This window comes from Colossoma macropomum, unplaced genomic scaffold (genome assembly GCF_904425465.1).
Source record: "Colossoma macropomum unplaced genomic scaffold, Colossoma_macropomum, whole genome shotgun sequence".
NCBI lineage: Eukaryota > Metazoa > Chordata > Actinopteri > Characiformes > Serrasalmidae > Colossoma > Colossoma macropomum.
This window is the reverse complement of record NW_023494795.1, coordinates 37,226,852-37,298,940: the sequence shown is the minus strand read 5'-3', so window position 1 is coordinate 37,298,940 and position 72,089 is coordinate 37,226,852. Positions and strand designations below refer to the sequence as shown.

Sequence of the window (72,089 nt, the reverse complement as noted above, 5' to 3'; positions counted from 1 at the left end):
ACAGTTTAAGGCTGTTCTTTTAAAACACTGGCAGTAAGCATGGAGAGCGTAAAAGTGCAAGTGGGTCCACACTTTAATTAATCTAATCAAGCTTCTCCCACAAACAGTTTTTTGTCACAAAGGTTTTGTCAAGGGTCAAATGATATGTGTTTTTCATGTGTGTGAAAAGTCTTAGTGTGCATTTGAGCCAATGTTAGCATGGCTGCAAATTCATTATTGATGTTTCCAACTCAACTAGCTATGATAACACAGTGTAAAAACACACTGAAAGCACTGATATTATTTGTACTTAAATAATTAAACTATACCCTGTTGAAAAAGGACCATTAGAAACCGTTAGGATTAAAACTTAATGGTTTTGCTGTCTAATGGGAATTGGAATAATGGTTTTCACTACAGACCTAGTTTCCTGTAGAAGACTTTAGCTCCCATTAGGAAGCCATCAAATGCACTCAGAGTCAGCCTCTGATCACATGTTAAACCATTAGGATCCTTTACCTTATAATATCAACCCATCAGAAAAAAGCCAAAACACATTAAAAAAAACATGCAGTAAGTGTGGGCGGAGTCACACAGAATTCCTAGTGAGATATCTGATTTCTGTTTATTTTTTTTTCTATCAAATGTTGTTTTCAAACAAACAACACATTCAGATGTTATATAGGTTAAATACAGGTTTGACATAATTTGGGTATCCTAAATATGAATGCGTTCAGTGTCTCTGCCGAGTAATCAGTCTGATTGTAATAAAACAACTTAAAAAGCTGCCAGTTCATTAGTTTTTCTCAAAGCTGTTGTTGGAATATGTAGCTTTGAAGACATTTTTGATGGAGTTTACATTTTAGCATGTGATCATTACAATAATGTCAATGTCATGAAATAAAAAAAAATAATAACGTAGTTACTTCAAAGCTCAAGTTTCTGAAACAGTACAGTTTGTGTGATGTACACTCTTAAAACAGATTGTTCTTTGAGGGTTCTTTAGTAAAGACAATGGTTCCCTATAGAACCATAAACATGCAAAGAACCACTTGCATTAAATAGTTCTTTGCATTGTGAAATGGTTCTTTAGATTGATAGAGAATGTGTTGTATATGGTTCTGTGTAAAACCTTTTTGAAAATGGTTCTATATAGCACCAAAAAGGGTTCTACTATTGTTACAATGTCAAGGCTTTTTGTGGTTCTTTTATTGTTCAAAAAGGTTTATACACATATATATATATATATATATATATATATATATATATATATATATATATATATATATATATATATAGAACAATGTGCAACATGTTCTCCATCAATCTGAAGAAAAACTTCACCATGCAAAGAATTATTTAATGCAAGTAGTTCTTTGGATGTTTATGGTTCTATATGGAACCATTGTCTTTACTAAAGAACCCTGGAAGAACTGTCTTTTTGCAGAGTATACACTTTGTTTCTTTAAATGAAAGGTTTGAGTGTATTAACTCTGTATATAATTTCAGACAATTTAAAAACTGAATTTCAAAACTTAATTCATTTGAGCAATGAGTTACCTCTAACAGGAGAATAATTTGAGAATAATAATTGTTATTAAATTATTGTTAAATTGTGTATTCTGCATTTGTTAACATATTATTTGAAGTTAAATTAACTCAATATTTAAGTTAACATCTTAAATGGCCATGGCCCACTGGCAGGTTCAGTTGTTTTACACTTCTATAACCTAAGAATAACTCCCAGTCCAAGTATTTACTGAGTGTTAAGCCTTAGTATGTAATAAGCCTGGGATTTTAAGGGGTGAAGCAGGTTACTAACTTTTTTAGGTTTAAAACTGAACTCTTACTATGCTTCTTACAGAAGAACAATATGTGTTTTATTTTTATTAACTTGTTTGAAATTCAATTAACTCAAAATTTTATGTTAGCCAGGTTACTTTCTTTTTAAGCTACAAAGTTGTAACTTTTTTGATTGGATGTATAACTTAAAAAAGTAAGTTACCTGGTTGCCTTCTAAGTTTAAGTTCACAGTACTTCTAATAGTAAGTTAACAGAACAATAATCTGTGATTTACATTATGTTAACTTATTATTTTAAATTCAATGAACTTAAAATTAGGAGGCAACAAAGTTACTTACTTTTTAAAGTTAAAACACTGAGTCACTCTTTATAGTGTATAGTATATGAAGGAATGCATTTATGGACAGACGATAGATCAATTCCTCATTCTGACAGTTACATAATAATAAAATAATAAATAATATAATAAAATTAATAACTAAGTAATGAACCTGCAATTTAAGTGGTTCATACATATTCATTATGTGTATATCTTTGTTGATGCACATATGAAAACCCTTCCAGAAATCTGTCAGGAAGTGTGGAGTTTTTGTCTAATCTGTTCTGTCCACACTGCCGACCTACTGCAGAATACTGCAGCAAAACAGCAGGGCTGGGGTGGAGAAGGCAGGGGTGGAGGGGGAGAAAACAATAAAAATGGAGTGATTTACATTGACCGCACTGTTTGAGGACACTGCATTCTGGGAGGGTCAGAGAGAGAGGGGGGAGAGGGGTGTTGTGGGTAATAAAAGAGGTTGATTTATGACACCTTGGCCCTTGGCTGTCATGTGGGGTCCCGCTGGACCTGGCAGGAGCCTTCAGGTCATATTTCACTGTTGCCAAGAGACATTTACCACACCTCCCCTTGAGGTAGAGAGAGGGGCAGAGACCATAAGGCCTGGTGGGTGCTATAGCTTTCTGGATGACCCCCAGACAATGTCCACCTTTGATATATCACCAACCCAGTCAGAGCTGAATCAGGAGTAGAGATTAATTTTAGAGCTAAATGTGACATACAATAACTAGGGCACCATTGCACATACATGCACCTGTTTGTATGCCCACCCTTAGGAAATCTGTATGCAGTCAGATTTAGCAATGAGTACATCAATGGGAAGAAGCAATTACATTAAAAGAACTCCTGCACTCAAATGTGTTTTTAAAATGGTTCATTTCTCCTGGATGGCTTATTATAATTATATAGACTGGTATTTTGTTTCCAAATGTGTTAGCACAGAGTTTAGCACAACCTGATGAAAGCGATTTGTGGTGCGCTCTGTAGCAGCTTAGTTTTGTATGTCACAGAAGAGATTAAGCCTAAATATGCTAAAGAGACAGAGAGCAGGCACTAACATAGCTACCTTAATGTTTTAGATGCAGTTCACAGTAAAATAAAGAAATGAAGGTGGTAATATTTATTCCACATCTATCTTATAAACTGTCAATTATAGTGAGTAGAGCTGTTCTAGTAGTAGTGTAGCATGCTACAGCTTTATAAACCACTGTCCCTGTTAGCACCAGAGATAATGTTAGCTTAGCAAGAAGGCCAAAAAATAGCTTAAAAAAATAGTTCAAATCTGGCTCAGTGAGGCTTCACTGACACAACGTTTGACAATAAAGTCTCAAATCTGAGGCAGTGAATTTTATTTTTTTGTGTTAGCTATGCTAATCTTGTTCCATTATGCTATCATTGGTAGCATCAGAGGCTAGCTTTTCCTTAGTGAGCAGACTCAGACAGTCTCAGTTTATGACAGTGTAAAACTGATATTCCACTTCCGTCTTATAAACTGTCAAATATATAGTGCATAGAGCTGTTCTAGTATTAGGTAGCATTAGATTAGCAAGCTACAGTTTATAAACCACTGTCCTTGGTAGCATCAGAGGCTTACTTTTGTTAAGTGGACTCAGACTGTTTCATACACCATAACACAGATTTGATTTCTGCAAGCTTAGAGGATAAAGACACAAATTGGACCAAGCGAAGTTGACTGGCTGGTGCTGAAGTGACAAAAAGAAAAATCTAACCTGTTCTGTGGTTATTTGAACTAAGTTATTAGCCTGCTAATTAAGCATGGCTTTACTTTGCTTTTCTTAGCACTGTTCGACATTTATCAATAGTTTTTCAACTTAAGGTTTAACAACTATGACGATTTAAAATTTCTTAGTTATTTTCTGTTTATTAATTTTACAAAGGAAGCTTATTTGTTTCTGTTGTGCTCCATCTCATCTGCTCAGTCTATTCAAACATAGACAGCTGTACTCCCCATCCACCAAAGATAGAAAGCATTGTGTCCCTGGTGGTTAAGGAAAGGCGAGAGGTTTTGGGACCAGGAGGCAAGGGGGCATTTTTAATTTGCATGATTAATTTGAATAATCGTGCATATTCATAAACTGATCCATTCTTAATTAGTGGTAAGGTTTAGGGATGCCTTTTTGTCATTTTTAGTTTCCTGGGCATGACAATAAGACATACAAATATTTAACAACGTATTATTCAACACAGATTTTTTATGGTTTAAATTATGACTTATGTACTTTAAGCAATTAGCAGCCTACCATGCTCTGTAGCATGTATAAAAACGCTAAGCAGGCTCAGTTGACCTCAATTCATCTGGATCAAGATGGCAAAAGGAAAAGAGACCTTGAAAGAAGGTTCATTGTTGGGACATGGGTAGCAGGAGCTTCAGTCACAAAGACTGCTCAACTGACTAGGGTTTCAATAGGAACAGTGACTAAAGTGACATATGCATTTAGGGAAAAAGAGTAGGCAATAAAGTAAAAAATCATGGTTCAAATCACACCTCGAACGACTGTGATGCTTGTGCATTAGTGCAGTATGTAAACAAAAAACAAGAAAACAAGTGACTGAGCATGTCAAAAAAACAGTCCATCCACAACTACATAGAGAGGGATATTACAGCAGGGTCACAGAGCATAAACCCCTCGTTTCAAACACAAATGCACGTCTGAGAGTTCAGAGGTGTGAAAATCATCAGCACTGGTCTATAGAGATGTGGAGAAAAGTGATATCATCAGCAGAGTCATCCTTCACTATCATCTCCACAAGTGGGCAAGTGCATGTGTGGTACAGCAAGAGAATATTACAATGCACATGAATGGTAAAATGTTTCACCCCTACAGTGAGGAAGTATTGTGGTTCTGTTATGCTGTTTAAAAAATGAGGAAATTTTGCTGGCTTTGTTTGGGACCCCTTGCCCCCATAGGGGAAGGGTCACCGAAAATCAACATCAAGTTATTCTGAAGGATCTCCTTTATGCTAAGATGAAACATTTCATCTGGATGGGATTGATCTCCTCCAGGATTACAATCCTGCCATCCTCGGGGTACAAAGCGTCACTGAATAGTTTGATGAGTATGAAAATTATGTAAATGATATGCTATGATTTTTTCCAGCCACCAAATTGGACCCCAATGGGAGATTTTGTGCTGATGTGTTAGACAGCACTCTCCACCACCATCCTCAAAACACCTACACTTGACCAATCAACCCATTTAGGGTAAGGACAAAATGGAAATTGTGTAATTTTGTGTTTCATCAAACTATTATTTTATGAAGGACCTTTTCTAGCTACAAACAGTGCTAGCAGTCAATTAGGGCTCCCGCAGTATGACCAAGAAATTATATGATGGTATAATTAAAATTTCTGATGTTTTTTGCATATATCATGGCACTTTTTTAAAATTTAAATAAAACCATTTTAGATGCTTAAGTAAACTTATTTTGTGGGTTTACAGTGGCTTATAATTCTGAGATGTCTCTTTGCCATTGTTAATGAGCAAATAAATCTGAAATATATTTATTGTGCAAAACAGTAAAAACAAAGCTGAACAATGTATAGATAAAACTACGTAAATATTGACAGTTTTTTTTAGCTTTTTTTTTTAGCTTTGTGTTAGAATGTCCCGTTCCACCTTAAAGACAGCAGCACTTACCTTCTGGAACCTGTACATTTGCCTGAATGTAACTGCTCCACCATTTAAAGTGGAAAGGGAAATTTGAATAAGAGGTCAACTTCAGCTTCATCACTTCATTTCTCAAGTCATTCATGTCAGACGTGTGTCCCATATACCTGTACATCCGACCCTCAGACACTGCTGGAATTTGGTAAATATTACAGTCAGTCTAGCTGGTCCATGACATAATGCACACACAAGGCAGTGAGATCACACGTTAACGTCTTCAGCCAGACCTTGTTGCTCTGGTGTCCATGTTAGGCTAAGGCTAACGACAACATTTACACAGTTTCTTTATCAAAATGAATTAAGTATTAATTCTTAGAACATTTTTAGAACATGATTAATGAGGGCGGGTGTGGGGCCCCAAAATGTTCAAGAAAAGGGCCTGGCTCTGGCAAAAAGTTATTTTCTCTCACTTATGAGTGCACACAAGACTTATTAGTTATTGAGACGACAGCTGTGTTATTGGCTGTGAAGAAAGAGAGAGAGGGAGAGAGAGAGAGAGAGGAAAGATGACAAATGCACTGTTCTCTAAACATGAGCAAACCCTGACAGGCGGAATAATGGATTCAGTGATCCCTTACAGCTCATACACCTCCTCACTGCGTGGTCATGACAACTGCTACAACCATATAAACCAAATTATAGATTTGAGCTTTAAAACTGGACCGTGTACAGAGAGGAGCTGGTACAGGCAGGAGGCAGCTGAACCTGCTTTTACAGGCTGCACTCAACATGATATATAGGCAATTCGTTCAAACCAGGAAAGGCAGATCAAAACAGCATTTAGCAAATAGGGGTATGAAGGAATGAACATGGAAGACACAGCCATAACGTCTCTCGCTTAGGAGAAAGCCTCATCAAATTGTGCTGTATACTGCGTGCAACACCCTGCTAGCTCCTACCGTAACTTTTAATACTCAGAAAGATTCTGCCTTTTTGTCACTGCAGTACCAGTCACTCGTTTTTACTCGCTCAGATCTGAGGCCTTATATTCTAACTTTCCTCAGTGCAGCGTCAGTTAGCCAGAATTGCTAGTGGTTTAGGATTCTCACTAAGCTAACGTTAGCTTCTGGTGCTGCAAGGACATAAATTAAAAGTAGCTTAAGCTTATTTGCTCAGGTTTGAGTGTTTATTCTTTAAACTTGAGTCACTAAAGCTACACAAAAGAACCTGCGTGGTTTAGGCCTCCTAGAGTTAGCGTCTAGTGGCGTGGCCACAGGATCATGCTTTGTTCCCCTAATGAGAGCCAGCTAAGTTGACACTAGTTTGGCAAAAAAGATATTTTACCGTCAGAATAATGTACACACCTTTGACGACCACAGCATGTAACAGCGCTGTGCAAAAGTCAAGGGTCTGGGGTGTGGGCCCAAGGACGGTAAGTTAATTATTCAGAGAACACCACAGGCTTCTATTTTGCTTGCTACTTTGACGTGTGCTTTCCTTATGCAAGAGGACTGTCTTATATCTCATCTCCTCAGAAATACGGTTTGAAAAAGAAAACCTTGTACCTAATGGCCATTTTGGAAATTGAATAAAGTATTGTGAGTTTTGTGCAGAGGAATAAAGGCTGAGAAGAACCGATACTCAAAGGGAGAACCCATCATAGGCCGTCGAGATAGTGGAGTTATGATACAAATAATACAAGTTAAAAAGAAGAAAGATACATTCAGAAATTATCACAGAGGAATCTGTTGGAATGCTGGTGGTGTTAGATTATACCACAAGTTTGTCTCCATTGACTTTAGGCAATTATACTGGACAAAGTTTCCCTTCATCGTCCAACAGGCTGCTGCCTCAAGTCTGACCCAGACAGTGGATTATTAGTGCCTTGTTTCCGCGAGCTGATGAATGGGGTGATTTTGCGGAGTGATCGTGGTGGAACGGGCAGTAGGAGAAAGATAATAGCTTTTCTCCTGCATATGATCCATCCTACTGTCCACTCCCTGTGGGTCCAAGGACTTGAGTCACACCCACATCCTGTACCCTGCCTCAACTGTCTAAACCACACCCAGCTTAGTCAGGATTCCCCAGGAATGAGTAGGCCTTGTGTTTGAAGTAGTCTACCACATTCTGTTTACATTCTGATTGTGCACAAAAGTAGTAAGTAGTATGCAGTATGTGACCAACATGAATTTCTCTGGTAAAGCAAAGATCAGTGAATGACCAAATGTTCTAGTGCGCAGAGCTATGTTTGTGATATACTGCATCGAAAACTGCAACACAGTCATTTCAGGAGGAGTAACCACTGACTTTACTGCCAGCTTTGCTGATTTAATAGCCCTGAATTCAGGCTTATACGGATACATAAATTAAATAAAAATACATTATTTGTCCTGCTACTGCACTCAGTGCAGCACTGAAGCCACATTGTTTTTCTCAGCTGGTCTTGAGGTGGCTTTGCTTACTTCGTCTATTTAAAAGTTAACTTACCGCATAGATAATGTGGTTAGTACAGTAACCTGGTCTCAGGAAGACAATCCACACAGCATCAGCTTTTTAAGCTGCTTATTATTCAGTCGAACCAGATCATATTACCAACTACAAAAGTAATATTTAAATGACCACCTTTTAGCAAACATAGTTGCGTTTGGAAACCAAACAGGTTTACCACACCAAAATATCTCCACACATGTTGCCAAAGAGCGGAAAAGAAGCTATCAATGATTGCTAAGCAGTGATTGGAGGGCTAAGGAAAATGGAGTGGGACTTGAGATGGATCTAGTCACGCCCCTTCCTGGTAGTACTATACATGACTTTTGTCATACACTGGGTATTGTAGTATGATGAGTAGGATGCAGAATACTGTATATACTGCAGTATGCAGTATACAGTACACATTATGCTATTTTGAACACAGCCCATGTTTCACTTAGTGAAAGATCGCAGACTTCAACTCTAAACTTAATCCCTCAACACCTTTGAGCTCTTATGCATTTTCATAGGAAAGCTGCATTTTGAAAGAAGCATTATTTTTTTCTCATGGAGATCAGCCAAACAAAACCAAATGTTCATATTTTCCATCATTTTGGAACCATTTTGCCCTCCACAATAAGACAAGTACAAAGCCACACATTCTGTTGCTAAAAGAAAGAATTAAAAGCAAGAACATCAGCTAAGGGAATGTAAAACGCCAGGAAAGGAAAATAAAAGTCTCCCATCCCTGGACTCCATTACAGTGTGATTGATTCTGCCCTGAACAGGTAGCAGTGAAACTAATGGAAAAAACGTTGAAAGCACTGAGAGGGAAATGAAGGGAGAAATGAAATCAGGGGCAGATTGATATAGAAAGTGCTGTTCCTGTGTGTTAATTTTGACAAAGGAGAAATAGACAGACGGGGAGACACAGTGAGAAAAACCAGTCTAGGAGAGCTAAGTGTGTAAACACAAAGCAAGCGCCTCTAAATGAACCAAGAGAAAGGCAAAACATAAATATACTGGCATTGTAACATCTTAAAGGGCCCATATCAAGGGGTCAATTTGTGACATTTGTGTGGGTTTATATATCAAAAACAAATGATTAATTTGTACATGACTGTTTTCCATAATTCTTTATCCCTTACAGTTAAACAGGGTGTTTTTGCTGTTGTTTGTGCCAGTTGTAGTGTTGTGTAATTGTAGTTCTAATAGTCGTAGTAGGCCTCAAACCCCAAAACTGAAGTTTCTTGAAGAACCTAATAGTTTAAAAATGGTTCCTTGAAGCACTCCAAGAGATTCCAGACCATGCTGGATAAAGTGGCTCCTCAATGAATCTTGTAAATTAAATTGTAAATTATAAGTTCCTCATAGAACTACCCTTTTCAGAAGGGTTCCTGGAAGGTCCCTAAAGCGTTCCACCAGTGAAGCAAGGTGAGAAACCCCAAAGGGTGCATTGAGTATCCTTTCATTTTTACAGTGTAAATAGGTGGAGCTGCTACTGGCTGAACAAGAAAATATATTATTATACAATAAAATCCATTGGTCTTCATGACATCTCAAAAGGAAAGAAATCAAAACATGTTTTTACATCTTGTTTCCATTTACAGACTGTAAGGTCAGGGAAGTGAGCAGTATGTTTTGAAACTTTAACAATATTGACAAACTGCATCCAACTCTTATTTCAGAAAAAGCTACAATTTTTTTTTCCATGATAAGCACCCTTTAAGAAACAAGAATGAACACCTAACTTCTGAAGTGCAAGCTGAAGTGTTGTGTTAGAACACTCGGCTTGAGCAAGAACCCACCAACCAACCCACCCACACACAAAGCATATCATTCTACCAAATTAGGGTTTGGTAGTAATTTAGTGGTTTCTACAAGTTAGTGAAATTGCGGTTTTAAAACAGATCTAAGGTAACATAAAGAGTTCAAAATCCAAAACACAACATTAAACAGCCTGAGCTGAGAAAGCCTCATTATCCACTGTGGAGGAGCAAGAGGTAAAAGTTGTGCGTTTGATACAGAGACGGCTCCAGGAAAACATACATGGTCACACACAGGCTTTGCTGCTTTGCGGCTGTCTGAGAATGTGAGTGTGTCAGTGCGAGCTGCTTACAGGATAGCAAGACTAGATGCAGGTCGAATCATGTACGGAAAAAATCCCTCCCAATTTGGATGCTGGAAATAAACCCTGGCTTGATGGCTCAACCTGAGCTCCATGTTGGGTCATCTAGGCCTGCCACAAGACACACATACAGAGTTATACAGGGCTTCCTCTCTTTTTTAGAAGATCATTTTCCATGAGTTCCATACAGGACGACTTCTCACGGAAGTATATATTAGACTTGCATCATCGGACATCCTTAACATTAAATGCAATTATTTTGGAGGTCCTAGTTTCTGCACTAGGCAATATTTTCTTTAATGCGGATGGAATATATTTTGATTGACAAGATTTACAAAAATGGAGGCACACCGGATTTTTCAAAAGAGAAATCAAAAAGGCAAGAAAGCTGCCCTTATGCTGTCTTAGTTCAGCCTGGACATATTTGTGGAGAGGTGTGAACTGTTTTCACAGCAGGAGGTTCTTACTTCTCATTGCTCACTAGCAACTCAACACAGTCACATTTCACACACAGAGCCACCTAGTTAATCTCAGGGGTAGGAAGTAACAAAGTATAAGCATTTCATTACTGTAATTAAGTAAAATTGTTTCAGTATTAGTTCATTGGCTGCTTAATTCTGCCACTTAATACTTTTTTACTTTTACTCACATTTCAAAAGAAAAATCTGTATATGTCTGCACATTTCTACAGGTCACCTGTGATTGGCTGCTTCCACAGCTAGATTTTTTTTAATATAACAAAGTACTTGTACTTATACTTGAGCAAGGAACTTGTGTACTTGTGCCACCTCTGGTTAATCTGATAACAGTGTTAGTGGAATCTTTTTTTTTTTTACCATAATAACGTAAGACTAGAAGGCCTGTAGAAAGACGTTAACAACACAGGCTGCATCCAGAAACCCTTACAGTTGCTGCTTTTTCCTATGATCTTCCTTCTCTCCTCTGGGACCCGGAAGCCAATTTCGTGACGGCATTTTAACAGCTGGATGAATACCAGAGTAGACAAGAGAAGCCGCTCCAAACACCTGCTGAAATGGCTCCCAACGGAGGATACACAAGTGTACACTACCCAGGAAGGCTTTTTACAGATTTTAAAGTGACATCACTGCAAAAATATGTACCAGCCTAACTTTCTTGGATTGCTCCATGGATACTTTACAATCTGTGTTTTCTTGTGCTTATATATTTTACATGCTATGTATTTTATACTTGGTGTAAAATAAAATGGGGAAAAAAGTACAAAACCACACAAATGTGAACCGGCTGGCACTGTGTAGCAGCTGTGATTGGATGCAGGAGTATTAGGGGCAAACAATGAGATAGGCCCAGATCATTAGTAGCCGAGATCAAATTTAATGATCTTGAAAGAAAACAAGTCCTATTTCCCTAATTTCTACTCATTTTCTCCATTCCTCATGCTCCTTTCCTCTCCTTGATTCCTCCATGTTCTTCTACGGTAGGAGAGGGGCAGTTCAGGAACGGTGGCACACAGCCTTACTTAAAGTCTTACTTAAAGTCACACTCACTCCACAAAGCGGTCTTGCTTCCTAGCTTCCGAGTGACAACACAGTTTAAGCTCAAATAAACAAAGATTACTCATCTCTGCCCTCTAAATCTGTTATTAATAAACATCAAGTAAACGTTACCCACCAATGACCTTTGAAGCATGATTGAGAAGTTAGAACTTGTTATTGTAAGAACCATAAAGTGTCAAAATAATTGTGTTTTCTGTTTTTCTTTCATGTACATGCATTTGTCTCAACCCAACAGATGAAAATGCACCCAATTCACATTACGTTAGTTGTGATGTAAACATATTGTGAAAGCTAACAAATGTGGAAAAAATTTGTGGCAAGCTTAAATAATTGTGACAGGTAGATCACAAATTTGACACGAAAGTTCAAAACCAAAGTGCCAATATTTCAGATTTTCACTCATGTTTTGGCTCTAGGCCAAGCCTTTTTTTTAAGACCTCAATATGCTTTGCCTGATAATTAACACATGTATACAGACTGCCTTTGCTGAGTGACAGGACCTATATAGTGACCGTCGCTTTTCCAGGACGCCAACATTTGTGAGATATTTTAGCAGTTTTTTTCATTTTCCTGGTGTTTTGCATGACTAGAAAAGTTGTGTCCAATGTTTTCCAGGACATGTGGGAACGCTGTTTATAACAAACACTAAATACAGATGTAGTAAGCATTTATTTATGAATACAAAGATAAACATTGTGTCTATATCAGACAGCAACAGAACTTAAATATCTTCTCTCCACTCCTCTTACTCCTTTACACAATATTCTGTACATCATTTGCACAATGTACCACATCAAAGTAGTGCTATTATGATATCATTCCATTACATCACAATAGAAGTGCAATAGCATAAGGCGTGTATAATGCATGCACAGGATATTCATGAACGTTCAATTAACACTTAAGGAACACCGTCAAAGCATCTATGTGGCTGCTCTCTGTATGCAGTGTGAATAAGTTTAAGCAACTCCATCCTGTCTTGGAGTGACCAAACTGAGGAGTCTCTGAAATGTAGGAAAGTGCAGAAAAGAACAGTGCCTGCATGCACTCTGTGAAAAGGTTTTTCTTCCTGTAAAAAGTAGAAAAAGAGGTGGTACAGCGTGACACTGGGTTGTTATGAAGCTGAGGTCTGCCTCGTGTCATAAGTAAGCACCTGTTGCTGGATGGATAACTGACCCCCTGCCATTTGACGTAGGCCACCCAGTTCCACCATGGCTTCAGCTGTTAGGAAATACTGTGTAGTGAGAATTTCTCAGACACAACCTGTCAACAGTTAGAAACAGACATAAGCATACATCACGCACCTCTTTCTCTCACAGTTAGGCTTTGGTTAAATATTACTTTCATTCATATACATATATTTTACACAGTAGTGCTTTAGATGCTGGTCATAGAAGTAAGACAGTCATCCGTGAACTCTAAACTGGCCATGCGTAAAGTGGGCCCCGGTCCATCCACTCCCTGCACACACTCTCTCTGCTTCATGCACAGCATTTTGGGAAGACTTCATTCTGCCAGCAGATTGTCCGAGGCGGCGTACGGCACGGTGGTGTACCTCATTCATCATTATCTGCAGAGACAGAAAGATGGATAGAAGAATGAAGAAACAGAGAGAGAGAATAAAGAGAGAAGATCTGCATGTTAAGAGCAGAAGGTTCTCGTCATAGTAAAGTTTATACTGTGGTTCTGTTGAAAGCCAGGTAATTCTGTAATTCTGAATACAAGTTATTCCTGTATAATAAACCACATTCATTGTTTATAAACAGTGCAATCTAAGCATCTACTTACATCAGAATAATGTAAAATGACTACATCTAAAAAATCTTTAATCCTCAAAAATTGCAGAGTAGATCATAAATTAGATGTAAACCAAATTGATTTTACAAGCCCCTGATTGCAGCCCTAAAGTTTGTATTACACACCTTCCTGCACCTGTATCTTACACTGTACTGCGTCTGCAGAGTGACTTTTTTCTCTAGCACACTCTTGCTCTCTGTGATGTAAGCATGGTTGCATCTAGAAACTTTTGCTACTGCTCCTGTCCTCCCTCTCCTACCCTGAAACGACACAGCAGTTGAGGAGAGGAGCAAGAGGAATTAAGCGAGCAAGCAGTAATCGAGGAAACGAGACAGCTGATCTGTTTCTGTGGCTTGAAAGCACGCCTCGGAATTCCTGGTAGTCAATCGATTGCTACACAGGCCCAGCCCAATTTACATTTGTGCGTGGTCTTCTCTTTCATGTTTTTAATTTTATTTTGTTTCCTCTCATATTTGGAGTGGCAGCATGATAGCATTACAAAATTCACAACATGTAGTTTCAGCATCACAGAGAAGACGAGCTGTATTGGTCGGAAGACGCAGTAACTTTTAGGGTTTCTGGATGCAGTGTGGACATACCAGAGATGGGGACTTGAGTCAGCAACTTGGACTTGAGTCACACTTGTGTCTGAAATGAATTTTGAGTGAGGTTGGTGTGACTCACGCTCAGCTGACTTGTGACTCGACTGGGACTGAAGACTTGCACTGATTTTTCAAAAATGTATTTTAATTCCATCATGAAGATGTAAAAAGTCATGCAGAGTAGTTTAATGTGAAATGCTCTGTTTTAGAGAAACCTATCGAGATTTGAAAGGTAGAATTAAGTTGAATTGAGAGGAGAGGATAGGAACATGGGCTGTATTAATTTCTTATCTTATTATTATTAATTATCTTATCTTACAGCATCTTATCTCAAGTTAGGAAATCCTAACTTACTCGATCAAAATAGACAAATCAACTGTCATATCTGTTATCTAGCAACCACACATACGTGCACAGCTGAAATGTAAACACGCAATAAAAATAATCAAGTTAGTAGGCCAGACAGCTAGCTACTGTTACTAATGTAAATAGGTCAAACAGAACTAAAGCGCAATAAACTTGAAATTAATAATAGTGACAGCACTTCGTACTGTTTACCAGAGCTTTGTTGCTCCCAGTTTCAGTTTCACTTTCCAAAACGATTTAGCCGATGGCGCTAACGTTTTTCCACCTAATAAACAGCAACACATTCAGCTCTGTCTTCTCATTATTCACCACCATCACAGTGATAATTTATCTAACAAGCTTTCATCAACATTAACACACTAAGGTAATAAAATGGGACAGTGGAGATTGTCTGTAATAATGCACCAGATGTCTAAATTATTCAATTATTCAAAAAAGTTCCCTCTCAGAAACTACATTAATTAAATGAAATCTTTATGAATACTTTCCTTGATGGCTGACATTGCTTTATGTTCTTTTTGAGATAAAATTTTGGCTTAAAAGTAATTTTTAAAAATCCATTCACAGAAGAGAGGCGCATCCAGAGAGAAATTATGCCCAAAGAAAACATTACATCAGCATCACATACAAAATCTCAGAGGTCGTGCAGGTTCACTGGTGGTTTTGAATAGTAAATAAAATAGCCATATTGCGGTTGTAGACACTGACCCCTGGTTCCTATGACCACCACTGTAAAGAAAACCGGAGTCGGTAAGTTTCTCTAGAACAGAGCATTTATCATCAGAACACTATGAACAACTTTTTTTCTCTTTTTTTTTTAATCACAAAGGAGTAATTACGCAGAAATTTTGAAAAATCACCTTTAAGATTCGCAAAACAGCACAAACAAATGACTGAATTAGGACTGCTAATTAATGCAGGTAACAGATACAACCTTTTTTTATCTGATCTGTGATTCTGCCTTTCAGTTTTATTATGGTATTATGGTCATGTGCAGTGTTGGGGTTTGACAGCACTGCAATAGTGAATTTACATTCCTGCCTTGGCAACTGTAGTTACTGCTGCAATGTAAAATGGTTCCTTTTTCTGCTTTTTCTTGTCAGCACTCTTTTTATTCTCTTTGGATAAGTGAACTATCTGGAATAAATGACAGGTGCTTCACTGATGTCCCAGTCCAAATCCTTCTTTTGGAAAAGGCAAAGCATTAAGTTTAACTTGCTCCGGCACTGGAGCTTGTTATGGGAAAAGCTCTCCTGAGCTGTTGCGACCATGGCCTGGAGGCAGAAATCAGGAAATCAGCTCGCTGAGGGGCTCGGTTCGATACGGCCTCAAATAATAAACCTTTCATTATAGAAAAACCTTTACTCTACAGGACAGATGAAGCGCTACATGCAGTTAATGTGGTGTTTAAAGAAAAGAGGCAAAACTAGTATTAGCTAATTAGCTAGTCTTTTCAGTAAGTTACAGATCTCATCTTTTTTAGATTTACTAAAACTTCAGCAGGATCAGCTATTACGCTAACAAACATTATCTTTACAAACCAGCCATTTGAAGTTGTTTTGCCCCTGTTTTTAAGCATTTTATTTAAATGTTACCACTGTAGCACTTAAGTTCAGTCCTTCAGATGGAAGGTTTTTCTTTGATGAAATGATACTTAAAGCCATGTCAAACCGGACAGGTGCAGCTAATAAAACTGATATTCTATAATGAAGACTTCAGATTTGCATCAAGTGACTTTTGAATATATTTGGTGTGTACCTTCTTGGTATGCTCCATCTGCCATCACTAAGTGGAGGATCTTGGGATACAGGTGCTGGTGTTCAGTTCCCAGAATGCTTTGCACGATGCTGGAGCCCATAGCAATGTTCTCATCTTCGTCTTCATGGATGGCCTACCGAAACAGACAAGACACTGACTATGAACTGGTCTTTGGTACTTTTAAGATTCATGCTTTACTAACACAAACCAGTTGATACAATGAAACTACAGTGATCCAACCATTTAAAGAGGGAAATTTCCACATTTTCTGAACATACCACAGTGCAGGCAATGCTAGGGAAACAAGAAACTATAGAAGGTAGAAGAAATAAATAAATGGACAGAGACGTTTTTAAAAAGCTAGTTCAGTCTACTTACAGATGGATATTGATAAAAGAAATTAGCAATGTTGTGCTATTTGCAACCTGCTGTACAAGCCTCATTTATTTTCAGTAATACTCCCATATTTCATTTAAAATATATTTAAAGCTGCACTATGTAAGTTTTGGAGACCTCTCTGGTGGGAATGTGTAATTGCACACAATGCAGAGAAGTACATTTTGTAATATGCTTTGGACTTCTTCTCTAAGTGGATAAATCTAATGATTGTGAGCCCACTGAAAGAGAATTCAAAGAGAACTGGGTGGAGATGAGCAACATTGAGCAGGACCTTCTTTTTGAGACTGTCTGAGTGATGCTAATACAAAAAAAGTATTCGCATGTTTCACCCCTCCGTCTGACTAATGTTACTTCTTTCAATTTCAACAAAAAAATCTTACATTGTGCAAACTTTTAAACTGCTGTCACCCAACTCATGTAACAACTTCCTCTGAGCGATCCTCTGGGCTCTTACAGGAAATATTTACAGAAAGCAAATACACAAAATAGGGATCAATAGGGAAAATACCAAGAATAAGAAATGCTCATTTATTTTCTTTAGTGAAGTTGATCTTAAATCAGCATCATTATTGTCTTATTTTCCATATTGTTTATTAGTTCTCTTCCTAAAAAAAGGTATTTTGTCATTTTCAGGTTAAATGATTTTGGATACACTTTGGTTTTGCAATACTGACCATGATGTTTTGTGTTCAGATTTGCGAGATCAGCCTGTTTTGCTGTTCTATAGTTAAACAAAGGGTGACTCATGCTAGGTTTCCCAATGGAACAGTCATCTAAGGTGTGCCCTACCACTGGGAGATTGCAAGTTCGAATCACGGCAACGCTTTGAACCAAGAATGGAAATAAGTGCTGTCACTTTCATCAGATTCATTGGTTTGACTGATTTCTTGTCAGTATTAGTATGTTTAAGACCTTGACATCAATCATGGATGTTTGATTTGCACATTCAGACCTTGATCTTGTTGTAGGCTTGGATGAAGTGGTCGAAGCCCATTGCCTGCTCCAAATGAAAACGGAGCTCTTCTAAACGACTGAAGATACTGTCTTGCTGCTCCGAATCACTTTCCTCCTCTTCCTCGCTATCATCTGCACCCATTTGCAAGGAAGAAAAGCACAAGCACTTAAACAGGGCCTTTTAATGTATGAGTTGAAGTTAGGACAAATACTGCCATTTGTCACTCTAGAGTCAATAACTAACATCAACTCAGCAACATGTGTAGGAGGTAGAAGCACTTGAAAAGTAAACAATATAGCAGTTATATAACAAAACCTCATATTTACAAAATGAAAAACATTTCAACAAGTTAATGTAACAATATTTTGTTACAGGTCATTTGGCACCACTTATATACTGCAACAATCAGATTTCAAGATGACATTCACACAAGGTGCTACTGGCATATGGCGTAAACAACAAACAAACCAAAGAGAGTTATGAGGTTTGGATGTGACAACGACCATATGTTCTTTAGTGCATCATAATAGTTTTTTTTCCTACATTTTCACAGAGATAATGAGAAACATGACCCATGCGTCAACCTACCTGAGTGCCATTCCTCATTGAGTTGCCTCTCACTGCTCTGCTCTTCATCCTCTGCTACATTAAGTCCATTACTCATCAGCCCTCCTTCCTCTTCCTCATGACTGGCATCAGCACTATCATCACCACCATCCTCCTCTTCAGCTGTGACACCATTCAAGCCTTCCACTGTTGGACTAGCCTTGCATTGCACAGAACGTTCATCTTCATCAGGAGGGCTGCCATTAGAGCCACCATCATCGTCGTCTTCATCATCGTCACTGCGCTGCTGCTGCAGCAGTCTCTCCATAGAGGCTCTAAGCTCTCTCAGATCCTCATCTTCATATACACTGAGAGAAAGAAGAAAATGAAAGACAAATTAAACCCAATTTAAATTATTACCTGTTCAGCTGTCTTTGCACAAAAGTGTATGCTTCTTACTCCTCTGTTTCAGACTGTTCATCCTCTTTGTCCTCCAGATCCTCTATCTCCAGATTGTTGTCGTGGGTGGCAGCACCATCGGGTTCTGTACAGGCGCTGAAGAGTTTACCGAGATCCGGCAGAGAGCATGTTCTCAGCATCTAACATCAGAACACAGACATACACATACAGTTAGAGAGAACCCCATTAGAGAGGCAAACACATCCTATAGTAAAGTGTGATTTTCCTACATTGTAAAAACACAGTACTGTGCAAAACTCAGAGAACAAAAACATAAATTCACAGAACACTTTATTGTAATTTTCTATTACTGGGTAAGGCCTCCCTTTGCTCTCAAGACTTCGGGCCTCAGTTCTTTGCGGCATGGATTCCACAAGATGTTGGAAACATTCCTTTGAAACTCTGGTTCATGTTGACGTGACTGCATCTGGCAGATTTTTTAGGTACACTTTCATGCTGTGAATCTCATGTTCTACCACATCCCAAAGGTAAACTGTAAAGGCCTCTGAAGAACACTAAACTCAATGTCATGTTCACAAAACCAATTTGAGACCACTTTTGTTTTGTGACATGGTGCATTATCATGCCGGAAGTAGCGATTAGAAGATCTAATGGCTAAACTCCACGGACTGTTGTGCATGAAAATCCCAGGAAATCAGCAGTTATAGAAATACTCAAAGCAGCCCATCTGGCGCAACAATCATGCCACGGTCAAAATCACTGAGATCACATTTTTGATGAGAACATTACCTGAAGCTGCTGGCCCATATCTGCATGATTTTATGCACTTCACTGCTGCGACATGATTGGCTGATTAGATAACTGCATGAATGAGGAGGTGTACAGGTGCTCCTAATAAAGTGCTTGGTGAGTGTCTAAGATAGTCCACTTGCATTAAGAAAGGGGAAATAACTGAAAAAAAAACAGTATGTTCAAAAATTATTAAAAAAAGATACTTTTGTTTCAGATTTGAAAAAATCATGTTTCTGTCCATCCTTCCACTGTGAGAAGACACTCAACACTACGTTGAAAGGATGTGTAGTGGCCAAGAAGCTGTTACTGAGAAAAGGCAAAAAGACAAAAAAGCAGAACATCATCAGCAAATCGAACAAAGAAGCTACTGGCGTTCTCAGAACAATCTGACCACCTTAACATCAGTCAATGTGTTTAGGATCACTTGGATCTCTAGAAGCATCTAAATGCAACAAATGTCTGAGGTGTAGAGAATTAATGGGTGGATGCACTAAATACTGAAAAAGATAGTATGTCATCTTGTTTTCTGTTACTGTGCTTTAGATTTTTTGTCCCAACATTAAAAATAAATGACTTCCATGTAAAAGTGATTTTTGGCACGAATTAAAAAAAATGGTGGTCTATGACTCATGCACAGTACTGTAACTTAAGTGCATATAACAGAGTTTTCTGTAGAGCAACTTCAGATTATTCACCACCAAAATGTAGTAGGTCTTTGCATTTACCCAAACTATCTGGAAACAGCCATAGCTTAATTTGGATTAAATCCAGATTGTTCACTGTGGAGTACATTTGTGAACAATCTTGAGTGTAGCAGATGTTAGCATGTCTGAGGCTTGTTGAGGGTGTGGGAGTGAGTGACTGACTGAGGGTGTGTGCGCGCATATGTCCATGAACACGAGGTTCACCACAGTTGTGTGCGAGATTAGCGAACAGGGACTCAGGCTGGCGGACAGGCCTCTGGTATGTTGACACATCAGGGATGTGGAAGAATCAAATTAATAACGCTTCACTCAAGAGTCCAATGCACAACACAGCTTCTAACATAACTCTGCCCCAGAGCACGCACACAACACACACACACACACACACCTCTACACACTCCACACCACCCTAGAGTGTGCAACAAAGCCCCGCAGCACGTACATATAGCAGACCTTTTCACATAGTGCTGCTCTAGAACACACAGAACGGTCACGCAGTGAGCTTGAAACATTCTCACATGGAACACGTACTGTCTAACAAAATCCGTCACTTCATCTTCCAATGTTACTCATACAATCTCTTCATCGCTCCCTTTGTACTCTTTATTGAAAGAGGCATTCCAGCCTAAACTAGAGTTTAATATTTTGTCATATTACATAGTGTTCTGTATCTCAGCATTGTATCCCTTAAATTCATGATTTTATACTGTTTTCAATTATCATTTTACTCTCACTACAATACTCAGCATGCATTACGCAAATACAGCATTCAACACCTTCAAGATGCATTATCAGAATGGCTTCTTCCTAGTCTTTAAACCAGAAAATATCACCCTATAAACTACTGCAAAAACACTGAGTAAAGATGTTGACAAAAGATGTAGTGATTGTTACATTTTTCATTTTAGCTGGATTGTCCCATTAAGTATGACTAAACTTACAATAAATACCATGAATATAGTAAGTAAAGTATGTATCTGATCCCAAGTGCATGTGTGACTATGTTATTTTCTAGTTTCCATTATGAAGTAAAAAAACTCAAACATACACAATTTTGCCCTATTAAACTGTACAAATCAAACTTAAAATGGCTGTTCTAGCCATTTGTAGTAATTTTAAAGATAACAGTATGCGATAGTTAGAAACTACATAAGCAAGTCTACTTGAGATTACTTAATTAACTTAATTGGAATGTGACCTGATAGCTACATTTGCCTCATATCTCCAGTTCAAAATGAAGAACCAAACTTCCAACACTGATTATTTCATAGCAAGGAAAAAATGATATAAATCAGATTTTTGCCAAATTATTCCTTTAAAAGCAAAAATCAACCACTCCTTGATGTGGCAGGCTGCAGATTCGATGGCAGCGCTCACCTTGGGATTGTTGGCATCAAAAAGCCCGGTGGAGAGGCCAATCAGGAGAACGTCATCACGGCGGGTACGCAGAGGGGACACAGAGCGGGAGCGGGACGCCAGAGAGGAAGAGGAGTCTTCCATTGAGGACTGGGCAGAGAGAAGGGATAGTGCCACCGTGCGCCGATGCGCAGGACTGCAGCTCAGCTTCACAAATGCAGCTTCCTCACTCACTGACAGAATAGATAAGCTTTTAGGACTGTGTTGCTCATCTCCCTTTCCTACTAAATCACTCAAAAAACAGTCAATGTATGAAGGCTAAAACTGTATACATTCTAATTTAACAGCTTTCTTTTAAAAGGTGTGTTTGTGTGAGACAAGGAGAGAGGGACAGAAAGAGAAAGAGGATATCAAACTAAGGGACTCATCTGAAGAACTCTACATTCACTGTTAAAGTAAAACTTTAAAAAGAAAAAAAAAAAAGTAAAATAAAAAATAACATTAAACAAATACACAAACTGATTTAGATACTTAAATAGAATATTAACTTAGTTCATTAAATAGTTACATGTCAATCAGTCAGCAGATGAGTTTACCTGCTTGATCAGTCTGCTTCTCTTCCTCTCCATCTACCATCTCCTCACCCTTTGGTTTCTCTGTCAGTGTTACAGCACTCCTCTCTGGCCTGGAACAGTAACGACAAGATTTCCATTGGGTTAGTAACTGTGTACAATTTAATCTTGAAATAGTCATTATTAGACAACACAAATTTCATTACAAATGTTTAGACATTACAAAATCACCCTCACCCAGGCTGTTGAACTTCCTGTTCCCATGCATGAATCACTTTAGCTGGGGATTCTGAAGTTTGCTGTGGGCCATCCTTCAAAACCAAACACTCTACCTCATCTACACCTAAAAGCAAGCACAAAGAAATGAGTGAAACAAACTTATAATACTGGCTAAACTTAAAGTATGGCATTTTTCTGGAATTTTAGCACACTGTCTATTTATATTCTGAGTGTAACATAAAATATAAAATGTGCCATTACTTTTGCACAGGCCATATTTTAGGTTTTTTATGTGATAAATTCAGCATATAAACAGTAATTGTGCATAAAAATGTACAGAACTGTGTTGTACATAAAGGATGTCTTTTAGAATAAAGTTCTAGATTTTTAAATCAACATGCCATGCCATCACATAGATTTGTTCGATTTAATCACCAGCATATAACCAGATATTGGATGATAACTACAAATAATACTGAGCTTCCTCAAGCAGAGGTTTGGAAATAGTTAAACCAGGGGTGTCCAATCTTATCCGCAAAGGGCCGGTGTGGCTGCAGGTTTTCACTCCAACATAGCTGATCAAATGTTTGAAGACTGAGAGGGACTGATTAAACTAGTGGAGTCAAGTGTGCTCCAGCTTATTTGGAGTGAAAACCTGCAGTCACTCCGGCCCTTTGTGGATAAGATTGGATACCCCTGAGTTAAACAAACATACTGACAAAATTACAGCTTACTGTATTAATAATGTTTGCATTTATTCTTATGTTAGTGTTAGTGTTTCCGAGCTAACAAAATCTTACTGCCCAAATAAATAGCCTTTTTTAAATAAATTTCTCAGATGTCTAAAACTTTTGCACAGTAGTGTATATTCTAATTTCATGGTTTTATATCAAGGGTGTGCTTGTGAGAGAGAAAGCGAGAGAGAGAGGATCACCATCACTCTCTTTTTCACCAGGGAGACTCTTTAGTGTCTTCTCTGCTGAGCCTGGCTGTTGCTCGTGACTTCTGAGCTCTGCTGCATCTGAAACAGTCTCCGGAAATTCAGATTGCTGGTCAGGGTGCTGGCCAATGGTAATTTGCTGTTTTTGGTCCTGGCCAATGGCAGCTTCCTGGTCTTGGTCCTTGCCAATGGCAGCTTTGCTTTCTTGGTCTTGGCTAGTGGCAGGATGGCTTGGCTGAGGGGAAGGCCCCAGTGTGGCTCCATCAGTAACATCTGAAGGTCCAGCAGTAGTCTTAAGGCTTTCTGCAGAGACAGCTGCAATACATAAATGAGTAGAATGCAACCAATTTGAGGTCTGAAGCAATGTTAAATGAATCAATGACTCACTGGTGAGCATGTTGTCAGAGATGCTGACGTTATCTAGGTGCTGGGTGATGGGTTGAAGCTCTGCCTCCTCCAAAATTTTCAAAACTTCTGAAACTGGAGTTCTCCCCCATGCTTTCCTGGGCCCCTCCCCTTGCCAGCCTTCCATAGGAATTACCTCACCTGTTGTTTGTTCTGAAGCACAAAATAAAGGCAAGTAGCAGAATCTCAAATACCTGTGTAGTATATTTAAAACAGAGAACTCTAATTCAGTGCACTCAGTGATTTGTTTGGCTTCATCAACCTTGTTGCTATGTTGTGGCTTAAGGGACTATCGTTGTACTAGCAGCAGTCACGCAATACTACACACTCCATGGATACAAGTCAACACACTGGCAAATAAGCCAACCACATACAAGGTGCTCTTGGGGCACATACAAGCTGCAAGTCACAAATTAGGAATGCTGATCTAAAATCTTGAATGGCAAACCATGTAGCAAATCACAGCTCTGCACTGTTTAGAGTCCAAAATGTAACACTTAGGTTTGTAAAAATGGAAACACACTGAAAGTGCTGTAGTGTGCCACCTTCAAGTATGAACGCACCTGCTGTAGCAAGACTGGTGTCTTGCAAGGTTTGGTGAGCTACAGAGAGTGGAGCAGCTCCAGCCTGCCACTTCCTCCTGTCTGCACCAGAGGGAGCACTTGCCTCTGGAGACACGGCCTGAGACACTGGCCAGGAAAGGCAAAAAAGGAAGAAAGGAATGAAGGATTGATAGCAATCTGGCACCAAAATTGCTTCTGCCAAAAATGGCCAAAAATGACACTGATTTTTGTCTGAAGGAATTAAAATGCCAAATAAGTTGACAGAAGAAGTTAAGCCATTTCCAAAATTAAACAGGCCTATGACAAAGCGTTAAACCCTACGAATCATTTCAATGGTTATAAGACAATTAACAATTCCACCAGACAATCAATCAAAGACACAATCAATGCTGTGAATCCAAAAGATCAGGCAGCAGTCAAGAAGCTGTCATTGAGAAAAGGAAATACAAAAAATTTGCACTAGAACACCAAAACTAGACATCTGAGATGTGGAGTAAGATTTTATGCATTGTTGATTCAAAATTTGTATTTGGGATTACTTGGATTAGAATCTTAAAAATATTATTTATATTTTATTATAATTAACAGTTGAGGTTTCCCTGTAATTTTCTGTTAAATACATATGTCCTACTTTTCCTGACAAGAAAAGGGAGGTCTTGTACTTTAATTGTAGAAGCAAAAGGTAAATTAAAAAACCTCACTACAAATAGACTTGTTATTCAAGTTCAACCTTTGGAATGCTTTCTGTTGGTACCTGCCATAGTGCTACAGGTGTCCTCCAGAGTCTGCTGGGCTACTGAGAGTATGGGTGGATCTCCAGCTTCCCACCTTCGCCTATCACCCCTAGTGGGTGGTCTCTCCTCTGTAACTGGCTGGCTAGTCTGAGGGATAGGGCCTGGCACAACAGTGGGTGTCACCTCTCCCTCATGTTCCTCCTTAGAAGTTTGAGCCTTCAGGTTCTGATTTAATCTGCGCAAAATTTCCTTCCTCTCGTTCTGAAATCATCAACATCAAGCTTTGAGCACTCCTCAGAAATAGGTATACCTATTAGAGCTTAACATGTTTGCATTTTAGGCCAGGTCATCTGAACAGGAATCAACAAACAGGACAAAATGGGATGATGTTCTTTCATAGTGAAATTAACAATAATGGAGATTCTTAAAGGAATAAAATAAACAGGTTTTAACACTGTCATTTAGGTTACCCACCTGAACAGCTGTTGTCTCTGTTTCTGGGGGCTCCTCTTTCATTGGAGAATTCTGCAGGGAAGCAATCTACAAGACAGGACAAGGTCATTTAGATCTAAACAGACTTAACAGATCATTAAATTTATTCATTTATTTTTATTATTATAAATTTATTATACAAAATCTATTTTTTTTTTACTTTTATGGTAGATACTTTTTAATGTTCATTCAGAAACAAACTACAATTTAACTAATAACCAATTTTAATACTGGTTAATGATGTGATAAATTTGAAGACTAACCGCGCCCACGTCCTTTAATGCTGCCGTCATGGAGATGGCTGGAGTGATGGGTCTGCAGGACGGTGTGGCTTTAGTGACCACATCCTGAGAAGTGGTCTCAGGAAGAGGAGACGGCACAGGTGAAGGTGCGGCTGCATTTGGAGGTCCTATGGCAACCTTTACACCTCGAGCAGCTAGCTGTCTCAAAACAGTTCAAACAGATTTATTAACAGATACATTTATGGTCAAATGAATATTTTGTAAGAAAGGTTGAGATAGACAGGGGTGTCTTAACACACATGATCTTCCCATGCTCTCTTTTCTCTCTCATAAGCTTCTCTCCTTTTCTTTTCCAGTTGCTCCTTTAGCACTGCTGCACGGGCCTTCGATTGGGCCTGCCACACATTCAAACATGGACACAGTCACTAATACTGAAAGACCCATAAAGCAATAAGCACTTACGAGTAGTTGGAAGAAAAAATTTAATCTATAACACACTACTATAAAAACACGTAAATCACAGCAAACAATTTAGCAGCATCTGACCTTCAGAACCTCTATCTTTTTCTTCCTGAGCTCCACTTCCTCGCTGGACTCTTGACTGTCTGAACACTCACTGTCATACTGAAAAACAAACATCCACACAGCTTTAGAGTTGCTGGAGAAATGCTGCATCAAAAAGAAAAAAAACCCAAAAAACAAAACAAAAAAAACAAAAAACAAAACAAAACAAAAAAAACCTGCATGGGGTTTCTTATAAGATTTTTAAATGATATCACAAAATAACTATTAAATGAAGTAAGAAGAAACAAAGCTTCTTTAATCAATCACTCAACAAACGTGTCTGTGAATGCTATAATCACAGAGGTTGCTCGTATGTGGTCACATGCACCTTCTCTCCTCTGAGACGAGCTTTGATCTGCTGACGCTCATTAAAGTTCTGCAGTCTGATCTGCCTCAGTCGAGCCAAGTACTCCTGCAAATCACACACACACATTGTATAAGTACAAAAATAATATCTATGTAGGTCATGCACGCAAATAAACAAGACACACTTACAAAACATCCTCACAAATTTAAATAAAAATATTTAAATAAAATGACAGAGAACATACACACATTCAAATAAAATTAAAAATGTGTGATATCTTGACAAAAACAACCAAAAGGATTGATTTAGCCAAAAAAAAAACAAATTACAACTTATACATGCACTTCTTTAAAAAACAAACCAACCAAACAAGCAAGCAAAAAAAACAAACAAAAAAACAAAACAAAACACAAAACAAACAAAAAAAAAACAAAACAAAAAAAACACCACAACTGCTGCTAGACAATAAGAGAGGCCCATCTCACAAAGCATGTTTAACTTGGACATCTGAACCCAACCTGACCCAGAGCAGGTTAGGAGAGCAGCATAACCATGGTGCACTCCTAACCAGTAAAAACTGATCTACTGTCACAACACAAAAAAAATCCAGGGTTGACCAAACGAAGCTCAAAGTTAAGCAAGAAATCCTGCTTCATGAGACAGGCCCCTGACCACATGGAAAACATGTACATTTCAGCAGTGAACGTTGTGAAGGGAGGAATTAAGATGGCAGTGCAACACACTGCAGGAGGGCTAGGAGACATGTTCAAGCTCATAAGCTGTCCTATCCAAAACAGCACAAAAGATGTTCCAGATGCATGGAAAAGCAGGATTACACCAACAAAATAGCATGTGCCAACCAATAAATAACTTTCTGAGGACTGTGTTAATGACATAGCTTTTTTTCTGTGTGTGAATGAAACATTAACACCATCATGCAGGGGCATGAAGCGACCATCCAGTGGCACTGTGAGTTACAGCACGAGACGGACAAGGAGGAAATGGAAACAAAAATAAAAAAAAAACGAATGGAGGTTCAGCAGCAACAAGTAGATTTTAAAAAATGGGTTGAGGAGGAGTGCTTTGTCTTATCCATCCTCCTACCTCCTCTTCTTTGTTGACCCGTGGCCTCCTGCATCGGGAAGAACTTGTCCGATTCGCAAAGATGGTGGCCAGGTTTTGCCGGGCCCCCTGTTTACCATTCAATTCAACAATCGCAACATTACAGAACTCAGACAATCCAAAATAGTGCCAATATCTAGGCTTCTGTTTTATAGAGAAAGAGCTCTTACCAGCTGGCCTTCAGCACGAACTTTATTAAGCAAGGCTTCTCGCTTCCGCTGCAGGAACTCCTCCACCTGTTTGGCCCTCTCTGCCGCTAGCTGAGCTCGAAACCTGAATAAATGATTATGGAGGTACAAAAGAAATCCCCATTATGATAAGCCCAACACAGGCTTACACAGCAGTGATGAAATCCAATTAGTGCCTAATGAGCAGAGATATGAAGGGGTCTTAACCAAACCTGTTAGCGTAGTCATTTTTAGACATTGTCTCGGTTTGGAGACTTGTCCTTCGTGGCTCTTTTTTGACAGATTCCTTACTCGGGCGGCAAGCATGACCATTTGCCAAGCCAGGGTCTCCTGCAGCCCTATGTGAAACAAAAAGCATTATAAATATATAATTGTTCATTTAAATGTAAAAAATTAACCATATCGATTTAACAATAAACAACATCAAAACCACACAAACCTGCCCAGAAAGACCCCACAGGGGCTTGAGCTCAGCCCTTTTGCCCTTAGACTGTACAAGTACCTCTCTTATCAACATGTACAAAAATTGTGTTTACTATGGCCTTTGCCATTGTTGAAGATCCACTTTGGTTTGGGTTCCACTAGCTTCTTCAATCTCAGGCACCCCTTCTGGTGCAACACCAGAGCAGTGCAGTAATTCAGACCTGACATTGGTGCATGCATCACAACAGCTTTGGAAATCCCAAAACTGCCAATAATGTCTCTTTAAAAAGCATCACATTCCATTATGTGGTTATTGTAAACAACAAAACATGTAACGAGCCAGTAAGGGGCACTAATAATGTGCTAAACTATCTGTGCAGGAGCTGTTAGAGAAACCTGCTTCAAGAGAGTTATTACTCAATTTCTCACTTTTTATAGCAGTCAGATAGAGTACAGCCTCGAAAATGGGAGAGTGCCAGTTCCATACCCGAGACCACTCTCACATCAGCACGTAAATGCATTATTTTACGCTGCCTGTAAGAGCCTTTGGGCAAGGATCTTACAGCACTACATTTGCCTTGGTCTGACACATAATTATATTGTCTCTCTGGATAGAAGTGCATGCCATATGCTGCAAATCAGGGAGGACCCTCAGGGTCTTCTAGATCACAAGGATTTCTGGGAATTAAAAAAAAAATCCATATCTGCTCATTTCATCTTCAATAGAATCATGAATCATTCAATCATGCTTTTACTTAAACTCTACAAGTATTACAGTTCTAAGGAGGACCCTTGTTTTATTGTTAAGTTTTGAATGAAAACAAAAGGGTTAAATTCTTGAAAAAAAGGGCCAATAAGGAATTGTTTTTTTTTCTGTGGTATCTAGGTAAATATAGCCAAACAAGCTCTCCTACTGGTAAGGACATCAACAGTTGAAGAGAAGCCCTAACACCTTAGTGGTTTTCCACCTGTAGACTGCAACCCCTGTGGGCCGTGGTGATACTTCAGTGTTTTGGATGCAAAAATGTGTCACAATACAAAACATTTAACCAGACATAATTTTAAATACGACAAATGTGATTATTAGCAAAAACAAAATTATAAAATAATATTTTTAGTGCAGAAGGAAATGAAGTTAATTTAGTGTCAGGCTTGAGAACTGCTCTGTGCTGTTTGCTCTGGGGTCTTCTCAAATAAAGCTTTGAAACCTGATAACTTACACCATCACCTGGACACTAAACATAGCGAATAGGTATCAAAACTTTTAGAACCGAGCCAGGAATCTGTTAGCAGCTTTCCTTTCTTTAGTGGGACATCCAGCGCTCATCAGCTGCCAAATCGGCCTTCTCATTTAAAACCATCTGATCGCTTAAATTTGTGGTCATTTGCGTGGGCCACAAATTGCAAAAATTTTGTTAACCCTTGATGCAGAGCAAGGACTGTTTTTCTGTTCATTAAGGTTTTGTGGATATTCAATAACTTTCCAGTTACAATAAAACAGAGGCATCGCAATTGACTGGTCTTGACAACAAATTCTGAGTCCACCTTACCCTGAGACTGTGACAAGAATGGGTCCGAATTAGGTCGCAACCAAGATCGCTAATTTATGGTCTCAAAATCAGTCTCAAAAACATGACTGCACTCAAGTACTATAACACTACAGCCCAGTTTTGATTTTCAATATATGGGACCATTTCAGAGAGAAAAAACACATCTTGATACATCACTGACTACACACAAGCATCAGCCTAATTCCAATATATAGGTTAAGAACAGGTGCTGCTTCTGTACCTAATTCGGCAATGGTGCCTGAGCCAGCCTATATATGCTGAGCGGGTCAGCTTGCCATTTGTGAACTGTATGAACAATGAAGAAATACAGATCAATGCTACAGAGGCAAGGCTGGCCTCCTGGTCCTGGTTTTAAAGAAAGACAGGTCCAAAAATTCTAAATGTCTTTTAGAGGCTTCAGATTTCTGTGTTTCATCTAGAACTGCCAAGAAAAGTTCATGCGAATCGTTGTTAGCTTAGCGCTAGCAAACTACCAGAATCCCAAAAGGAATGCTGGCAGAAGTAAGCATTATTGTTTTGGTTTTTGCTTCATGGTTTAACATTTAAGCCGCGAACCGAAGGCCTAGCTCATTTGGCCAGTGCTGTAAATTAAATTTACAAAATTTATTCATGTTACCCCAGGAGCAGCTTAATGACATGAACAAATAGGTTAAGCCTTTTACACCTCTATAAATCCACACAACTATCTTACGGGTTCTATTCTACGCACAGACATAAGTATACAATGTTCATGAGTTAAACATTTTGCTTTCAACGGAGCCGTCAGCTTGCATTATATATAAACAGTCCTGATACCATTAGCCTTTGTGATGTCGTCACATGTGAATCCTGGGTTTTAAATCTTTGAATTGAATTGGAACAACTGATTCATTTTGCTTGAATGTATCAAATGATTCATCACTCTAGCCACCGATCCCTCTTTTACTCATCTTACCGTACTGGGCTGACATCTCCTGATGCTTTGGGTCCCTCTTTAGGAGCAGGGGCTGGACATGGCAGTGGAGGTGGGACATGGGCAGGGCCAGGTAGAGGAGAGGGGCCTGGTGCAGGTGCAGGTGGGGCTCCCATGCCTCCACCCCCATAAAACTACCAGATTAGGAAATAAGTTAATAGGCAAATAGACACAGATATAAACAGAGGTCTTGCACAGTTTAAACATCTTAAGACTGGCTTCCATTATTCATGCCTCTTCATTTACAAAGCAAATGATTATAACCTAAAACTGGTGTAGCAGATGACAATGAGTACCTTCCTCTCTGGGCTGCTGCCCCCACTGGAACTTAAAACGTGCCTCCAGCCTTGCTCCCGTGCACGGTTGATCTGGTTTAGCTGAGGCGAGTTCAATTTTAATGTCGGTTAACATAAATCAGGGGTATATACTAAGAAGTATAATACATATAGTATATAGCATATAATATAATAACTATAATATGAAATGTTAGATGTATATGAATATAATCACCTTTTCCCTCTCAAATCTTTTTACTTGAGCAGCTTTCAGAATCAACATCTGCAAAAAACAAAGATTCATGGAGATGCTTTCAATGGTAGCCAAAGATGAATTCCAAGCTACACCACAGCAAAATCACAGGCAAGCAGAATACTAGAGGCTTCAAGGATAAAAGCCCACCTGCTCTCTCTGTTTCCTCTGTTTCTCCAACACCTCCATTTGTTTCTTCCTCACTCCTTCCTGGCAGCAGAACACAAAAGAGAGATTACAATATCTTTCAAGCTCAACTGAATGATTTCTTACTGCATTTTACCACTTACCAAAAAGCTTGCACTGCTTTATTGTACTAATAAAAATGAATCACAACTAATTCTTTACCCAAATCCAGACTAGGCTTATTCAATAATGCTGTATGAAATACACTACATGGCCAAAAGTATGTGGGCACCCTTCCTAATTATTGAGTTTAGGTGTTTCAGCCCCACTGCTAACAACGGTATAAAATCAAGAACATAGCCATCTCCACAGAGATACACTGGCAGTCTAATGGGTCATACTGAAGAGCTCAGAGAGTTTAAATGTGGCACTGTCATAGGATGCCACCTCTGCCATAAGGCAGCTCACGAATTTCTCCTCTGCTAGATCTGCCCTGGTCAACTGCAAGTTCTAGCACTGTAAAACAGAGGCAAGTCTCAGCCATAAGCAGTAGATCACAGAGCAGGGGTCACTGAGTGCTGAAGCATGTAGCATGTAAAAATCTTCTGTTTTATCACTCAGTACTAGTTCCAGAGAGCCTCTGAAAACAACATCAGCACAAGAACTGAGCGTTGAGAGCTTCATGAAATGGGTTTCCATGGCTGAGCAGCTGCAAACAAGCCTAGGATTACTCTACATAATACAAAGTATTAGCTGTGCTGATATAAAGTGATGTAAAGCTTGCCACCACTGGACTCTGGAGCTGTGGAAACATATTCTCTGGAATGATGAATCACACTTCACTATCTGACAGTCGGATGGATAAATTTGAGTTTGGGATGACAGCAGAATGCTATTCACCACAATGTACAGTGCCAACACTAAAGTTTGGTGGAGGAGGGATAATGTTTTTCAGGGTTTGGGCTCAGCCCTTTAATTCCAGGGAACAGGCTGTACAAGCTGCAAAGGGGGGCATTTTAATTTCTTAATAATTTTGGAATGGGATATCCTACAAGCTCATATAGGTGTTATGGTCAGGTGTCCACAAAGTTTTGGCTATATAGTGTAAATCAGTTCATAAATATACAGAACATAAATTAACATTTTAAACCTAATAAAGAAATGTATAACAGAAATGGAACACTTCATGTAGTATCATTCAAAGTACATATAAAAACAAAAACAATCAAAAATCTTCAACAGTTCAAAATCCAGGTGAAACAGGTATAGGTGCAGGACCTAAAAGGACCTCTAAAAGAAAGAGGAGGGGGGGGATTTGGAAGGCCCACTGCTTCAGCAGTGAAGCAGGAGGAAACCACAAAGTGAATAGTAAGAGGACATTTTGCTGTCCTATTAGGGTAAAATGAGTATAATGAAAAATGATTCTAAGGGTAAAGGGTAGGGTAATAGGAAATGAATGTGCACAGAAGCTTAAGAGAGCATGAAATCCACGTTTGCAGGAAGCAGCCACCTTAGAACTTCAGATTCACTGACCTTCAAGCTGTATCCACAAGTATACACAAAGTTAATTTGCCGATACGCCATTTCAGCTTTTGGCAAATACTGCTTGAATATCATACTGCACAATGTCTTAAGTAATAACTTGCACTTAATGGTTGTTTTGACTTAAATAAATGCAGGGCTGGTCTTTGACTTATGCATAGTCCTCCACAGGAAACTTAGCTCAGAAACATCCTGAGTTCAGCTTCAGGCAAAAATCCTCATGTAAGGGGGTGGATCATTACTATATTGCACACATTAGTGAAAAGAGGGTTCAGAGGACATAGGTTCAGAAGAGGGTTGTCAAAAAGTGAGTTAAAAGGAGTAAGGAGAGGAGGTTGGGTGTGTTAGTACAGGGGGACTGCCAGTAGGGGGCACTCTCAGGAGTACCTCATGCTTCCTCCTCTCCTCCTCCACTCGACTCACTCTCCTTTGAACTGCAGCTGGAGGGGGAGCCTGGATGACACATGACATTGTGGGGATCAGACAGTTCTCACACGCTCACGCACATCCTCCCCAAAATGTGAACAGATTCACGTTTATGAACACACACATCGCTCAGTAACACAGATGTTTATGCTCAAATAATTTACCATCAACAATCAATAATGAAGTTAAGAGGTGGTAGTGCTTGTTGCAGAATTCCCACTGTACCAAGGAATACATAAAAGTGGAACAAACGCACATATCTGCATACAGCTAAAATCCTCCTGTGTGTACAAACTGTCTCCAGTCACTAGTGTGCATTACCTGTTTCGGTTTGACCCCAGGTTTTCGATCCACCTGTTTTTTGGCTGCATCAGCCACCTTCCTGCCAGCACAGACAGGTCTCTTTACAGTTAAAGGCACTCCATATTTGGCAGCTGGTTTAGTGATTTTCTGAGAAGGGGTGATGGGGGCTGGACCAGGGGCTGGGCGCTTGGCTAGTGAAACGGAAGATAGGTTATGATTGGTTTAAGAAGATAGAAGTTGAAACACATATCACATTCTCTCTCTCCAGCTAAAGAAATATCTGGTTCAGGATTGGCTTATTCCCTTTCAAGGAACCGACCCCAAAAGTGTTCGTGTGTTTCTTAGGGCTGACCCAAATGATTTAAACACTTCAGTATTCATTCATGTTGGAATTTGGTTCTCTGTTTGGTATTCGGAAGCTGTGGGCCTCATTCACCCACCATTCCTAACAGGAAATTTCTTCTTAAAACCCACATGAGCAGTTTTTGGAAAGATTCTGAAATGTTTTATTTTTTTCTTCTTTGTTCTTAGGAACAGAATCTACACACAAGCAAGAACACAAAGGTGCCAACAATTCTGCACTTTAAGAATGTGTTATGAATCTGATGTTAACTTTTTCTTAGGACCTTTCTCAGAAACAATGTTAAGAAAAAACTCAGGAAGATATTAGTGAATAATGCCCATTGTTTTTATTTCCAGCCAATAATACGTAGTCTAAGCTACATGTTTTATCAGCTAAGGCCTTTGAAAAACAGCTACAGTTAAAAATGGAAAATGTTAAAAATAAAATTCTACCTGGCACAACAGACTGCAGCACTTTCCACATGGCTATTGAAACTAAAAGAGCAGATATGCATCATATATGGAGCACTTTAAATGATCAGACTATAATAAAATGCTCAGTGCACAGTATACCATGCTGACATTACAGCTTTGATGAATCATCTCAAATATGTACACATGGTGATCCTTATCTGAGTTTCGCTCAGCAGACTACTTTCCCCGACATCATGTCTGATTTCAATACAACCGAATCTCTGATAATTCGATGGTGTTCTGATAAGGGCGACGTCAAAGCTGGAGAGCTCCTCAAAGCTCTTGCACCGGCACTAGCTCGCTCTAACTGGCGACACTTTAGGTCACAAACTGAGAGCTACATTTCATTGGTTAGTAGTGATCAGAGTTTCAGTAGTATTGTTGACTTGCAGCCTGTGTACTCTTAACTTGGTCACTGCATTTGAACAATGGGGCTACAATTGCAGATTATATCACAGCAATATACAGCATGCAAGCAGCAAACGAACTGCAGTAACGAACATACATAAAATTATGACGAATTATAAAATGTAAATGGTTTGTTTTAAGGATACTTACCAAAGAGTATTTGTAAAATGCTGTTTGGGCCAGCCCTAGTGTGTGTGAGTGAGAGAGAAAAGTAGTGTGCATACCTGGTACTCCCTGTGCAGCATTCATTTGGGGCTGTTTGAGGAGAAGAGACCGGCTGAATTCCTGAGCAATGAGCTGAAATGGACAAAGAGGACAAGTGACACGTCAAGAGGCCATCATTTACAGTAAACAATTTGGTTTTGCACCAATACCCGGGGCTTAAGCTACGGCTGAACAGTAGCTAGTAACAGCGTAAATGACTAAGACTCACCAAACTCCAGCAGGGTCTAATGGTCATAAAGCGTGAGTGTATGGATGTACATATGAGACAAATGACTTGAGAAATTCAGATGTGAAACAACATTTAGCACTGTTTTTTTAATATATATATATATATATACACATACACACACACACACACACACACGTTGGTATGTAAAAGTTTGAACACCCTGATTAAATTATATGCTGTAATATAAGTTGCTTTTTTTTTTTAACCCATCCTCTACAGTGAACAAACATAAATATGGCATTATTTGCACATTTTAGTGTATGGTCAGTTGTTTATGAGTAGAGTTTTTCTAGTAATGTTTTCAATTGCAAAAACACCAGTTCATGTATTTCAGTTGTATGTATTTCCTAATGCTTAGTTTTAGGCCTGAATTATATGTTGAATCTCGAAGAAAAACAAAAGGCTAATTCTGAACACAACAGAACATAAGTGAAGAGAAGTATCAATAAGAATAAATATTTTCATTCTCCATATGAACACTGAAATTATGTAGCTAGCTAACTCTGCTAACTGGCACACTGATTTGAAATCATAACGGAATGGCCTTACTTCTCAGTTCCTGTCAAGTGAATAAAAGGTAGCAATAAAAGTAGCAGATGTCCAACATTCAAGTCAATGCTGCTCATACTGGCTTCAGGAACAGAACAGCACAACCATTTTATCAAAACTGACTGAAATTGAAAAAATTTAATTTCCACAACAATCATTATTATTTTAGCGCAATACGAACTGGACACCCAGTTAAAGCTATTGTTTCATTTCTGTTTGCATGCATGTGTCTAACCTGTGGAGAAAGAAACTTGTGGATTCTTCGGGCGAGGAAAGGCTTGTCCAGTATGGCGCAGACCGAGGGTCTCTCACGGGGGTTGCGTTTGAACAGCAGGCCCAGGAGTGAGCGCAGGTCCTGAGAGTAGTGCACCGACACTGGGGGATATGAACCACGGATGATCTTCAACACCAGGTTCTTCATGTTCCCAGCCTCAAACTGAGAGCCAAAGATTGCACATACCCACGAAAAAGGGAAAGACAAACAACGCAGAGACCAAAACACTTCAATATGTGATCATAGTCATTTCATTTTTTAAAACAAATGCAATTAATTTAGGTCAAGCATCAAGAAAGCTTGTCAACTATTATCTCTGTGCACTCTTATCTCTCTTGCCGTTTCAGTCTGACACACTCCATGACTACATCAGTAATTACTAAAGCCTTGAGAGCTGAGCAGTGAGAACTCCTGATCCTCCCACTGTCAGAAAGGGTGTTAGAAGCAAGTCTGTTACACTCCAATATGCCAGTTTCACAATATGGGAAAACAGCACTGAACGACAGAACTGTTCTCTGTGGATAATCAATATTAATGCAGCATGTAAAGAATGAAACTGAGAAAGTGTGGGGTACAGAAGCAGGAAAAAGGTTTGCAGCCTGAAAAGCGGGCAAAGCATAGAAGTAGCTTCACTTACCAGACACAACAAATTCACAATAGCAAACAAAGACAAGGACTGGAATACAAGGGCTACGTGGTACTTACGGCATGCTTAAGCGTGCACATTTCATACAGGACACATCCCAAGGCCCAAATATCACTAACGGACAGAAAGAGACAAGGGGGGAGGGGGGATGGGCAGAAAGACAGGATTAAAACTGCTGGGAAATCTGCATTGGGCACATTAAACACTCATAGATGCCACAAGGTAAATTGTGTCAGTAGGTGACTCTTAAACGTCACTGGTAACAATGCTACCTAAATAAATTGTCAGGCAGAGACAAAAGTCTGCACTATTTGCTTACAGTGACCATGTGATTATGTATAATCATACACAAAAATACTGCATTGTTCTGCAAATTTTAGTGTTAATGTTTTTAATTTGTTGTTGAAGCTAATATAGTGGGGCGGGGGTCTTGACTTTTCAAAAACACCGCAGCACTAAGACTACTTGTGCTCTCAAAAGTGAATTCAACCTGATTTGTCAAAACATCTGCATAATTCAGCTGTTGAGATGCAAACAATGTAATTAAGAATAGTCTGATGCAAAATAGTGCATTGTAGAGAAATATACAGACTCAGTGGTGGTGATATGAGCCACGGTTAATGATGTCTGTGACACTAATATAGCTATTTTAGTTATGATACAAAATGAACCTACATGGACTTCTTACAGCTTTTATATGTGATGTTGATAACAGTAAAATACCGGTAAATCTAAATAAATGTTTTCTTTAGGTACTATTCACCTTTCAATGTCCTATATGTACCTCTCTGCCCTGTATGTACTTTACAAAAAAAAACAATTTACGCCTGTGAGGAGGCGTTAAACACAGCAGATGTCTGGTTCCATCACCACTGCTGTGAACAATTCTGACTCTATAGAATTCTGATTGTACCAAAAACCACTCTGAATGGTTTTGTTCAAATGATTGAATTAGGCAGAAATTTTGAAAAATTGAATTCCCCTTTATGAATCTGTTGGTTATTAGCCTTAATAACCCCAACACAACATTATAATCAGAAGTTGATGACGATTATACAGAAACTTGGGAACAAATCCTTACTGACAGCAGGACCTCATAGGAAATGCTAAACATTCATTATACTGTGAATACATGTGACGCAGGGCACCACTTGAGGATCCATCAACAGGCGATCAATAGCAGTGAAGGGACTTGTGGGTCAGGATGACTGGGTTACACTGAGCAGAGGAATAAAGAGTTCAGAGAGGGTCGATATGGAACTGATGCTCCAGATACACAGTGAGCGCCAATATGATATCATTACCCAACTCAACGGTCAGCATAATGACTCAGCATACAGTAAATGCGTGTATATTCAGGATGTGCCGTTTACAGGCCTATTAAATGCCCAAAAATGTGACATCACATAAAGACACACTCCCCGAAGTTTTCCGACAGCCTACCTTTTGTTGTTGTATGGTTTATTTTCACAAATCTCAGGGGAAAGATAGTAAGGCGTGCCTATGCAGGTCCTGGCCAACTCCACAGTACTGCACATAGACAACATCAGGCACTTCAACTTCAAGAACTGTCCATAAAAAAAACTTTTTCGATAAAGCGTTCTCATACAAGTTATTGGATTCAAACTGAAACAAACATACAATGATTTATTACCTGTTTAACACTCTGGCGATCCCAAAGTCCCCCAGCTGTATTGTTCCATCCTTAGTCAAAAAGATATTCTAGAAAGAGAAGACAATATTAAGGATAACTAATACACAAACTGACATGAAAAGCAACAAAAATTTGTCAACAACCGTGTGCACGTGTCTGAACAGTACCTGAGACTTAATATCCCTGTGCAAGATCTTGCGATCATGTACATGTTTGAGAGCTAGGCATATCTGCACAAACCAGTCAAGTATCTGCAAGAGAGAAAGAATGCTGAAAACAAACACCCAAAACTGACATGTTATTGTGTTCATTGAATGAGTTGCTGTTCTGTTTCTGCCAATGATTTGGACCTAATTCAAACATAAATAAAAGGTTCATTCTGTTAAGGGGGAATTTCACTAATGTTTCAAAATTTCTGTACTGTTCAATTGTTGATGTGTATAAAGTCATCCAAAGCGGTTTGATGTTAAACTGTACATTGCAGAGAAACATATTAATTTGGATTTCTTCACAACAAACATAACAGGAATTTTATTCACCACTTAAACAACCAGTTAACCTACGCATGAGTTTTAACATGCAATGTTAATAATGGTAAAATGATGGAAAATCTGAAAAAATACATTTTCTTTGGGTACTTTTTTGCCTTGCAACACTCCTCCACAAATGGATTTAAAAAAAAAAAAACAACTTTTAAATAATGACTGAATTATCGCAGAATTTTTGAAAACTCTGGAATTCCCTTTTATGCTTCTATTGGTCTTTGGCCTTAAGCTAAACTTAATAACTTATTCAGTGATAAATCTGAGGAGAGTGCCCTGGCACTGTATTTAGACTACAGTATGTTTAGTACTCCAAGCTGGGTTCTATGGTGGTGAACGGAAGTGCAATCAGACTGGACTGCTGCGTGTTGAGTTTGGTACTGGATCAGAGGTGGTACACTGGACTCATTTTGAGTGCTCTACTCACTTGCTCCTCAGGGAATATAACTCCTTTCTGATTGTTGATCTTCTTAAACAGGTCACCTCCTTCACAGTAGTCCATTACTATATACAAGCAGCCGCCCTCTGCGTAGAAGCAAATAGTGAGCAAGGCAGGAGAGAAAAGACTATTTTTAATAAAACATTAACATGAACACCTCCTGGCATGGTTTAAGTACCTCCTTGACATTTGTAGTTACATTCATCTGTAACTGATGATGTACTGCCTCATCACCACCATTAACAACAGTGCTCTCTTTTCTCTCTTTCATGCTGTTGCACAGCTTAATGAGGAGAAACAAGGCATTAGCTCATGCAGATCCTCTCTACAATTCAATTTAAAGGCTTGCAGCTTCCTCCATCACTCAAGCATCGCCTGACTGTCAAACAGAGTGCGCCATCTCGGGACCAAAAACGCAGGAGGGCTAGCTTCTCCTTTTGATCATCTCAGTCTTTGCAAGCAAGATTTTTTCTCTAAATTCTCATTCATTCTGACATTTTAATGGAATGACATGCATGTCAATGTGACAAGCTAAGAACTGCGACTGAGCAAAATGAAGCACTCCACTCATTAACAAGGCGAATGTTTGCTTTCAAACAAGATCTATGGGCAAAGGGAAGGGAACATTTCAGAGGATACAATACTGGGACTAGCCATCTGCACTCAGTTAACCCCTCAAGGCATTCAGTAAGTTTCATCACATGAAGACATTATGTTTCAAAGGAAGACAAGAGAAAATACAGAGGAAAACAATTAAGTGAAACGTCCATTTTTTTGAGAAAAAATTTGATTGCGATGTCAGAAATAGGGTGTTTTTTTCTCTAGGCTAACAAATCTAGCTAGGTCCAGAAACAATGAAAAGATACTTCTCTAACAAACTAACATGCTGGCACATTGTGCACTGAGAAGCAAAGCGAATTTTCTCCCTGTAGAAAAACGATTTCTCTCAGGTACTTTTTAATAATAAAACACGGTTTTCAGTGTGTTTCTCTGTGTTAGGCCTCTCACAATTAGTACATGATAACCTATTAAAAACTATTTGGGCTGATCACAATTATTTAAGCTGACTGATCACTGTCCACATTAGATTTCAGAAATATTATTAAGTTGCAATAAACAAAATGTAAATTAAGTGTAGTAGGTTCAGACAAAGACATTAAAAGACATTCACGTGAGAGCGTGTGCGCACACCCAACAGTGTAGTGTACCAATTCGACAGCATTACTAGTTACTATCTAGTAAACATTGCTAGGAAGCAACCCACTTTGGCCACTTTTGACTTGCACCCTAACAGATGTTCAAGAAAAAAAACAAAAAAAACAATTAAATTGCAAATATTTATATGACAATTAATTGTCAGCTAAAATTTCATGTTTGTGGACAGTCCTCTTCTGTGTGCTGCAAAATTTTTTGTGCAACACAAGTGCGGTCACCCAAAAGAGTAAACCTACAGGCCTACAGTAATCTCCAACCATTTTTTGTGTTTTCCATCCCATTTCATAGTCACTCATTAACTTTTACAAATACAAAAATACCAAAATCAGTCTGAATGTACATCACAAATAGGAACTAAGCTAAGCTTTGGAAAGGAAATAGGAAGTATGTGGTCCACAGTCATTTAGTCACAGAAACTCTTCATTTGGAAAACTGACACTGACTTTGGCTGACAACAAATAAAGGATGTTACCTTCAAAGGACTCCTTGTACTGAACAATGTTGGGATGGCTCATGTTAGCGAGGACTGCCACTTCTCTGCGTGACTCCTGTCTCTCTTTATTAGACATCTGTGGAGAGAGACAGCAGTGTGAGTGTTGGTATTAATGAAGTAGACACTTTACAACCAACTTACCCTTAAAAAAAACAAAAAAAAACCCAAAAAAAAAAACACATTCTACATTTTTGGAAACAACATTAAAAGCTTACCCTGGAGATGCCAATCTCCTTAATGACGTACTGATGGCCATCTTCCCTGGACCTGACCAGGATGGCTTTTCCAAAGGAGCCCTCCCCAATCTTTTTCACCTTCTCATATTTATCCATGTCTGACCCGATCCCACATGCTGTGCCTGCAAATATAAATGAGTTACAAACCCTAAATTCAACAATGCATTTGGAGCTGCATCAGACATGCAGTTAAAGAAATACTACTGCATTTTTAAATCTAATGTCTTTCTGCCACATCTGTAGCATATGGTTGAATAGCCCAGTTGCTTCAGCACTTACCAACTGGCTTCTAGTACGATAAGTTTTGAATTAACTTAAACATTAGAGTATTCCTTTATGACAATAAATTATTTAATTTATTGGATTCTGTTCCAATATAGACTGAATATGCTTGCTTTTCAGCAAGTCTTTTCTAAGCATACAAATCTGAATAAGTTAAAAAAAAGAAAAAAAAAGATATGAAATGAATTTGATTATAACACGGTAAATTTACAGTTTTGCAACCTAAATCTCACTTCCTGATATCATAATTAATACATGTTTGATTTTGTCTGTTAGTGTGATTTGTGCAGTATGGTTTATGAATCAGCACATCACTCATTAAGTGTCCCAGAGGTGTGCCCTGCAGAAGAGCACTGGCACCTCCTACAGAGTCTGAGGTTAAATATAGACATCCAGCAGACTCCCTGATAGCACCTCATTACATTTTCCATCTGGTCTTTGCAGTGACCAGAGCAGCCCAGAGCTTTAAATATTATCTTGATCTACAAAAGGTAACAAGGATGTGCCATCTGTCATAAAAGCCGCATGTTTTTGGAAGGAATAAAACAGACATCCAAAAAACGAGAGAAGCAGGCACTGTGCAAGGGGGTTGCTGAATTAAAGATGATGTGTCAGAAAGAATTATCTAATGCCCTTTTATCCCCTAACTTATAAAGACAGAGAGAGAGTAAGAGAGTTAGAGAGAAAGAGAAAGAGAGAGAGAGAGAGAGAGAGAGAGAGAGAGAGAGAGAGAGAGATGTAGAAAGCATCTATTTTTTTTAATGCTACCTGCAAATGACAGTGCAACAAAGGCTTTTTAATTGCGACTATATTAAATAATCTGTTGAGCAAATACGACACACAGAGTGCATAAGAGGTGAGCAGAGATTTCTCCACACAAAGCTGCTCAAAGCTGTGTTGATAAATGAAATTGGGACATTTGGACTCTTATTAGGACAAGAGTTCCAATGTAGTTAGGACAAGGCTAAAGTTGGCTTTCTATTCGCCAGCTTCTTGCTGTAATTCTCCCGTTTCACCTTAAATGGTGCAGCAGTTGCGTTCAGGCCCAATGTATCCTGAAACGCCAGCATGTAACTGCTGCACCGTTTAAGGTGGAACGGGAAAATGCGAATAAGAAACTAACGTCAGCTTCGTGTACTTAGATGTCGTGGTCCAACTGCAGAATGATATTGGACAACACATTGAAAAATAAATTATTGTCTCGATAGCCTAAATGTTAAATCGTAAACCCGACGGCCTGATGATAAAATGACATCTTAATAAGTCAGACCACTTCAGATTTTTAGCTGATGGCACGTTTCAGAACCAAAGCGTGGAATCAGCTAACAAGGAGCATCAGTCACTACCTAACTAACGTTTGCTAGCCAGAGCACTAAAATGGCTGCTTATTACATTTTTTGCAAACACCACAGTTCAAGACAAACAGCCAATGAACAACCTACGTAACCGCTCCTTTTATAAGACGCCTTTACAATAATAAAATGTAAGAAATCAGCAGTGTTTTACCTCACAGCCTTTAGCGTGGAGAAGCTCGCGCTGTCCCAAACCGCCAGCTTCAGTTTTTTGACTCTTCTGCTCCTGAAGAGCGCTCAACCAAACTACCTCTGTTACGTGACGTGTGCGCGGAATACAGCCGTCTCATTGGCCAAACGCTCTGTTCCTGCACTGCGATAGGCTTACTGACCTGCCAATCACAATAAAAGCGGATTAATGTTCGTCTGTCAATGTTTGGTGGGAAATTTCTCCTAGCAACCGTCACCGGCTGGTACACGGCGGGACGTGTGAGGCTGAACCAAAGACATACGGCTGAACTCTGCGGACTGCGTTACAGATCGATACTGACACACACACACACACACACACACACACATACACACACACACACACACACACACACAGAGAGACCTGATTCGTAAATTATTTATATAGACGCCACTGAAAGTGGGCATCGAGAGCCAGTGGGATTCGGAACAATTAAACAAACATGAAAAGTACGGAGACCCATTTGACGTCTAAATTTCGGTCAGAAAGTCTTAAAGGGGAACTCCATCAATTTTTCAAAATTTCTGAATAGGGTATATGGTTTACATGTCAACAAAGTCAGTCAGAGTGGTTTGGTGTGAAATGTGCTGTTCTAGAAAAACTTACAGTGTCAGAATTGTTTACAGTTGTGGTCATTGGAGGAGTATGAGAAGTTTAATGTTCCTTAAAGCTCCCTCACAGAAAGTTTGGCATGAAATGGTTGAGACTATCTAAAATTCACACAATGACTAAAACTAAAATACATTTTTGACCAAAACTGTATCACAAAACTACTGTAAAACAACATTTAAGGGTTTAAGTATGACAGTGATTTAAGGCCACTGGTAATAAAACCATAAAACTAGTAGACTTCAAGACTAAAGTTGTAATATTTCGAGAAAAAAGTCGTACTATTTTGAAAATAATGTAATATTTCGAGGATAAACTGGGCTAACTCTAGGGGGGCTGCCATAATGCGTTGGGGTCTTGTTGCTGTACTGGTGCCAGAGTTCCACACACTCCTGTCTCCTTGTGGATCGATCATTTTGATTATTATTCTGATTATTTGTGAAACTAAATGCCCTCTTTGAATGGCAGGGAGATGTAGCCACTGATAGCCGTGTAGACGACCCTGCCTGAGATTCTCCTGCAACATAACAGACAGACAGTTTCCTCAGAGTCCGTCTGTTTCTTTATTCTAGATAAACACAGTTTCTTGCTCAGCCGCTTTAGCTGTTCCTTATACTAATAACAATCTGGCGCTGATGTGTCAGGAGAGACAGACTGAGTATTTCTTTATGGGTGAAATCGATATGAAAGTATATCTCCACCAACTCCTCACCGCCCCTCATTTTAACACGAAGAGGTGCTGCCTTCCCTTTGCAAACCTTCTGGCCACAATATTGTGACCTTTCCTGGTATTGATGCCACTTTAACGTCGTAATTCTACGACTTTTTTCTCGAAATAATACGACCTTATATATATTATGACCTTATTCTCGAAGTCTATTATTTTTGGTTTTTATTAACAGTGGCCCTAAAACGCTGTTGTATTTAAGGGTTAAAGCCTTGCTTAATGGATTTTCCCACCCAAATATATTATTTTAAAACGGACAAGCCAGCAGCTGGGTTTAAATACTATACATATGGGAGAAAGCACTAGCTAATAAGGTACATAGGTTAATGTTCTTGAACACGGTTAGCACGTTAGCTCGCAGTTAGCACGGATTAGCGCAATAGCTGAGGGCTAGCACGTTAGCTCGTGGTGAGCGTGTTAGCTCAAGGTTTGTGCCTTATCTCGGGTTAGGGCGTTAGCTCCGGGCTAGCGCATTAGCTCGGAGTTAGCATGTTAGCTTGGGGATAGCGTGTCAGCTCTAAGTTAGCACGTTAGTTCGTATTGTCTTGACAGCAATGGCGTGTCCGCTCGTCTGTACACACATCACCCTCCTCTGTAAATCTGTGGAATTAGAAGAAAGCAGTTAAAATCAGTGCTGGGGTTCCGAGGTAATCCGAGGTAACTTTTCCTGGTTCATATGGACATGAATTGTCAGGAGTGCTTTACATTAGTTTTTACTTTAGTAATTGGCTTATTTTGATTATGGGCTTCTGAATGTTTGGTGGAACATTTTTGTTATTTATCATTACAGAGTTTGCAGTTGTGGAGTTCTTGCCTCATTGTTCACTTTCTAAAGTAAAGGTTGGCTCTTTAGGTGAACATTCGGAGCCGACCGGCTTTAAAAAGCCGTGTTTTCTTTACTCAAACAAACGGTTCCGCCCCCTCATTACTCCCAACACCTGCTTTTGAGTTAGTTCCTTCATGGCTCTGTTTCCATAAATGCATTGCTAGTTACTCTGATTTTTGACTTTGACTTGCCGTTTGTTGATGACTGGTTGATGGATTTGCTTGCATTTTTCTCGTGGGCTTGTCCTGACACCATCCTCGCGGAATTCATCTAGGCAAACTATTTATCAACATAGTGACACTGTTTGACACTGTTTGAAACTTACAATGAGAGTGTGAGTTTTGAATAATTTCAGGAGAAATCTCATCACTGACACACAAATTCAGATTTCTGCAGAGGCACAAGGTGAAGAATATTCACGTTTCAGTTTTTAATGAACTTTAATCAGCAGCAGAACATTTCTGTTGTTTTCTGTGCTGTTTATTGGGTTAATTACAGTAACAAGTTTCTTTCTCTAAAAGTTCTTTACACCTCTGTGGGGGAAATAGTCTTTCAAAACACACATCTTGTTTGATATCTCACATTTTATTTAGTTTCCGACAGAAAAACAAAACATTAAAACTGATGTAATCAGCCACTGACCGCAGTTTATTGAGTGACGTCATCCGCGTCACGTTTAGCGGTGACGTCACACTCCAGCCAAGGAAATCCAAGGAAAATGTAAGTGTAAGATCTCATCTTTTTCTTACATAGCTCTATTATCTATCACAGAACTCTTTCAGCGTAGAAGAACTCAGACCTTTCTGATTCATCTGAACTGGAATGCTGATGTTAATCTCTTTTCTCCTGAGGGGGTTCGGAGTAAGAATTCAGAAATCAGTGATCCCTCATTAATGCAATATTAAGATCTGCTTTATTTCTTTGAGAAAATAAGAAGACATTTTTCCCTCTGGGAATAAACTTGAAAATTGAAAGTGAAGTCAATAACTGTGTCTACACAACCCCAATTTACAGTAAAGTTATTTAATAGTCCCAATTTAAAGTATTTTTTAATGAAATCAGCTAGCTTAACCACTAAGGGATGTCAAAGGGGTCAGAAAAGTGCTGGAACACAATGTCAGTCACTCTGGCCAAGGCTAGCTTACTCACTGAGATCATAGCAAAACAATATATTGTTTTAATCTAAACTATCTGTTGTGATTCTTCCAGCCGTTTACAGTGACACATATGTGGGCACACACTCTCATAACTACATTACGTGCAGATTAGTTTCATAACAGTTACTGAAAGATTCATAGCAGTTTCTGAATAATAAGTCTTAAGATTAACAGCTGAACAAAAACACTGAGAAGCCTGATCGTTTCTGCAGAACCCAGAGTTCACTGCATGATCCAGAAGGGTTTTGTGGAGCTTTAATGGACGAGGCCAAGCACTTGAGTAACCTCAAATTTCAGAGTCTGGGAGAAGATGCTCCCTACTGTAAGTACCTTCAGAAACACAGTGAGGCAATGATGTACCACTGCTGACAACCTTCCATTTGAAGGAACAAGAAGACAAGCCACTCATGATCAAAGCTTTATTCTGAAAAGATTCTAAAGCTGTTTTGTTAGAGATGTTCAATAAAACATCTGTGGTAGTGGTTCTCAATGTGGGGGCTGTGGGGCCACTAATGCAGCCACAGAAATATAAGTTCCAGTTTTGTTGGTTTCCTTAAAGGCCTTCACTTTTCACACAAATGAAAATAGCACTAACCACAAATCCTGCCTATTTGCACTCCACCTAGTAAATAATGTGACTAGCACACCAAAAGCTTATTTTTGCTGCCATTTTATACTTTCTATAAACAAAAGCAAGGCAGCATTTATAGAAGCTATGTTCAAAGGAGAAATGGAAAAGATAGTTATTTAATATTAATCAGAAAATAAGAGTGTGATTTTCCATTTACTATGCAATAAATATTACATGTAAAACATCAATTTAACAATAAAAATCACTAAAGGTTAAACAGTGTTATCTAGGACAGTAGAATGGTGCTGGTGTGTATAGTGTAGGGAATAATGAAACTGCGCTCCACTAACTATAATAGTTATTGTTTTTTGTGCTTCACATGGTTCTAAATGCACTGCCCATTATTGTTGTCTTAATTAAAAAAAACAAAATACATTTGATTACCCCTTCAGATCCACTTAAGTTGTTGCCATTAAAATTAAATCTACTTTTAATAATCATGTTGACATAATTTGTATTATGTACATGTACAGGAATAAGCTTGTGCACATAGCAACTTAGAACAAATGCAAGTTGAGAGAGAGTGAGGGTTGCTGGAAAGAATGGCCTCAAGTGTACTTATGATTATAAAAGTGTAAATAGCATCTGCCTTCATAAAATCTTGACTATATCTGAAATGGTGGCAGTTGTTCTTGTTTCACATTTTGCCTGCTATACACTCACTGGCCATCATTAAGTACATCTCTGTGCATTCACTCATTGTCCATATTATCAGCTCTACTTACTATATAGGTGCACTTTGTAGTTCAGCAATTACAGACTGTAGTCCATCTGTTTCTCTGCATACTTTGTTACCCTGTTCTTCAATGGTCAGGACCCCGACAGGACCACCACAGAGCAGGTATTATTTGGGTGGTGGATCATTCTCAGCACTGCAGTGACACTGACGTGGTGGTAGTTTTGGTACACCTGGATCAAACACAGCTGGACAATTTGACAATATTTATTGTTATTGTAATAAATTACTGTGATGTGGTGAGTTTTACACCCCAGCTCACCAGCCCTGATACATTCTAGAGACTGGTATTATAATCATCAGGAGTACGGACATTTAAATAATATAAAATGTTACTTATTCGTATTCCTTTGATGTGCGTCCTTTAGGGGATGTCGGCGAGAGCTGGGGCTCCTCTTATCCCAGTAGGACGGATCCACCGATGTAGGGAGGAGGGGTTGGTAATACCGAAGTCCTCCACCCGGGGGTATCACCATCTAACAATTACTTCACAATATGTTACAATATGCTTTTCTAAACATATCATGAATATCATAAAAAACACTTTAAACACTTCTCAACTGCATGTTTGAATACACAGAAAGCTGAATTACTCTCTTGAATTTGGCTTTGGTGTAACAAAATCATTGAATTCATGATTTTTGATAGGTTTTTAAATGTTCCACTACACTGTCTGTTTCAGCTCATCAGATATCAAAAAGGAATATTGTGACATATTGTGTATCGTGATGTTTTGTTTTTACCCAGGTCTAGACACAGTAGTACTAAGTGGTAAGTGGATGTATTTTAAGTTTAAACAAATTTCTGACTTTAACTTGACTTGGACTTTAGAATACAATTATTTTGCTTTGAGTGATCCTATACCTTTATTATGTTTTTTGATTAACACAAAACATTAAACATTCCACTTTTTCACTACCAAAACATTCATAACACTACTGAAACTTAACTTTTAGCTAATTGTGAGCATAACTCAAAAATGCCAGTCAGTACATGACAACAAACACAGCTTTGCTGTTGTACACACAAAAAATCATAATGTTTTCATTAAAACACAAAAAGTTTACTTTATTGCAGAAAATATTTGTATGGGCAGTGAGAACTCAAGGTTACATATTGATTTTCAGGTGTTGGGACACATTTTTCTTCAAACAATGGGATCTAATGCTCACCATGTAGCCATGTGGGGCAGGGATGCAGTCTCACTTCCTGCCCTAAAATGCAGGGGTGTGGCTAAAATAAACCTCTGCCTACAGACTAAAACCCTTGGCCGTCAAACGAAGGTTGCAAATAGTCAGAGTGCAGTTGGGCTGGGCTAGGTGGGAGGTGTCTTTCTCCTGTCCTGTGGAGGGATGTACCCTATATACCAGGGGTGCACAACTCTGGTCCTGGAGGGCCGGTGTCCAGCACAGTTTGGAGGTTTTCCTGCTGAAACACACCCACTTGCCATACTTTTATACACAAAGTAAAGAATTGACCTCTACTGAAGACATTTAAGCGTAAATAACATTGAAATATTGGAAAAATCAAGTACACACAGTGTTCGCCTGACCCTAAAGGTAATTGACCAACCAAGACATGTTAGGGTTGAAAGTTTTGCACTGAAGCTACAGCAGTCGTATGCAAATGTTTGGTGTGGTCAAATGAAATATTTTGTTGATTTTCAAAGTAATTGAAATTAAGTGGATATCCTCTAGCAGGGCTGGAGTGGGACCTGTTTTCATGCCAGAAGTTACATGATGCAGAGCAGCCTAGCTTTTTCATTCTTGTCTTCTTGGTGCCATTTTGTTTTTTTGCAGTTCTTGCCGCTGCTGTTTATCTTCACATTATTTATATATGAAAAGTGCTACATCGGTAATGAACAAAATAGTAATGGACTCTGTAGAGCGCTGCATGTTGTGTCAGCCAGCACACCATTGCAATGAATCTGATAAGCTAATCTCTCAAGGCTGATGTGAGCTTCTGTTTTTTTATATTTCTCTTCCACCTTAAATAGTGCAGCAGGTACACGCTAATGTCTGTACAGGCATCTGAATGTAACTGCTACATAATTTAAGGTGGAACGGGAAAAATGAAAAAGACGCTAACTTTCATTTCGGTTGCATTTAATTTCTATCCACTGTATGAGAGTCAGTTAACCGAGGCTGTACCAGCTAAGGTGGGGCCACTAGTTTAAACCCTAAATATGTACAGATGTACACTTGGCTGTACATTCTGCACATTTTAATGCACAATTGCTGTTATTTGCTAAATTCTACATATTTGGAAAAAAACATAAAATGTGACCTGTGCAAAATATGTTAAACTCAGAAAAAAATAGAAATAGACATATATAAGTGTGTTCCCTTTATAGGGCGTGTACTTATTTTCATGTAGAAAATCAGCAAAATATGAATTTGGACTTGGGGGGTTCAAGACTATACAAGACTAATGTAGCTAAAGGTAGTGAAAGCTTATAGCTCACCAGTTAGCAGAATGCAAACTGCATGCCTAAATCATGATGTCAACCTCGTTGTTAAGACTTGCTCATGTGGTTTCTGACATTGTAGGACATACTGTTATCTATTAAAATGGACAGATAAAAGGCTTCAAGATGGCAGTGTTTTAGATATGCAACATTTTTTCACTAGTGCAAAATAAGAGGGGGCCAGGGAGGACGTATCCCTCCCAGTTTTGAATTATGTGTGATAAATTCAGGGGGTCTTGGGATGATTATTGCAAAAGGTACATACCGTATTTTGCTGATTACATATTTTTTAAAGGTGGCTTCTTTTATAAAACCTCCCACACCACTGATGTAGTAAGCTTTGTAAGCTAAAACAGAGAGGTTGGGTGAATAGATGCACTATGCACACACTGAGCTGTATAGAAAACATTCTCTGTTAGTGAGCAGCAGCCCTAAGCTAACAGCAAATCTCACATTACTTCTATCAACATTATGTGATTAGTGTCCAAATACGCTACAGATTGTCCACATTTGGAGCGCCGGTTTGTCAGGAAATTTCAGCCACTTGAAGGAGAACATTGAGCTACCTCTTGTGACAATGTATTTCTGCTTATTTTTCTCTTTATTCAGCTTATAAAGTTGGCACACACAAATGGTGTGATTTTTTTTTTAAATAACCCCAGTAGAACCTTAATTAAAGGCAAATGCAGCTAGTTGTATAATTTAGTTGTGGTCGGCAAAGTTGTGTTATTCTGTGCATTTGGACTCAATGTGTCATGTGGTGTAAGTTTTTTTTTTTTGCTCTGAAGGGCCACAAACCCCAAACTAAAGGCCTCTAAAGGTTTGCAAACTGTGTGTACCTGTGCTGTTTGCTTTAAAGACTTTGAGCAAATGAAGGATTCTGAGTCTTGCATGTCGAGCCTGATTGTCTACTGATGCTCCTGTGTTTTGACCCACAGTTATGATGTTGACCAAAGTTTTCATGCATTAAATGCAACAGAATCCAGAAATGAAGCACTGACCTGCTTTGCCTTTATAAATGACATCATATGCTACACTTATTTATTGTACTATGATTATTTGTTGATTTACTCCGTTGCATTTCATTTATAGTCTTTTCTTTTGTCCTCTGGTCACATTCATCATTATGAAAGTATTTTCCTGAAATATCTATCACAGATACATGCAGATCTGACCAAGACTTTAATATATTTCCATGACAAACAATAGAACAAAACCTGCCACTGTAAATGGTGAGAAACTGATTTTTGAATTTCTGAAAATACTTAATATGTATCAGAAAATGCATGAATTATTCCTGTATAATATTCCTGAACAATAATAATTTTGTTCATTTTGTTTTTTTAATATTGATTTGTAAGCAATAAGATATTATAACAATATGGTAATTCTAACTGAATGGCAGACTTCATCTGGTTTTATGTTTTAATTGCAGTATGAAGTCTTAAAGCCATTTATGATGATTTTTCATTTGAACACAAAATATTTTACTTAATTGCAGAAAATATGTGTGAAACACTGAGTTTGGGACACATTTACTTCAGAACAATGGGATCTGCTCACCACGTGGCATTATTTTGGGTCTGGACTGCTGCGGTGCTTTGCTGTCACTATAGGCAATACCAGGAGTGCCTGCAGATATCTAGATATCCTGCTGGGTGTAGAGGAGACTGGCGGGTTCATCCTGTCATTAACTTAGCTCAGAGGATCTCTGTGAACCATACAAAAAGACGGAAGCCACAGTAGGATCAGGACTGACTCCGTTTACCATCTGACCAAGCCACAAACATATTGCCTTGACTGGAATCACATATGGTCACAGGAAGTTGGTAAAAAGTCTTAAAGTAAAGCCAACAGCTGGATGAGAAAAGATAACCAACCCTGTGACATTTTTTTCATCATTTGACATCTAAATTTGAACGATGTCTGTAAAAAGCACGGTACTTCATGCCTATGCTTAAGTCAATTATTTAAAATCATAATATATATATATATATATATATATAGCATCATACATATAAGCATTGCCATGTATTCAGTACCTTGTAAGTGCACATTCAGTGGACCCTGCAGATATGAATGTGAATTCCAAAGATTTGTACACAAATACTGAGCACTGAGTTCTCCACTAAAGCATTTTCAGTAATGACACTTCACTATGTAGCTGTCAAACATATATCGTCTGTAACTGCATCAGACTGCTGAGAAAAACAAGACAGAATCAGTCTGTAAAGTGTAATGTACTTACCTGAACACATGATGGCGCCACAGTCTTACTAACAAAAGTTCTAACAGATGAGATGGGCAAGGTGAAATAATCTATTCTACCCTGTCAGATCTAGTTTGGCAAAAACTGCAGTATGTTTAAAAGCATCACTGCATTGGTCTAGAGAAGACTGACTTTGCGTCTTTAAAATTTGAATTTTCTCACAGTTACTTTTTAGTAATTTAAGAAAAATGCTGCAAAGAAAAATGTTCTCGCTAATTCTTTTAGTATTTTAAGCTTTCTATACAGCATATATTTAAATATTATTGAACTAATCAAAATGTTTTTTGGGGTGTTTTTAATATTTTCAGTTTGTTGAGAAGGTCAAGTTGTTAAATGATAATATACTGCAGTTACTTACAGCATAAACAGTAATTATACTTTAATTGCTAATTATTAGTCTTTTTTATGTTATCTGCCTTCAGATTTGATAACGTTTTAAGTACAAGCTATGCTGGATGTTATCTTTTTATAACTAATTATGATGTGATAATTATGAAGTTATTTACAGCTCTGTTCACCATTGTGGACACATTAACATTTCTTCATTCTTCACAAGTTCCTGCTATTTAATTATACTAAAAAAGTTGTAAAGTAGTGTCATCATAATAAAATCATTGTATACATGTATTTTTAGATAAAAAATTATATTATTAAAAACAGTGATAACAAATTACAAACTTTTAAATGTATATAAAGACCAAGTGGTCCTTTAATAATGATTTGACAGTTTCTTTTATTAAAAGCACTTACTGAGACTCTTTTATCACAAAGGCAGTTATGACATTTGGACTTCATTTTAAATGTGGGTACCTTAACTCTGAACATGAATAGTATTGACTTTTTTATCTTAATTTTTGGTCCCGAATTATCCATTTGTTTTGCTTATGAATTTTAGTGATCACAAAATCCTATTAAAGACTAAAAAAATGTCAGCCATCGTTTATGTTCATTTATATTCATTTACATTCATTTCTGACTTTACAATAGCAACAAACAGACAAATTACAAACAAACAGACAAAACATTTAACCAATAAAGAAGAAAAACATATCGCTGTTGTCGGGAGAAAACCTTGTATCTCCATTTTTGATATTTTTCATTATTTGAAAAATATCTGTTGCCCTTTACATTATATATATTTATAATGAATGGACTAAAAGAAATGACCGAAAATGACTTTGAAAAAGTCTGATCCCATTGACTTAAGTTAAAAATAAAGTATGCAGCAATATGTACATATATTTGCTCATATTAAAATATATGTATATTTTGTTCTACTATATATTATTGAATATTTACATATATGTCAATTCTTCACTACACAGATAATTTCCTGCTCTCTGAAGTGTTAATTCGAAACTCACAGACGTGAGGAATGACTACTAGGACAATTGATTTGAGATGAGATAACGTCCACTAATCTAACACCTGAGACACATTGTGTGGATCACAGCGTCATGTTTCACTGTCAGAAGAAAAATAAATCAAAGATAACAAACAGCCCAGAGTGTCTGGAGACTGGAGCGTCTGCCCCTCAGGGCTGTTATTCTGTTATCCTGCAAACTTATGCCAAATCCCACAGGGGAACAGAGAAACAAAGAGCAAGAGAACACACAAATACATACCTGTGGACGTGGACCACCATCATCTTCACCCTGTAATAGATAACACCTGCTGTTGTGTTGAAGGTACATGTGTAAAAAAATTACCACGAGGATAGAACCATTCATCCCTGTTGCTCTGATGCTTGTGAAATGTCACAAAATTAATACACAGCTAGAGACTGTTGATAACAATGCCTGTTGTGCATGTGAGCAATCTATTTACAAGGAGATACGAGCACAGATCATTCTCTGAGGTGTGCTAATGACGGCCTGTTTTTCCAAACAGCCAACACGATGTGTTTTGCAATCTGAATCAGCACAATCTCAAGAGTGTTCCTTATCCATGCAAAGTCACCTACTTGAGGCGATTGAGGTCATCAATTAATTATAACAGCAGTAAAATACATACAAAAGAAAATGTCCAGTAATGCTTCCACTAACTCCACTAACACCAACTCAAGGCCTTCATGAGTTGCATTCACATGAATTCCTGTGTTTTCCTACAAATATACATCCCCGTAGAGTTGTCTCCTCAATATATTATAGTGTTGTTTGCTTACTCTTAAGGAGCTATAGGGCATGCTGACTGGTTAGCCAAAATTCACTCAATTTCTTGACCTTATTTTCTGTCTCCTGTTACTAATGCTCTCCTAGTGTATAGTGTAAGAAAAAAGATACTGTGCAGGTACATTTTTCTTTCATCAAGTTAGAAATAATGTAAATGTGCCCTCAAAGGTACAACAATGTTTTTAAGGTCCAACTGTGCATCTTAAATATATTTTTCCTTGAACATGAACTAATGCTTTAAAACGGAACAAAACAATAAAAAGGCTGGAGACGAGACGGGGTGTATGGAGTCAGTCCAACTTAGAAAATATAATTTCAATAGATTATGGTACAGTTATGCTTCCTGCCTAAAGGTACTGAGACCACCCCAGTGACAAGAAGGACACCACCCCAGTGACAAGAAGGACACCACCCCAGTGATAGTTTCCTTCCCTTTTTTTCCTGAGAGTGTAGTGACATTCTACCACTCACTAAGTAAACTGTCGAGAGACTCTTCACTTCACAAAATTGAGAAGCGTTTAATATGAATACAGGTGACTAAATATGATGAGCAGCAAAACATTCATGACGATGTGTGTCCAGACAGGGCTAAAATTATTAGACCACTGGTTCAATAAAAAACAATAAGTATCTGGCTATATCACTACCATGGAAAATCATGTCCTGCTGGACATAGGGTAGACTGTCAGAGTAATCCTAGTAGGCCTGAGGCAGGGTTGTCATGAACATTAATGTTCTGAGGCCATTCAGAAAAGGGGAGTTGATAGTATTCTGATGACAGCAAAATTGCATTGCTACCATTTTGGTAGGCAACATCAGGTTCATGCAGCAGTGCTGTGGAGATTTGTAATGAAGTAACAAATCCATAACTGATCCAGCAAAGGCAGTTAAACACTTTTTTATATCACTTTTTAAATCCTCATGTTTGAGTGTATAGCCTTGATTTTATTTTATTTGTTGCTGTAGTGATAAATAACAAAAGCTGAAAGTTAAATGGCTGAGATTTCCTGCTGCATTACTAGTGTCTCTCCTCAAACTGCATTATAGTACACTAAATAGTATGTAAAGATAGCGCATATACCATTAGAAGCACACTCAGTAGTGTAGTAGGTGAAGTATGTGGTTTGGGATACATTGTTAGCTCAGCTAGTGAGACACATTTGACAGCTGCTCTGCTGTGCTGCACAATAGCTGCTCATTAAACATCTCCTAGTGAAAGTATGATATATTTGTTGATTAAGGATGATTTATTGAGGTACGCTGATGTTGGGTTTATATTTGCCAACTTTGATAATTTGTTCTATGTTTAAGGCTCCTCCGTGTAACTGCAGCACCATTTAAGTTGGGACGGAAAATTCAAATGAGAAGCTGGCGAATAAGAAGCTGACTTCAGCTTTATATATGTGTATGAGTTTACTATTTAAGAGCTTTGGTAGCCATTTTTATTAGTTTTTGTAAAATCTCATGGAACTAAATGTTCTGAACTCTGTTCAAATGTGCAGGTTGGATGGATTCAGTCCACCAATCTAGCTCTTCTGTTCGTAGCATTTTCTGGAGACTTCATCTAAAGTGTTCACATAATGTTTTCATCCTTTTTGTGGTCATTCTGCTCTATTTTGCTTTGTTTTTATCCACCTACAGGGTTGTAACTAAAGTAACGGTAATGAGTCCAGCTCTATCAGAGCACAGTCAGAGTTACAGCTTGCCGACCAACATGGCGACGTGGTCTTCCATGACGCAATCAAATACTATGAATAGGAGACAATTCTCTGTAGGGCCATGTAGGCCCAATCCCACTTCTTATTTTTACCCCTATCTCTTGTTTTCGAATGCCATCTTGCCCCTTGGAACTAAGTTACAAGGGGTAGTGGTTGAAATTTTCCTCTCTGAAATGGGACAACCCTCAAATAAAAATGAACACTATTTCATTAACAGGCTCCCAGCGGTGCTCTGTAGGCGACCCTGCCAGTCTGCAGTGATAGCAGAGAAGGGTAAAGTTCAGCAACCTTGTTGCTGGTCTTCCATTAAATTCAGAGCATCATATGCCTTCAAAGAGGGGGGTGCAACAATTGTTTATTATCGCCCACCATAAATCTTTGGCAACATGAAGCTGAAGTCAGCTACTCCCCAGCTTCTTGATCAAATTTTCCTGTTCCACCTTAAATGGAGCACCTGAGGTGCCAGAATGTAACTGCTGCACCATTTAGCAGGAAATTTAGCTGGCTAGCTACCGAGGCATCAGCATACTACTAGCGATTTTTAATTCTTGTTATGAAGAAACACAACTCAATAATATACTGAAATGACATTAAACTAAGATAATATAATGGTTATTGGAGTTTTTAACTGAGAAATGGGATTGGGCCATAGTCTGGAACACGGCTAACCTAGGCTTTGCTGTCAGGTCAAAAACAGCTCATGGTTGTAGAATGTTGGCAAAATGTTCTACAGTTCACACATTTTGATCAATGTCTTTGTCTGTGTATATAAATGTCAATGTACATGAAAACACCAATTAGGTCTGGGATAGTGAATTAAATGATTATACACAGATGAGCCGAGACATCATAACCATTCACAAATGAAGTGAATGTCATGTAAAGGTCTGGGATATATTAGACAAAAAGTGAACAGTCTGTTCTTGTAGTCATCATGTTGGATATGGGAGAAATGGGCATGTGTGAAGACCTGAGTAACTTTGACAAGGACCAAATCATTACCAGTGGGTCGGAGCAAACGATAAGGCTTGTGGGGTTCTCCTGGTCAGCAGCGGTACTTACCAACTGTAAGTAATGTTCTTGAATACCCTGGGTCTGGGCATTTGATGGATGCGCAACTACCTACCATTGTTGTGGACCAGGTATTATGGCAGTGGTATTCTGTAATGGCAGTGGCCTCTTTCATTATAGTGTACTGTGCCACGCTGCACACATTATTTAGGAATGGTTTGAGGAACATGATAAAGAGCTCAAGGTGTTGCCCTGGCCTGCTAATTTCCCAGATCTCAATCTGATTGAGCATCTGTGGGATGTGCTGGCACAGCAAGTCTGATCTGTGGTGGTTCCACTTCACAACTTACAGGATTTAAAGGATTGTTTTGATGGCACATGGAGGATCAACAGCATATCAGGTGGTCATCATGTTTTGGCTCATCTGTGTACATAAATATAATTTTATAGTGCAGAAAATGTAAATGGCTTTGACACATACATGCAGATTTGTAGGCCTTCACCTTTAGATTTGACTTACTGCAAGTAAAGATACACCAACATTATGATAGTGTTTCATGCTTAGTTTATTTATGCTTCATATTGATCAGTTGGATCTGATGAACATCATCCTACATCCAGTAACTTGTAGCAGTATGCAAATGCTGTGAAACTGAGACTCTGCACAGAAATATTGCACAGTATTTGTTGTGTTCTCAGTGTATTTTAAAAGCACTATTAAACTATTACATATTTATTTCAGTAATTAGAGAGAAAGACATTGAGATTGCCAAGGCAAAACCAAATTTATGTGGATGATATAATGTTATTTATTTGTCTGAAACACATGATGGCGCCACAGTCCCAATCATATCTGCAGAAGTAGAGCCAGCAGCAGCTGGAAACTTGTAGTTTCTTCCCAAGTAGGGATTGGTGTCCCTGTGTAGTCCCAGTGGCCAGATGGTATCCTGTGTTGTGCCAGAAAACAGGTTTCTCCATAGACTTCCATTCAAAATCACCTACATTTTCTGGTTAAATACATTTTTCCAAACAATTTTTCAGCCTCTAATTATTTGTTTTATTATATTTCTACAAGTGCTCATTTTAAGGGCACATAAAGCATAAAAATACATTTTCTTAGCTTTTATGTTGTCTTCTTTTTGACTCAGGATATGCTGCAGTTTTAGGTTTGTGCCTCCTTGCATTTAGGATCAGGGTAATTACAGTCCCTCTGCCTTTGCAACTAAGGATAATATTTCTTGTTATGATTTTACAAGCCAAGTTAATATAAGCTGATGATTAAGATTATCTTGGACTAGCCAACTAGACAATAACTATAAACAGGTAGCTCAAGTAAAGGCCTTTAAAGGGCCCATGTCCTACATTTTCCTTGTGTTTTATTTTTTCCCCTTAAGGTCTACTTATACATCTGTGGGGTTTTATGTACCAAAATAATCAAATCGTTTTTATATAACTACTTTCCAACCTCTCTGTATCTCTAAGCTGTTTTTGTTACTGTGCCCTTAAGATTACTATAAGGACAATGAGCTCTGTTCTGATTGGCCGCCTCATACAAAAAGCACTCGGATATAATAACTTATAATGGATGGGGCTAAACTGCTGTAGGCTGAATGAGTAGATATATACAAATCAGTTGGTTCTCATGCTGAATTCAAAACAGACTGTTTTTGCAGCTTAGTTTCCATTTATAGTCATGTGAAGAAGTGAGTGCACCCATGAGAAGTTACACTTTTCCAAAATATTTGGAGATATCAAGTCTTATTTAAAAAAAATGTTGATAGATAAAGGTGATATGGTTTAACAAGTGACACGTAGAATTAACATTTTTGTCATATGTAATATAATTGAAATTAACAGTAGTTCAATTTTCTTATGTGGAAAAAGTAAATACACCCCAACATATATCACTGCTTCAAACATGCCAAATCAAAATTAGGTGCTAATGATTAGAGCACCGTTAGAGAATATTTAGAGAGTATCTTGGAGGGTCTTATTTAAACCTCAGGTATCTGGTTTGGTTTGCTTAAATTAAAATGCCTAAATTAAAAGAGCCCTCTGAGGCCTTCAAAAGGAAAGTTGTAGATTATTCCAATGCCTACATAATGCTGTTTCTGTCAGAGGGAGCATTAACAGTTACTGAAGCTAGGGGTGTACTTACATAAAATATTAATGTTAAACACACTAAAAATATTTTTATTAACAATATAAACCTTTTTTTTAAAACATCTTGACATGCAAAATATTGTCACATTCAACACATCACAAGACTAGTCTGGGGATCAGGTCTCCTATGCAGATCCTTTAGTCCTCTATGCTGGTGAGAGCTCTTTTTTCTTTTTGCAGGAGAGCATCTTTAAGATGGACTGGGGCAGAAAGGGCACCTTTTCTAGGCGGGACAGGTAAACGAGGGGCTGGATGGTGCTGCTGACGTTCAGGAAGGCGAAACCCACTGGCTGAACGTAGCAGCCGAAGGCCATCGGCGAATAGTGATCCTGGAAGGGGAATAACGCCACTGGAGGCAAGTAGTTGCACACAATAATGCACAGCAGCGACAGCACCACCTTGAAGGCCTTCTTCTTCATCGGGTGCATCTCGTCTTTGCCTGCACCCCGTGAGCGCTTCAATGCCCAAAGAATAGATAGGTTGCACACTATCATCCAGGCAAACGTGGCCAGGATCTCACCTGTGAAAACCTTCTCAAAGTTTGGGAGGCCTCCGATCGTTTTGGCTGAGGCATAAGCAAAAGTGAGGCACAGGACGAACACGGAGAGGCTGATCCTGTACTTGATGGCCTTCAGCTGGCTAAAGGCTATGGGGAAGAGCACGGCCACAAAACGGTCTAGGCAAATGCAGGAAAGGAAGAGAGGGCCGCTGGTGTCCTTCACACCGTAAGAGAACTTCAGGGCCATCCAACCTTTCATGCTCCTCCAGTGGTAGAGGTTGATGAAGCTTATAGGGGCCATGAGCCCAAAGTAAGCATCCATGAAGGCTAGGCAGCCGAGGAAGATGTCAGAGGTGGTGGGCTCATGCCTGTTGTGGATCAGGATGGCGATGACCAGGATGTTGGCTGGCAGCCCTATGGCTATGTTAAAACCTTGCGCTACCATATCAAAGATGATGCCCTCCACCATGTGTTCACAGCCCTCAAATGCACTAAAGGGCTTATGAGTAGTGTTGACCTGCTCCAGGGTGATGTTATACGCGGAAGGAGTAGGGTCAAGGGTGTAGTTTGCTCTGGAGTAGACGTTGTATTGCTCCCACATGGCTTCAGTACAGTTGTTCCTGCTGAATGATGTTCTGACAGACAAAAACAGTAGCTTTTATTAGCTTCTACTGCAGAGTAGGACAGTCTTGCATAATTAAACTGTTTCTTATCATTATCACCATCATCATTACTGAAGTGGGAGTTGGTAGTTGATGCAGTGCTGTATTAACTAGCATTGTGAAAAATGGATCAATACTATCAATTTCAAATCTGCTTTTCTGTGTGCGCTTTTTTGACCCACATAGACCCTCGTCACCACCTCGCTAGTGGTGTGGTTTGTTATATGCCGAAGTGAGTTCACAGCCTTTGCTTTGGTTTCAAAGCAAATAAGGATGGAAAAACTGTTCTGATGAATTGTGCTACCTCGTCAAAGTGTTCTACTGTAGTGCACATTTGTAGGTAGCTAAGTACATAAAACTCTAGGTGAGAGTTCCAAGAGGTCGGTGATTGCTCTCCTTTTGAATACCACTAAAACATTTTATAACGTTTCTCATTAAACTATGGTTCTGTTAATTGTTTTTATCCTATTCCTGGGCTAAAAGCCATAAGTGCTAACAAGAGCTAAGCTAACTTGAAGTTCCCTTGAAGCATCCAGTAATGGCCTCAGCATTTATTTGGGTAGAAAACTGAATGCTCTTGGTGTTAATTGAAAAAAAGAATTTGGTTGTTAAGGTTGTTGACACAATAACTGTATTTCTTTGCTGCTCTATCTGCACTGCCTGTGTGAACATGAGCCTCACTTTTTAACAATGATTTACAAGAGAAATCTCAAGTTTATTTCGATATGTTTATCTAAAAAAATAAATATCCCTATTTACATATGCTTTTGGTATCGAAAATGGTATTGAATCGTATCAATGTAGATATTTTAAGTATTGTGGCAACGCTAGTATTCACAGACATGACTTTCATGAAAGAACAAGCAACAGTTACAAGACCTGTTTTCTACATTTTTTTGCACCGAAACCAGTCATAATTAATATTTCCATTACAATTTTACCAACCTTTTTAGGATGTTTGGATGCTTTTTAGGATGTTTGGATGTTTTGGATGGCTGTAATGATCTATTTGCTTGCCAACAGCCAGGAACAGCACAACACTTAGTAGTTTTCCACTTCATTAACTCTGAAACAGATGGCCTACAGCAGTGGTCACCAACCCTGGCTCTGGAGACCTACCTCCCTGCAGACAGAGTCTAGTCCCAACCGCAATCTGCTGTAACTCCAGCTAATTAACTTCTTCATAAGTCCTCAGTTGGCTGGATCAGATGTGTCAGTGTTAGTTAAGGCAAGGGGGCAGCGAGTTAGATGCAGGTCTGGAATAAACTTGATACTTGTGTACATGCTTATGTAAATATATAAATGATTCAAATAAAATGTTATATGTAAAATGGCAATATATTCTTATGTTTGAATTTAAATGATGATGATTTACATAATGTCAGTGTGTACCCATACAATTACAACTAAATAATTTTATGAGTACATTAAGTAATACGTCCACATTTGATGCTCGCTATGTACATTATAAGAAAGCCCTCGACGCTGGATTAATGTGTATCTTATGGTCAGCCTACACAGACAATAATTCTGACCCCAGAAAATTTTGCCTCACATTTCACTTTGTGGTTCTTTGTGGGTTGTATATAAAAACAGTAATCATCACAAGCGGATATGTTGCTCTGTTTCACCTCATCTTGTAATGTAAGATTGGCCGCCATGGCCTAGAAAAAGCCTGAGCATGCTGTTGGCCCTGTCCTGACAAGGTGATTGACAGGTAGGGAAGTCAATGTAAATGAAAATGCAGTCTGGTCAAATGCATTTTCAAAGGCAGTTTGCCGCAGAATGAGCACAGTAGACCCTAAATAAAGAGGTGGGTTTGTGCCATGTTTTGACGAAGTTTTGACATTTATGGCCCGAAAGGCCTAGCCCTAATAGTCACGGTTCTGGTGAGTTGTGAATAGTGCGTTTTCCTATATTTCAATAAAAAGTTTTTATTTCAACAAACATATTTCACTATGTATTTCTTTACTATAAAGATAATTCCATTTCCTATTCTCTGAAGTGCTACATGTAATTTGAAACTCATAAACATGGAGAATGCCTATTAGGCATCTGTTTCCTTTTACGTCCACTGATAAGTGCCATTTTGCCCAAGAGATGTCCAATAATCTCACACCTGAGCAGCAGTTTATGGAATGCAGTGTCACGTTTTACTGTCAGAAAAATAAATCGGTGACTACAAACAGCCCAGAGTGTCTGGAGACTGGAGCGTCTGCCCCTCAGGGCTGTTATTCTGTTATTCTGCAAGCTTGTGCCAAATCCCACAGGGGAAAAGAGAAACAGTCTCTGCACAAACAGAGAGAGAACTCACACACACACATCCATGCTTGGACAGGGACCACCACAGAGAAAATTAGCCCTCCTCCTGAAAAACAAATGTACTTGTAAGCTTCACCGTCTCCCTGCTGTAGTGGAGAGTCAGTCTAAAAAGCATCAAAATGACAGAACCATGAGTTTCTCACTGACATTGACTCTGTTGCTTGGTGAGTGCTATAAACACCAATGTCCCATTTAAGCAATCAGTTTGCTTCAGAGTGAAACCTGAGTCACTCAGCTGACATAGTTTACTGATACAAATACTTGCTACGGTTTAATGGCGAGCATGAAAATGATATCAAATGAAAAGATTGTGGCCCAAAATCTCCTGGTATTTAGTGGAATTCATTATGCCATTCATTTTCACCAGCACCTCTGGACCACAAGCAGCAACACAGACCCAAAGCATCAATGATCACCACCATATTTGACAGAGGCTATCGGGTGTTTGTCATTGCATGTAGTTTTATATTATTATTATTATATCCCAGTGAAACAGGAAATGGTCATAGATAACAGTGGAGATCATCTTCAGCTCATCAGCTATTTATCCTGCCATGAATTCAGTGCGATGTGTCGGAGCAGAGAACACAGTAACTGCAATTGAAAAACAGTCTTTTATAGAGGAGTGAGTGCTTAGCACCACCCTGCGAGGTCTATCGGGATGGGGGTAGCCCTTCAGCTGTGAGCCTGCCTGGGCCGTCTGGGGCACTGCTGGTCCCTCACGGCTGCTAAACAGGCTTCATCCTCTTCCCTCTTGCTCCAGCCTCGGGAGATGACCCTCATAATGAACTTTGTTTTTATTCCTTTGGCTCTGGGAATTGTGACCAGTTTAAAGGTAGAAAACAGACAGCTGATTTAATAAGATGTATCACTGGAGGGATTAGGCTGTGAACTATTAATTTAGGCATCGATGTTCTGCTGGTGAATAGAGAATTGGGGTCTAAAATTAAGCTTCTAAGCCCTCTTGCTGAACGTGGGCTACATCAACATGAAAAGTATTAAGCAAGGAAATTTAAACTGAAACATGTTTAAAATTCAGAAAACCATTCCTGAATAATGGATCAGCAGGATTTTTTAGTCACTTGAATGTAGTTAGTTAAAAAAACTGAAGATGATGATGATGGTAATGGATCATGATACAAAAATTTACAGCCAGTACCTGAATGACTACTTCAAACCCCTAAAACCATATATTACTATTTGGTATATATAATTAATTACTTTATGAACTTCTATCTATATTAACATTAACCACATTTGCATATAGTGGCTTAATGTTTTTCATCTACAACTAATTTCCACAGAGTACAAGTAAGCCTCTAAACAACCAGCATGGGCATCTGAAACTAAAGACATCAAGCTTAGTGCAGCGAGCGCAGACAATCAAAATGAACGTACAGGAACTTATTAAAACTGCCCCACCAAAACAAGCACACTTATATACACAATTGATGTTACGTACCTTCTCTATCCTGTGGATATCTGCAGTCTCGTCCACCACAGTATAAGCTGAAGGGCCCGTATGGAAAGGTGTGGATAGTTAGAGACAGCTCTTTATAAACTTTGTTAAGCCCTGAGGAATTAGGCATATTAAGGAAAGGGAGGGTCTTCTTGATAAAAGCTTTTTGGACCACATCCCTGGAGAAATTGCTGGTAGGCTGTTTTGTTCGATGTTCTCCAGTGAGATGTTTTGTCCACAGGTGAGAGCGGGACCCAAAGGTGTTTTTTCAGGTCAGACAGTAAAAGAAAGGGTGATACAAAATGTTTGTGCATATGAACCGACTCCCTCAAGGAGAGCTGTTGACTCTGGTGGTATTTTGAAAGTGGCATCTGAAGGAACTGGCAATTGATGGAAAGAAATGACGAATGAGGCATGAGGAACCTAAAGTGTACAAACCAAACTAATATTTACCCAGCACAGGATCTTCACCTCAAATGAAAATGCAATGTCGTCAAGAAGACGCTGTAGAGATGAATGGAAATATGTGGATAAATGGGCATGTAAAAATGAAAGATTCTAGTTGACGATCCTCTTCTGAACCAGTGATTTTTATCCAGTCTCTCTGTTAATGGATTTATTACATTTAGAGATCCACTCTCAGTATTTCTACATCAAGAGACTATAGTATTCATCGGTTTCTTGGAATTCTCAGCTGGCTTTTGTTCATCTGAGACAGCGAGTCTCTCTCTATGAAGAGACCAATGATGCTACACCTAAAGTCATAATTTACACTATAAAAAATAATCCATGTTGAGTAAAAAATTCTTAAATAGTTTCTTGGGCATTATTATTGTTATGCCCTGGAAGCTACTAAAAATGGCATATAAGCATCCATAACCATTACACTGAATAAGAATGCAAAAATGTATGAATATGCACTATTATTATTGAAAATGCCTCTTCACCTACTGGTTTCTGAACTATGCCCCATCCCTCGGCTACCATGATAATGAAGCTTCTCACTTCGGCGAATGAGGAATATATTTTGAGCTTCATTATCATGTCTAAATAATTTATGTAAAAAAATCTAACTTGTGTCATTACATGCCACATTTTGGCTTCAATTTCATTTTGGCTGACTTGCGCCGTAGCATAATCAATTATTAATAAAATTTCGTTACAGATATAACAGGTATATGAGGTTTTCATAGATAAAAAAAAGTAATGAAGCCAAGCCAGGCTGGGCTGCTGCACGCTAGTCTGTTGAAACTGACATTATATGTCACAATCAATAGATTCCATGTGTTTTTTTTTTTTGATTAAATATGCACAACATTTTACCAGCATGTAAACATTTGATGTTTGCAGCTGGGTGTGTGGAGCTATAATAGGTCTGGAGGCTGTATATAAAGTAGTCAGATTTTGAATCCATCACCCAATTGCTAAATGTTTAATAGTGCTAATTATGCTATCACTACCTCAGCAGGCTTATAACATACACTATATTGCCAAAAGTATTCGCTCGTCTGCCTTCACACGCATATGAACTTGAGTGACATCCCATTTTTAATCCATAGGGTTTAATATGATGTCAGCCCACCCTTTGCAGCTATAACAGCTTCAACTCTTCTGGGAAGGCTTTCCACAAGGTTCAGGAGTGTGTTTATGGGAATTTTTGACCATTCTTCCAGAAGCGCATTTGTGAGGTCAGACACTGATGTTGGACGAGAAGGCCTGGCTCGCAGTCTCCGCTCTAATTCATCTCAAAGGCATTCTATCAGGTTGAGGTCAGGACTCTGTGCAGGCCAGTCAAGTTCTTCCACACCAAACTCGCTCATCCATGTCTTTATGGACCTTGCTCTGTGCACTGGTGCGCAGTCATGTTGGAACAGGAAGGGGCCGTCCCCAAACTGTTCCCACAAAGTTGGGAGCATGAAATTGTCCAAAATCTCTTGGTCTGCTGAAGCATTAAGAGTTCCTTTCACTGGAACTAAGGGGCCGAGCCCAACTCCTGAAAAACAACCCCACACCATAATCCCCCCTCCACCATAATCCCCCCTTTGGCAACCGCCAAACCCAGACTCATCCATCGGATTTCCATACGGAGAAGCGTGATTCGCCACTCCAGAGAACACGTCTCCACTGCTCCAGAGTCCAGTGGCGGCGTTTTACACCACTGCATTCGACGCTTTGCATTGCGCTTGGTGATGTAAGGCTTGGATGCAGCTGCTCAGCCATGGAAACCCATTCTATGAAGCTCTCTACACTGTTCTTGAGCTAATCTGAAGGCCGCATGAAGTTTGGAGGTCTGTATTGATTAACTCTGCAGAAAGTTGGCGACCTCTGTGCACTATGTGCCTCAGCGTCCACTGACCCCACTCTGTCATTTTACGTAGCCTACCACTTTGTGGCTGAGTTGCTGTCGTTCCCAATTGCTTCCACTTCATTATAATACCACTGACAGTTGACTGTAGAATATTTAGTAGCGAGGAAATTTCACAACTGGACTTGTTGTACAGGTGGCATCCTATCACGGCACCACACTGGAATTCACTGAGCTCCTGAGAGCGACCTATTCTTTCACAAATGTTTGTAGAAGCAGTCTGCATGCCTAGGTGCTTGGTTTTCTACACCTGTGGCCATTGAAGAGATTGGAACACCTGAATACAATGATTTGGATGGGTGAGTGAATACTTTTGGCAATATAGTGTAGCTCCCCAACTACAAAAAAACAGCATAGTTGGTCACCAGAAAAAACATGCAATTACACCACAAAACATGTCACTTCAGCACCAGTTACTTGACTTCACTCACTTAGTTTTGAGTCTTTATTCTCTAAATCTGTCGATATTGAACCTGTGTTGTGGTGCTACTGAAGACAATGTAGAGCAGCTTTAGCTAACAACTGCACATATTTGCTCCCCCGGATTTGAGTCTTCACCCTCTATTGCATCAATGGAGCTTCAGTGGGCCAGAGTCAAACCTGTGCTGTGGTGTGTCACGCTGTAGCATGTTAAGCTACTGGTACCTGCTACTAAAACAGCCGTTCACCAGTTTATTAGATAGATGCTAAACAAAAATTTGACACGGTTGTAGTATTAAACAGCACCATTACTCTATTATAGCTAATGGCTAACTGCATATCTTAAATAAGGTAGCTACATTATGTTCTGTAAGTTTCCCCTTGCCACAGTGTAGCATATTTTATCGGGTGACCAGACATCACTGTTTTTGGTGGCCTGTCCCTGGCTGGAACTGCCCCGATAATGTCCCCGTTACACCGGAAAGTCCCAAAAAAGACCTAGCAGCAGAGCAGACATCTTGCGTTAAGCTTGTTTTGGCCAACAGAGGGTGCTGGCTACTGTTATTTACTAAACACTTTTACCTATCGCTCACCTAGTTTTAGATAATACTGCCGTGTAAAACCAGTACCACAACAGCAGCAGTACCAGAAGCTCACAAGTGTCAAGTGAGTCTACAACATCATCACAAACGTCTTTTCAAGACACAAGGTAAGCCAGGAATTAAAAGCACAGGTGGGGTTACAGGACTTGAATCCAGCCATGTATGACATATGGGATATGTTGATAGCAGCTGTCTCTATCTCTCCAGAACTGGAGCTGTCCAGTGGGTGTGTTTAGTGTTTAGGGACTGGCTATTGTAGCCACAGGTCTTCTTTTTCTGTAGCCATGAGTCTCTTTTAACATTGTTTACCTGAGCTTCACTCACCAGGCTACTGCATGATTTTCTGACACGGTTTACAAATTTACTTACTTAGTACATGATTTATGATAAAAACATTGGATATTTTAATGATATATTGACCGCCAAACTGGAAATGTCCCCGGTTTTCATTTCAGAAATATGGTCACCTTAGTATTTTATTATACTGGACTGTGATGGGTTCATGCTTATTTTAACATACAAAACTATTGCCACAAATTGCTTTCTCTGCTGAAAAAATAGCATAGCTGGTTTATGCTGGTCTGTACTGGACTAGTGTTGGTGTGGTCATGCTGTTTGACCAGCATCCCAGCATCCAAAGCACAACATATGTTGGTTTTGCTGGTAACCAGCACATTAGCATTTGTTGCTGAAGACCAGCATACCAGCATCCAAAAAACAACATATCATTGCTGTTGGGACAAAACCATGAATCTTCATTTTTTTCATTTTTTGAAATTGCAGGGACAGCAATGAGGTAAACTTGTATTCTCTCCTCTCCAAGATGTCAGCAAATAACAACAATATGTAACAATTAAAAGTTACTAACTGGCCAGTACATCTCTCTCTATTGTGTTAGAATTAAATACCACTACTTATTACATTATAACCTCTGTGGAGTCCAGTCCAGTCTAGACAATATGTGTGTTTGATGGCACACTCTTCAAAGGTGCACATCATTTTAAAACAAGACAATGATGATCTAGTCTCTCAGTTAAGGTTTAGCTACAACTCTGGACTAATGCAAAATAGAAACAATGGATTAGCATTGACTTTTGATTAAATATTGGATTTAAAATGCTGATTAGGTGGACAATCAGGGCAATATGGATGCACATCTCTCAGTAAATAATAACCATCAAGTATTCAGTCGAGCCACAGTACAAATAGCATTTTATATATGAAAATGTATTAAAGGAAATCTGGAGGGGTGGAGGTGGGGGACAGTTCTATAATTGTTCAGATGCTACGCTTAAGTTTTTTTTTTTTGGTATTTATGTTAATGTTAATATTGAATGTTCTTCAAGATTCTATAGAAAATATTCTATTCAATACATTTTGTTTGTTTATATCTCATTCTGTTCTGTATAGGTCTACTTCATCTTAGACTGACAGATGCAGCAAACTGTTTTAAAGAAAGGATGATTGTGGTGGGAGCACTGAGGTGTCAGGTGTGACTGTGTGGCAATTGCAAATGGTTTACACAGCTCATGGGTCAGGTAGAAGGGCACCTAGCAGAATTTTGCTTAGGGCCCCAGGGAGGTCAGGACTGGCTCTGCTGTGAAGATTAATCACAGCCACCTGTGTGAAGCTGAGACGTATGAGCAAAAGTAAGAGTGATGAGGCGTGAAACCCTCAGCAAATGTATTTCAGCTCTCTTTAACACCAGCGCTCCCCTGACTCTCTCTGGAGCTCTCTTAAGCCCAGTGCGGGGCCTGATCTGCGCTCTGGGACATGATAGGGTCGTGTCCCACCAGCCCAGAGGCCCTGGAGTTACTCCCACCCCACACACACATCACTCTTGATCCCCTATTAAAGCTCCTGTTCCTCACACACATTTGGATTAGGTATAGGACTGAACATTCAGCCTGCATTTGATGCTGAACCTGATCATGATGAAGAGGTGATGGACGCTCAAACTAGAATGAAGAGGAAGTCTTTCGTACCATGTATAATACACTGCACCATCTTGAAAAGCCTCAAGAAATATACATATGTGTATTTGAAAAGGGCAAAAGCGAAACCTTGTATAAATTCTCAAACAGCTGTGCCCATTGACTTGATTAGGATGCTGCATTTAAGAGGTTTTCTCTGTCTAATAGTAAATGATTTTAAAGATGCACCTTTTGGATTGTACGCCATGTAGTCCAACGCTCAGTATACGATAAAGGTCTAAAGGCCTCTATTACATTTAACTGTGCATGTGTCTATGCTCTGGTGGATGTGCTCTGTTTGTTTTCTGTGTTCCAGATCCACTGCAGTCCTGTTCTGATGCTCCTGACCATGTTTTTCCTTATGCCCCACTCTCACCTGCACATCATCAGCTAGAAGCCTCAAAAGATCCCTGCTTGGTGGATGCTGCTCTCTTGATTTTTCACTTTGTGCTGTTAAACTGGTTGTTATATTGTGCCAAGTTAATTGCCTTGTTTATGCTTGTGGCATGAAATCATGCCTTATCCCATATTATTGAGTCTGCCTGTTGTGCTGTGTAAATACTTTGTACATGATAATGTACATATAAGAGACCTAATTTCCAGTCAAAAAAGGTCATTGAATGCAAGTTATTCATTTTTCAACATCAGGAAAAATGAGAAAACATGTATTTAACAGAAAACTACAAAGAAGCCTTAATAACTAAATATAATATCAATTTCAATTAAGTGTGTCCACCCTTTACCTTTATTACAGTTTCCATTCTTTACTTTTATTACAGTTTCCATTCTTTACTTTTATTACAGTTTCAATTCTTTTCCTTTCAGACTTGAAAAGAAATCTGCAGGGACATTTTCCAGAGGTTGGTTGTATTTTCTGCTTCTCACAACTGAAGTAATCCTAATTACAAATGTAGATGCAGTCTACATGTCCTGTTTTGATGTTCTAGTGCAGATTTTCTTCTTTTTCTCAGTGAGGGCTTCAGTGAGGGCTACACATCCTTTCAGACCATTGGCTTGTCTTACAGTGGAAGGATGGACAGAAACACCTGTGGATTTTCTCCTCTCTCTCAAAGACAAAAGATTTAAGTGCTGTTTGTCTGATGGCGACAGTTTTGGTGTTCTGCTTGTTCTTTTATTTTCTCTGTATCTTCTAGTAATTTTTTCAAATCTAGTTTTGGCAGCTCCTGATTTTTAACTTTCTCCTTCCTTATGCAAGTGGATTATTTTATATTTAATCTCCTCAGAAAGATCTCCTTTAGTCTTTTTGGATGCACATTAGGAAGGTAATTAAGGTGTGTAACCTTGAGTAGTTGCTTGTGTGAATGTTAATGTCTCTCTGAAGGGAAACATAATGTCTGTGACTCCTTGGGGAACCACCTTTGTTGGGGGGACTCAGCTGTAGCTCATTGTTTTTAAGATTGGGAGAATGGAAGTGGCAGTAATTAAATTAATGATAAATGAAAGTAAAGATTTTATCATTTAAAGACAAGGAAGCCCCCCTATCAGATGATGTATCTTGGAAGTGGAAGGTGTTTTTGAAAAACTAGTTACCCTAGACACATGAGTGCAAGCTTTGTAACTTGTTTTCTGCTACTCTGTACAGCTGTTCATGAGGGTACAAACAACGTAAATATCCATCAAAAGTACAACAGTTGTGTACTTTAATGAGTTTTAAAGGTACACTATGCTTACCTCTGCAGGGAAAAGGGCTGAATTTGTATCTTTAACCTAATGTTTTTAAATATAAAAATAAAATATGAAGCCTGAAGTGAAGACAATGTGTATAGAGTCAATGCAACTTGCAAAATATAACTGTGATGGAATATATGGAACAATTATGTTCCCTAACTAGAGATACTGAAGACGTACCCTTGAGGGTACCACCTGTGACACGAGGGGGGATACAGCGGATTCATTTACAGCTGTGGGGTTTTATGGTGTTATGTATGGTAAAAATCAGG

The 72,089-nt window shown here is 38.9% G+C and overlaps 2 protein-coding genes across 3 annotated transcripts; both read right to left on the bottom strand.

The window, feature by feature from the left end:
* Nucleotides 1–12,542: 12,542 nt before the first annotated feature.
* nek1 (NIMA-related kinase 1) lies at nucleotides 12,543–43,399 on the bottom strand. 2 transcript variants are annotated; one of them, XM_036582346.1, is made up of 36 exons: nucleotides 43,306–43,399; nucleotides 41,497–41,639; nucleotides 41,261–41,357; nucleotides 39,562–39,659; nucleotides 38,760–38,843; nucleotides 38,593–38,660; nucleotides 38,382–38,468; nucleotides 36,998–37,052; nucleotides 36,254–36,454; nucleotides 35,240–35,312; nucleotides 33,810–33,982; nucleotides 33,450–33,515; nucleotides 31,545–31,604; nucleotides 31,377–31,424; nucleotides 31,163–31,243; nucleotides 30,849–31,000; nucleotides 28,133–28,258; nucleotides 27,903–28,005; nucleotides 27,715–27,801; nucleotides 26,632–26,715; nucleotides 26,286–26,363; nucleotides 26,039–26,134; nucleotides 25,761–25,937; nucleotides 25,480–25,545; nucleotides 25,026–25,266; nucleotides 24,272–24,397; nucleotides 23,691–23,861; nucleotides 23,298–23,618; nucleotides 22,382–22,487; nucleotides 22,169–22,257; nucleotides 21,594–21,805; nucleotides 18,760–18,899; nucleotides 18,343–18,668; nucleotides 17,752–17,885; nucleotides 16,401–16,533; nucleotides 12,543–13,447 (listed from the first exon to the last, which is right to left on the bottom strand). In XM_036582346.1, the coding sequence occupies exons 2-36, from the start codon at nucleotides 41,611–41,613 to the stop codon at nucleotides 13,434–13,436; spliced, it is 4,290 nt and encodes a 1,429-aa protein (XP_036438239.1). In that variant the 5' UTR covers nucleotides 41,614–41,639; nucleotides 43,306–43,399; the 3' UTR covers nucleotides 12,543–13,433. The 2 variants fall into 2 exon arrangements, with proteins under 2 accessions (XP_036438239.1, XP_036438240.1); XM_036582347.1 differs by lacking the exon at nucleotides 27,715–27,801.
* A 16,573-nt stretch (nucleotides 43,400–59,972) lies between these two features.
* Nucleotides 59,973–60,926, bottom strand: LOC118815160 (G-protein coupled receptor 183-like). Its single transcript, XM_036581083.1, has one exon. It carries the CDS (start codon nucleotides 60,924–60,926, stop codon nucleotides 59,973–59,975), a length of 954 nt encoding a protein of 317 aa, XP_036436976.1.
* Between the last annotated feature and the right edge of the window lie 11,163 nt (nucleotides 60,927–72,089).

Coding starts and splice junctions, on each gene's coding strand:
- nek1 (XM_036582346.1), bottom strand. CDS start 41,613: ATGGATAAATATGAGAAGGTGAAAAAGATTGGGGAGGGCTCCTTTGGA. Junction 27,802..27,902: donor TTCGTGCTGAAGGCCAGCTG/GTAAGAGCTCTT, acceptor AATGGTAAACAG/GGGGCCCGGCAAAACCTGGC. Junction 24,398..25,025: donor CACCTGTAGCACTATGGCAG/GTACCAACAGAA, acceptor TTTCCTGGCCAG/TGTCTCAGGCCGTGTCTCCA.
- LOC118815160 (XM_036581083.1), bottom strand. CDS start 60,926: ATGTGGGAGCAATACAACGTCTACTCCAGAGCAAACTACACCCTTGAC.